We start from the raw sequence: 72,089 nt of genomic DNA on the forward strand, positions 1-72,089 counted from the left end.
GGCTTGCATGGCATAATACCATCTTTTCAAGCATTTACAATAGGGAGCCCTTAGTCCCGTCACATATATTCAACCAGGTGCAGTTTTCTTACCTTTAGTCTGTACGGTTATTGATTACGAGCCACGCCCCTCAAGCACAATCCGTTCCTGAGCCTAAGCCTTTATCACCTAGTCACAACCAAAGTGTAGGGTTCCATTAATACTCGAATATATGTTTCTGGTTATAAAACTAACTCCCGGGAATCCGAATTCCACCAAGCACAGTGGTGAAATCAATCCCGAGCATACTAGACCATTTTCCCGTGCCTAAAACCCTCAAAAAACTCATGTGTGCAACCAAGTGCTGCGGCCCTTGAAGCTTAGCCGTGGCCCTAGCCTCAAAATAGAACCAAGCCCATCCTGAACAAAAACAAGCGACGCGGCCCTTGCTTTGGGCGCCGCAGCGCCCTCCCATGGCCGAGCCTCCTTGGCCCTTTTTCATCCTAGGGCTGCAGTGCTCTAGAACAGAGCCGCGGCCCTTCCCTTCATGCCCAGAAAACCCATCATTTCTAAGCTTGAAACCTCACCTTAAACCATCCCAAAGCTCCCCAACTCATAACCAATTAATCCCAACTCCTTTGGCATGACTTAAACAACATAATTCCACAGAAAACATAGCCTAACATACATTAATCTTCTCTTTTCAATTTTTGAAACTCAAGAGCTATAAACACTCAAACCAGTCATTCAAATCCAATTTAAAACTTTTAAAGCATGAGTTGAAACTTACCTCTTCTGTTGAACCACTTCACCAAGCCAAAGCCAAGCTAAGTCCCCAAGTTTCCTCCTCAATTCTGCCTTAAAACATCAAAACCATGTTTGCTTCAAAACTTAACCAAAACCCAGAATTTCCAACCATAGAAGAGAAGATTAAATTGCTTACCTTAACCCTGACTCAGTTCTTGATTAATCCCTGAGCTAAGCCTCCAAATCCCCACCTCAATCCTCAGAAATTCCAGCTTGATTCCCTTAAGATTTCTGTGTTTTCCTTCCCTTTGTTTTCCTTGAGAGTGAGAGAGAACTGAGGTAAAGAGTTTTAGTCGATTTATCTTTCTTCCAAAAGTTTCCTTAAGTCTATCTTATTGCTAAGTCAGTCCCAAGGCTAGGGGTGCCGGAACCGTCCCCGAAGCCAAAACGGTAAAATCCACCAATATTCTCGCCTAGACATTCTAACCTCAAATATATCTCCATATATTTATTTTCATGACCCGATAGTTCAAATCGCTACCCGATACCTAAAATACCCTTGACTTGCCCAAAGTCATATCTTAAGTCCCGTTGTGACTTTTCCCGCTATCTAACCTTAGGATCGTCTCGAGCCGTGCTCTGCGAACCTGCCTACATAATAAAGTGGTTCTTACATATATCACATATTTATTTCATATTATCACATAATATCATCAAATATCATATAATCAACATTAATCACATATTCACACATTTAAGTCAACAATATCCACTCTAATCCCATTCATGCCCTCCCGGCATGCTAATCAAGGCCCTTAAGCCTTATTAGCAAATTTGGGTCGTTACACAACGTATCAAAAACATCCATCCATCAAGCTCTAATCCATTAAATAACTTTGGGATATAGTTCTAGTCTTCGGGACCTTGGATTCCACCAATCCGGATGATAAAATCCATCCCGAGCCTTAACTTTTGGGTTCCTGAGCCAAAAACCTTCTTGGGGTCAAAAAACCCCCCTAAGAGCTGTGGCCCCATAGCCTTGTGCCACGGCCCGCCTCAACCAGAGGCTCAGCCTCCCTACTCAGCAGACACGCGCCGCAGCCCAACCAAAGGGGTGCCGCGGCCCGCCCTTCATCCTGGCCTCCCATCTGTTCTAAAGGGTCGCGGCTCACCAAGAACAGTGCTGCGGCCTGACCCCTTCAAACCCAGAAAATCCCCCATTTTAACAACCAAAACACAGCCAATTTAACTCCAAAATCAATCCAATAACACAATTTAATTATCATAGTAGTTCTGGAATGGTCCCAACAACAAAACCTAACAAGAAGCTAGCTTAAAACCTCATCAAATCCCTAATTCAATCTTTAACATCAAAGACCCAAGAACACTAAAAATCAACCAAGAACTGCATAATTTAATGGCTAAAATCATGATTCAAAGTTTACCTCAATTTTGGTTTGAGTTCTCCAAGCTAATACTGAGCTAATCTTCAAGTCTAGAGCTCCAATTTGTGACTTCTAGTCCAACAATTCCCACTTAGCTTTCAAAGTTTTCTCTTGGAGAAGAGTCTAGAGGAAACAAGAGTGAGAGAGATAAGAATGGGTCGGTTTAGGCAAAGTGTTTCTGATTCTGTCTTATCTAACTTAAGTCACTTAAGTTACTCCCAAGGCTCGGGGTACCAAAAATGTCCCCGAGGGAAAAATGGTAAATTTCCCTGATATTCCCTCCTAAACGTTCTAACTTCAAATATATCTCCAAATATTTATTTTCATAACTCGATAACTCAATTAAATGTTTATTGCCCAAAATAACCCTTGACTCGCCCTGAGTCAGGTATCGGGTCCCGTTATGACTTCCTAGCTAAACTGCTCCCTAGGACTGTCTCGGATCTTGCATCACAAATATATCACCACTCACACGTGGTAAAGATTACAATATACACAAATATTGCATTTATGCTCTCAACGGGCTAAAATGACAAACATCCCCCTAATAACCAAATGGGGCCCACATGCATATTTAATTCACCTAAACATGCATTTCTAATCACATACTCTTCAAATTCACATTTTAATATAATAAATCACTTATTTCCCTCCAGGAACGCTAATCAAGGCCCTAAGCCATATTAGCAAAATTTGGACGCTACAGTATATATAGCAAACCTAGACCAATCTGTCCAATTAACAACATAATATAAACACCAAACTAAGAAACAACAATGGTCTAAACCAAAGATATAGATAATTAGGGGTCAGCACCCTTAGGCCGAGCCCTCTGGTTATTTAGCTGATCCCGACTAGCTTAGGCCGAGTTGCGTTCAATACGATTAATATCAGCCCCGACTCCCTTAGGCCGTATTTTGACATCACACATAATAGATATTCAAATTACATAACACATATGCTCATTTATAGGGAATCTTAGTCCCATCTACAATTTAGGTGTAGTTTTCTTACCTCGAGTCCCGAGCGAAGAATATGAAGTGCACCCGAACATGATCATCAATCTCGAGCCTTGACAGTAACCCTAGTCACAAGCGACAATGTATATCTATCAAAATATAATCAAATTAAATATTTTGGAATCAAATACTAACCTTCGGGACCTCGAATTATACTAAATCGGGTAGTAGAATTCATCACAAGCGCTTAGGTTAAAACCCTCGAGCCTAAAAACCAACCTAGACTATGGCTGCCTAGGTAGGTCGCAGCACACTTCAAGTCATAGGCGCCAGCCTCCTGCTCCAGGGGGAAGGCGAGCCGCGACTTTCCCCCTAGGGTCGCAACTCAACCACAATTCAATAGCCCTCCAATGCCTTCTAGGGCATGCGGGTTGTGGCGTGCTGCCCCTTTGGCACTCCCACATGGGGCCATTTTGTAATGAGCATGCCTTGTTGCTTGATCATTAGTCAAGTCTTGCACCAAGCAACCTCATGGGATAGGGTAGTGGAAGTTTTGTAATATTGCATATGTCTCCCAAACAAAAATCATATATGTTCCTGGGAAGACTTTATTTCCCTAGAAGGCTCCTTAGGGGGAGGTGACCTGGTGACTTAGGGAAGCACCATGGCCATCAACAGATAGGGGCCAAAGCTGTGTACTCCTTTGCCCTATCAAGGCTATATATTAATGAAATAACATTTATCCATACTTGCCCCTGTGTGCTTCCTTGTTGCGTATGTGTTACTTGTTTGTTACCTTCGTTGGGCCATTGTGTGCCACTTGCCTTGTTGTGTGCTTTGTGTTTTGCGGACGTTCCTAGGAATGACTTGCTTTGTGCTTGCTCATACTTCGTTATTCGCCCGTTGCATGTCCGAGATGTGTATGTGGCTAACCGCTGAGTTTGTTTGCCTGTAGGTGTGTGTTGTAGGCTGACTTGCTAGCTTGAAGAGTCTGCAAGTGCCGCACGTTCCGTCTAGTTGGAGTACCCAAACAGCCGGCCCGTGACAGTTGGTATCAGAGCCAAGTTATAAAGCGCTTGGCAAAAACACACTATGGTGAGCAACACTCAGAGGATCGAAGCTCTTGAGAAGCGAGTAGGGGAACTAGATGGCCTGGACGAGAGGGTCAGGGATCTTTCCTCTGCAAGTCAGGACTCGGGATCGTCCGATGTAAACAATCGCATAGCTGCGTTGGAGAAGGAGAATGATGTTCTTCTATCCAGAATTATTGCGTTGGAGAAAAGAAACACTCCAACAAGTACTTATGTTTCCCCTCGGTGGGAAGAGCGCATCGCGACAGTGGAGCGCATGCTAAAGGAACAAGAAGTTTCAATAAATGACACGACGGAAGATTGCAGGGAGGCAGTCGGTGTGCTCAGAGAAGAAATGGCTGAGCTATCTGCCAAGGTAAACCTGACCATGCGAGCGGTTGGGAATGCCCCTGCAACAGGGCCGATAGGTATGGAGTATGGCCAAGCCAAAGTACCCGAGCCGAGGCCCTATAATGGGGCCAGAGATGCAAAGGATTTGGAGAATTTCCTCTTTGACATGGAACATTACTTTAGAGTCGTGCGGGGCGATTCGGAAGATGGAAAGGTCGCCATGGCTACCATGCATTTGTCGAGGGATGCCAAGGTGTGGTGGAGGACCAAGTATGATGATATAGAGAATGGCAGGTGTACCATCACATCTTGGGCAAACCTGAAGAGGGACTTAAAGACGCAATTTCTGCCAGAAAATGTAGCTTACATAGCTCGTCGCCAGTTACGAGAGCTTAAACAAGTCGGGACAGTCCGAGAGTATGTAAAGAGATTTTCGGGACTGATGCTCGATATTAAAGACATGTCCGAAGTGGACAGGCTCTTCTGCTTCCTCGAGGGATTGAAACCGTGGGCAAAGCAAGAACTTCAAAGACAGCGGGTGTCCGATCTTGCCACCGCTCAAGCTGCTGCTGAACGCTTAACAGACTACACTCCGGAGAGCAGCCTACCGAAAAGGGCTACTCCTCCAGCCAGCTCAAGTAGCGCCGGGAGTAAGAAGTCTGGGAAGTCCTGGCCGGGTAAGAGTGGGGGAGAGAAGAGGACAGCTGAGTCCAATTCTTCCAGTGGGACAGATGCTGCTGCAGGGAAGAAGCCGCTAGCTTGTTGGATTTGCAAAGGCCCACACAAGTCGGCAGTTTGCCAATTCCGGGGCAAGCTCAATGCCCTCATCGGCCAAGAACAACAGGGCGAAGGAGAAGAGAAAGAAGAAGAGTACGCGCACATGGGCGCTGTCCGCCTGTTGAACGCTCTCAAGAAGCATGGCGAGAAAGGGAAGAAGACCCTGGGAAAAGGGCTAATGTTCGTGGATGCCACTATCAATGGCAAGCCTGCCAAAAGCGTGATGATTGATACTGGCGCCACCCACAACATCATCTCTGAACTCGAAGCAAAGCGACTGGGACTAAAGCTGGAGAAAGATGCAGGCCGCATGAAAGCGGTCAACTCCAAAGCCTTGGCCACAACTGGCGTGGCTAAAGGGGTAAAAGTGAAAATCGACACGTGGGAAGGGCAGACTGACTTGGTGGTCGTCCATATGGACGACTTCAATGTAGTTTTGGGAATGGAATTTCTAACCGAGAAAGGTGCCATTCCAATTCCTGCCACGGGAAGCTTACTCATAATGGGAGAGACTCCTTCAATGGTACCTGCAAAGGTGAAACCACCCCCTGGTGTGAAGCTTCTCTCAGCTTTACAGTTCAAGAAGGGTGTGAGGAAGCAGGAGCCCACTTATGTAGCTGTACCCACCGTGTTCGAAGAAGTAGTGGAAGAAATTGTTCCACTAGAAATTACGAGGGTCTTAAAGGTGTATGGGGATGTGATGCCAAATAAACTCCCCAAAGCCTTGCCACCAAAGAGGGGGATTGATCACCAGATAGAGCTGGTGCCTGGAGCGAAACCTCCAACAAAAGCGCCATACAGAATGGCACCCCCTGAGCTAGAAGAATTGAGGAAGCAATTAAAAGAGCTATTGGAGGTAGGCTTCATCAGACCGTCGAAGGCGCCATATGGCGCACCGGTGCTATTCCAGAAGAAGCACGATGGGAGCTTGAGACTGTGCATCGACTATAGGGCTCTCAATAAGGTGACAGTTCGCAACACATACCCCATTCCTCTGATCGCTGATTTGTTCGACCAGCTAAGTGGAGCCAAATACTTCACAAAGTTGGACTTGAGATCGGGCTACTATCAGGTGAGGATTGCCGATGGGGATGAACCAAAGACTACGTGTGTTACTCGATACGGAGCATTTGAGTTTCGAGTAATGCCGTTTGGGTTGACAAATGCACCTGCTACCTTCTGTACACTAATGAACCAAGTATTCCACGAGTATCTAGATAAGTTCGTGGTGGTGTACTTGGATGATATCATGGTTTATAGCGCCACGATTGAAGAGCATCAAGAACACTTGGCTCAAGTGTTTCAGAAGTTGAGAGAGAACCAACTATATGTGAAGCGAGAGAAATGCTCGTTTGCACAGGAGAGCATCAAGTTCTTAGGCCACGTGGTGGAACGTGGCCGTATTCGTATGGATTTGGAGAAGGTGAGGGCAATCCAGGAATGGAAAGCCCCCACAAACGTGAAAGAACTCCGCTCCTTCTTGGGCCTAGCCAACTACTATAGACGATTTGTGGACGGCTACTCAAGAAGGGCGACACCCTTGACCGAGCTTCTGAAAAAGGGTGTGATTTGGGCGTGGACTGACAAGTTTTCTGAAGCGTTCAGAAGTTTGAAAGAAGCCATGATGAAGGATCCTGTTCTTGCCTTGCCAACTATTAGCAAGCCCTTCGAAGTACAGACATATGCATCAGATTATGCTCTGGGAGGGGTACTAGTACAAGAGGACCACCCGGTCGCATACGAAAGTCGCAAGCTGTCTGAAGCTGAGAGGAGGTATACTGTCTAGGAGAAGGAACTCCTTGCAGTTATACATTGCTTGCGAGTGTGGAGGCCTTACTTGCTGTGGTCAAAGTTCGTAGTGAAGACAGATAATGCAGCTGTGAGTCATTTCCTTACTCAGCCGAAACTGACCCCTAAGCAGGCTCGATGGCAGGAGTTTGTGGCATAATTCGACTTCCGTTTTGAGCACAGGGCAGGACGCTTAAACCAGGCAGCTGACGCCTTGAGTCGCAAAGCGGAGTTGGCGACTCTAAAGATCATGGCTAGCTTGTCGGCTAGCATGGTGAACACTCCACTCAAGGAACGCATTAAAGAAAACCTGGAGAAAGACCCAGTTGTCAGGACCATCCTGATGCTCGTAAAAGAAGGCAAGACTCGCCAGTTCTGGGTGGAGGATGATCTTCTGTGGGCTAAAGGGGGGGCGCTTGTATGTTCCAAAAGCTGGAGATTTGCGAAGGACATTACTAAGCGAGTGTCATGACACTCTGTGGGAAGGTTATCTAGGGTGGCAGAGAACCCATGCCCTCTTGAAGCAGGGATACTACTGGCCACAAATGCGGGACGATGTAGTGGAGTACACCAAGACCTGTCTGGTCTGCCAGCAAGACAAGGTCGATAGGAACAAGACACCTGGGTTGTTGGAGCCCTTGCGAGTCCCAAGCCGACCGTGGGAGAGCGTGTCGCTTGACTTTATCACCAGTCTTCCGAAGACAGGAGATTTAAGTGCGATCTTGGTGGTCGTGGATAGATTCTCGAAGTATGCAACATTCATCCCAGTGTCGAAGTACTGTTCGGCAGAAGAGACAGCCAGACAATTTTTCAAACATATTGTCAAATATTGGGGAGTGCCCCAGAACATCGTCAGTGACCGAGATGGAAGATTCACGGGGACATTTTGGTGCGAATTATTCAATCTCTTGGGGTCACAACTGAATATTTCCTTGAGCTACCATCCGCAGACAGATGGGCAGACATAAAGATTCAACGGGATGTTGGAGGAGTACTTGTGCCACTTTGTGAATGTCAGAAGAATTGGCTGCAACTACTCGATGTAGCTCAATTTTGTTTCAACTCTCAAAAGAGTTCTTCGTCGAATAAGAGCCCTTTTGAAGTTGTTAATGGACATCAACCACTGTTACCCCACACAGTGGACGAATATCGCGGTCGGAACCCGCGAGCCTTTCACTTCACAAAATACTGGAAGAAAACAACAGAGATTGCCCGAGCTTATCTAGAAAAAGCCTCAAGAAGAATGAAGAAGTGGGCAGATCAGAAGCGCAGACCACTGGAGTTCAAAGCAGGTGACTTAGTGTTAATCAAGCTGAGGCCCGAACAGTTGAGATTCCGAGGGGACAAAGACATCAGACTCGTTCGAAAGTACGAGGGTCCGGTCTCAGTCATCTCAAAAGTTGGCCTAACTTCATACAAAGTCGACCTACCCGCTTGGATGAAGATACACCCGGTCCTTCACGTCAGCAACTTGAAGCCGTATCATGAAGATCCAGCCAATCCAGAGCGCAACCAGTCAACCAGAGGAGGAGTCAGTGTTCAGCCAAGGAGCAAGCGTCAACCTGAAGAAATCATGGTGGAAAGAACGGTCACCACTGACCGTAAAAAGCATAAAGAATATCTGGTAAAATGGAAGGGGCTCGCTGATGACGAAATCAGCTGGGAAAGGGCAGAAGACTTGAAGAAGCTCACGCAGAAGATTGAAGATCTACAAGCTACTTCGTCGAGGGCGCCGAAAGATTAAGTGGGGGAGAGTGTGGCGTGCTACCCCTTTGGCACACCCACATGGGGCCATTTTGTAATGAGCATGCCTTGGTGCTTGATCATTAGTCAAGTCTTGCCCCAAGCAACCTCATGGGATAGGGTAGTGGCAGTTTTGTAATATTGCATATGTCTCCCAGACAAAAATCATATATGTTCCTGGGAAGACTTTATTTCCCTAGAAGGCTCCTTAGGGGGAGGTGACCTGGTGACTTAGGGAAGCACCATGGCCATCAGCAGATAGGGGCCAAAGCTGTGTACTCCTTTGCCCTATCAAGGCTATATATTAATGAAATAACATTTATCCATACTTGCCCCTGTGTGCTTCCTTGTTGCGTATGTGTTACTTGTTTGTTACCTTCGTTGGGCCATTGTGTGCCACTTGCCTTGTTGTGTGCTTTGTGTTTTGCGGACGTTCCTAGGAATGACTTGCTTTGTGCTTGCTCATACTTCGTTATTCGCCCGTTGCATGTCCGAGATGTGTATGTGGCTAACCGCTGAGTTTGTTTGCCTGTAGGTGTGTGTTGTAGGCTGACTTGCTAGCTTGAAGAGTCTGCAAGTGCCACACGTTCCGTCTAGTTGGAGTACCCAAACAGCCGGCCCGTGACACGGGTCGCGGCGCCCATGAATTGGGTCGCGGTGCACCCCCGTGAACCCGGAAATCTCTCAGTTTTCTGCATATTTTCCCAACTCACAGCCCTAGAATTTGGCCCCAAACATGTACTAAAGCCAAAATAGGTCCCAAAACTCCCAATATTACCTCATCATTACACAAACAACTTATAACACTAATTCAATCTCCCTTAAACCCCAAATTTAAAAACCAACCCAAGCACCCCTATTGTAACGACCCAAAATTTCTAATAAGGCTTAAGGGCCTTGATTAGTGTGCCGGGAGGGCATAATTGGTATTTATATGAATTATTGATTAAATGCATGATTATATGTCATGCATGATTAGATGAGTATATGGATATGGTTAGATGCATGTTTATGAGTATTGAATATGCATGTGGGCCCTGTTTTGTTCACAAGGGCATGTTTGTAATTTTGGCCTGTTGAGGGCATAAATGTAATTTTATGTGATAAATTATTGAGACCACATTATTATGTGGATATATTTGCAGCTTGTGGCTCGAGGTGATCCCAGTGAGCGGTTTAGCAAAATAGTCACAGTGGGGATTTATACCCTGCTCGGGGGAGCCTGAGGGTATTTCTGGGAACTTGGGAAATGTATTGGAGATTATTAGGCATTGGGGAAAATAATTGGTGATTAATTAGGTGGCAGGAGTTAAGTGGTAAATGTTAGGGACACTCGAGGAATTAGCGGGAATTGGGAGCAAATGACCAAAATTCCCTTAGAGTGTTTAAAGGCTTAGGTTTATAAGGGAGGGCAAAAGGGTCTTCTAGTGTTTTAAGGGGATAAGTGTTATTCTACTTATTTGGAGTTAGTGGAATTTTGTAGAAAGAATTGGAAGGTGAAGGAAAGAAAAGATAAGGAGAAGGAAAAAAAATAGAGACCTCTTTCTCCTTCATTCGGTTTGCCTATTCTTCACCATATCTTATGGATCTTGGAGCTGGAAACTCAGAGAAAAGTGTAGGCAAGGTCCTAGGACTCTTATCCTTGGAGTGGCTAGAAGTTCAGTAGGATTTAGCTCAAGTTAAGGTAAGGTTTAAGAGTTTGGTTCTAAGTTTTCTAAATTTGAAGAAGTTGATTCTGATTTTGAGTTTTGGATGAAAATCAAGGGGTTTGAGCTTAGGGACTTGAGGAACTAAAGGCTGGAAGGGTATAGAAACAACCTAAGATTAGATTCTCTCAGTTAAGGTAATCAATAATAACCTTAAAATTCTGGTTTTCTGAGGGTGTTCTTGAGCTCAAGTGTGATTTCTGTGTTTGATGATGTTTTTGGCTGAGCTTTTGATGTTGATGGGTTGTTTTGGTTGAGTTATATTGGGTTGTAAGGTCAATTTTGAGGTTGGATAAGTTTTGGAGTGGTTTGGTAGAGCTTTGGCTCGAAGAAGTTCGAAGGGAAAACACAGAAAAAGCATGCATGTTGTTTGTAGCGCTAGCCTTGGAGCGCTACAGCGCTAGGCTTCATTTCCTTGGGGGGGGGGGGGGGGGGTTTCCCTGTTTCTAGCGCTGTGGCACCCACCTTGTGGCGCTACAGCGCTAGGCTTCATTTCCTTGGGGGGGGGGGGGGGTTTCCCTGTTTCTAGCGCTGTGGCACCCACCTTGTGGCGCTGTAGCGCTACCCTGCCTCCAAAAGTGGGATTTGGGTGTTTTTCTTAGGGTTTTTGCTTGGGGGCTTAGGGGTTGATTCCACCACCCCGTTTGGTGAAATTGGTCTTCTCGAGGGCTTGGGATTGATCCCAAAGTTGGGTTACAGAATTGAGTTAATGATGGTTCTATTTTACGGTTGTGACTAGGTTTTCGCTAGGGCTTGGATCAGGATCGTGCTCAAGTGTAGCTTCAGTTAGCCAAAGCGCTCGGAATCAAAGGTAAGAAAACTACACCCAGTTATGTGGTTATGTTGGGACTAAGAGATCCCTATACTTGTATGTGATGTCATAAGATGGTATTATGCCATGGGGACATGTGATAAACGGCCTAAGAGTGCCGAAATCAATATTTGCGCAATCCCACACTACCTGGGGAAGGTCAAGTATGATGATTCTAAGACTGTGTAGGTATGGGACTACACAGTTGAAGAGAGCTTAAATAGATTGATGGGTACTACCTATATCAACAAGATGCATCTTCTTTTCGGTAGCCCATCTTGAGATTACTCCAAGTCAAGCACCATGCGTCAAGTACTCAATGAAAGGTGTCATCCATGTATCTGCCGCCTGAATCACCTGAGAGGTTTCTTCTACTTGGTGCGGACAACCGTTCAACAGGTACAATATTCAGGGTGTCAGCATCCTTGGCACTCGCTAATTTGGCCAAAGCATCAGCATTTGAGTTCTGATCTCGAAGCACTTGCTGAAGAGTATAGCTTTCAAACTGGGCCAACAAATCTTTTGCTTTATTTAAGTAAGCAACCATCTTCAGACCTCGAGCTTGATATTCCCCAGTAATTTGATTAACCACCAACTGGGAGTCACTATATATTTCAAGCAATTTTATGTGCATGTCTCTGGCTAACCGTAAACCTGCGAGCAGAGCTTCATACTCGGCTTCGTTGTTAGAAGCCGTGAAGTTGAATCTAATCGCGCAGTGAAATCGATGTCCTTCAGGCGTTATCAAAACCACTCCGGCTCTAGCGTGATGTTCATTAGAAGAACTGTCCGTAAAAAACTTCCATGAAGGAACTTGACTTTGAGGTTCAGGCGCTTCTATCTACTCGCTGCCTGGAAGCCTAGTGAGCTCTGCAACGAAGTCGGCCAGCGCTTGTCCTTTTACTGCTGCTCGTGGTAAGTAAGAGATATCAAACTGCCCAAGTTCCACCGCCCATTTTAATAATCGACCTGCGGCTTCCGACTTCTGTAGAACTTGCCGTAGAGGCTAGTCGGTTAAAACTGTGATTGAGTGAGCTAAAATTAAGCAGTAGGCTAACTTTTCAATAGAAGGATATCGTAGTTTTGCTCCTATTAGCCTTTTGCTTACATAATACACGGTCTTTTGTACATTCTCCTCCTTTCTTACTAGAATAGCATTAGCAGCATATTTTGTGATCGCCAAGTAGATGAACAGGGTTTCTTTATCACCCAGCTTCGATAGAGTCGGTGGTTGCAACATGTGTGCCTTAAAGCTTGAAAAGCCTGTTTGCACTCTTCCGTCCATTCAAATTTCTTGTTGCCTCTAAGTAGATTGAAAAATTGGACGCACTTGTCCGTTGATTTTGGAGATAAATCTACTTAGAGCAACAATCCTTCCGGTTAAACTTTGAACATCTTTGATTCTTGCTGGCGATTTCATATCAACCAGGGCCTTGATCTTCTCGGTATTAGCTTCAATTCCTCGTGAGTTTAATATAAATCACTAGAATTTCCCCGATCCAACTTCGAAGGAACACTTGAGGGGATTTAGCTTCATCGGATATTTATTTAAGACGTTGAAGCATTCTTGCAAGTCTCTTATGTGTCCTGCTTTCTTTGACTTAACCAGCATGTCATCAATATATACTTCCATGTTTGTACCGATCAGCTCCTTGACATGTGACTGACTAAATGCTGGTAAGTCGCACTGTAACGACCCAAAATCACTAATTTGGCTTAAGGGCCTTGATTAGTGTGCCAGGAGGGCATAATTGGCTTATGTGTGAATTTATTGATTTAATGCATGATTATATGATAAGCATCCTTGTATGATTATATGAATATAAATGTGATTAAATGTTATACCTGTGAGAACCACATTATTATGTGGGTAAATCTGCAGAGCACGACTTGAGGCGATCCTAGGGCTAGATAGAAGGGAAAAAGTCACAACGGGGCTTAACAGTTGACTTTGGACAAGTCAGGGGTATTTTAGGTATCGAGTAGTGATTTAGACTATCGGGTTATGAAAATAAATAATTGGAGATATATTTGAGGTTAGGAAGTCTAAGCAGGAATATTGGGGGATTTTACCGTTTTGCCCTCAGGGACGTTCCGGCACCCGGAGCCTTGGGATTAGCTTAATAGCCTAAGGATAGACTTGGGAAGACTTTAGAAAACACTAGACAGAAATTAAACCGACTCTTTCTCAGCCTTCTCTCTCTTTTCTCTCTCAAGGAAGAAAAACACTGAAATTTCAAGGGAAATTAGCTGAAGCTTGGGGAAATTGAAGGGATGAATTAGAGGTTTAGCTCAAGAACCAATCAAGAACTAAAACATCGCTATGGTAAGCAATGAATTTTCATTTCTGTGGTTAGGAATCTTGAGTAATGGTTGAGTTTTAAATATTTATGGTTTTGGCATTTAAGGTTGAACTTGAGGCTGGAATCTTTGAAGTTAGGTCAGGGAACTCTTGGAGAAGTGATTCTGCAGCTGAGGTAAGCCTTAATCCAAGGTTTAATGGTTGAATTCTAGTATCTCCATGGCTGGTTTTGAGTTCTTGAGTTAGGAAGTTTCAGTAATTGAAATGGGTTTTCTATGGGTTTTTAGTCTAGTTTTCAGCTGGGTTGTGTTGTTGGGATCTTGTGGGAAGTTTTTGGATAATTAAGTTGTGGATTTTGGGTGGTTTTGAGTGAGTTTGCATGAGGTTTGGGAGTTAAAAATGGTGGTTTTTCTGGGTTCGAAGGGGTCGGGCCGCGGCATAGTTCTTGGTAAGTCGCGGCCCTTCGAAGCTGATGGATGCTGAGGAAGGAGGGTGAGCCGCGACATGGTCTAAGAAATGTCACGGCCCTTACCTGTTTTTGGGCATTGAGTGGTCTCTGATTGGGGCCATGTCGTGGCATGGTTGGCTAATGCCGCGACCCTTAAGGGATTTTGGGATTTTGAGATTCTAGGCTTGGGAATTTAACCTAGGGTGCTCGGGATTGAATCTTTTACCATGTTTGGTGAAATTCAATGTTCCAGAGACTAGAACTTTGTCTAGAAGCTCATTTAAGATTGTTAATGGTATCCTTTATCTTGGTTGTGACTAGGTGCTAAGCTAGGGCTCGGGGATCGGATCGCGCTCAAGGAGCGCTGCTCGTAACTAGTTCACTTGGAAGCCAAAGGTAAGAAAACTACACCTGGTTGAATATATGTGATGGGACTAAGGGTTCCCTATTGTGTATGCTTGAATAGATGGTATTATGCCATGCAAGCTAATTGGTGAACCAACGGCCTAAGGGTGCCAAGGGTTACACTAGCGCACAGGGCGCGGCTTGGCCACTGGTAGCCAAGGACAACTTAATATGCACTGAGCTCGGTTTAAGCGGGCCGGAGTTAGTGGGGTAAACAGGGGGTGCGGCCTAAGTTGTCGGCCCTGATTATTATGTGATATGAATGTTGTAAGGGTTTGATTGCATCCATGATTCTGAGTTTATGCTGAGTGGTCAATGTGGATTTTATGATGAGAGTACATGCTTAGTGTGTTTGCTATTTGTTATTACTGTTTATGTTGCACATGTTTTCTTGCTGGGCCTTGGCTCACGGGTGCTACGTGGTGCAGGTAAAGGCAAGGGCAAGCTCGATCAGCCTTGATTGGAGAGCTCTGCAAGAAGAATGTACATGGCCAGCTGCTCAGCCGCCACAGTTAAGGTTTAGGCAGGGACGCGAGACCCAAAGATTGTCTATTTTGCCTTAGTATGGCCAATATTTGTTTATGTACTTCTGGAAGTCTGTAAACCTACTTTTAACTCTGTTTCTTTTGGGATCCCGTGTATATAATAGTTTAATTTTATAAAATGAAACTTTTGAGACCAAAACCTTTTTAACCCTAGCTCATACATGTTTAGTGATGCGTTTTCTAAATTAATGACTTGATTAGCAAGTCTTGCACCTTTATAAGTACACAGTGTAGCGGTCCTGGTTATCCAGGGCGTTACAACTTGGTATCAGAGCGTCCTAGGTTTAAGGGTTCCTGAAGATAGGCTGGACATGTACATTCGCTGCTAGAGACAAGCTCAAATCAGGGTTCGGTAATGTGTATATGTGCCTGAAATGAATTATGAACGTTGTTATTTACTGGATTACTAGGAAGCACGAGATACTGATAGGGCCTGGCCCTTGACCATTGTGTGAGAATATTGGGGCATGTTTATTAGCATTGTCGTGCATGTAAATGAATATTTAGATGATTAATTGTATATTGTGCATGGATGAATGTCTGTTTCATAGATATTGTGTAATGAGATTGGAGACGTGCCTATTAGCAGCCAGTGCATGAGAATGGATGCTTATATGTTGGTTGTGTGTGGTTGGTTATGTTCTGTTGATGAATTTTGGAGAAGTTTTTACCCTGTCATCATGGTCTGACTGCCGAGTCGTTATTTGCAGATTGACTTGGATAGCTATGCGTCCAAGAAAATCTACACGACTAGTCGGCACTAGGTCTGGGACCAAGAGTGATGACCAGGGCCAGAATCCTCCGCCAGTCCCTGAGAACTGGCAGCAGTTAATGGCAGATATGTAGGCTCGATTGCAGAGTCAGGACGAGCAGATCCGTATTCTGCGATAGCAGGCTCCATCAGGGAGTGCTGCCCCTATTGTACCACCTGCAGTGGTACCAGTTATGTAGGCAGGGGAGGTTGGTAATAGATGGGAGCCGTTATATGAGCGGTTCAGGAAGCAGCAGCCCCCAATCTTTGAGGGGAGACTGGATCCATTGAAAGTCTAGCAATGACTAACTATGATTACTTCAATTCTGGATTTCATGAGGATAGAAGGGCACGATAGAGTGGCCTGTGCCACTTATATGTTGAGGGAGGATGCCCGCATCTGGTGGGAAGTGGCATCGTAGACCAGGGATGTTACTACTTTGAGTTGGGAAGGTTTCAGAGACTTGTTCAGTCAGAAGTACTACAATGTTGCTGTCAGAGCAGCAAAGGTTAATGAGTTCGTGAGTCTTGTGCAGGGCAATATGACCGTTACTGAATATGCCCTAAAGTTTAATAGGCTTGCGAAGTTTGCACCAGATCTTGTGCCTACTGATGCTACTAGGCAAGATCGATTTATCAGAGGGCTTAACGCTATGATAATCCGGGATGTCAGGATTACAACGGTACCTGGAGGAACAACTTATGCCCAGGCTGTTAAGAAGGCTCTTACCACTGAGGAAGCGGAGAACAAGATATGGAGGGAAAGTGCGATGAGGCGTGAGGGCCGCAGAGCGGTGCCTCCTTATTCAGGGACGGGTAGGGGCGGAGGCCCCAGTGACTTCAAGAGAAAGGCTCTTGACACTTCAACCACTGCTGGTCTTGATAGGAGGGGTCGGGGTGGTCAGGGTGGCCGCCAGGGTGGCGGCGAGGCATGGCGGACCTATCCAGAGTGCCCGAGGTGTAGAAGACGCCATCTGGGCGAGTGTCGGGCCAAGGCATGCTTTGTGTGTGGGGCAGTAGGACATCTCAGGAAAGACTACCCAACGCTGAAGAAAGGTGAAGCAGGAAAGGTGGATAGCTTGACTCCAGCTCGAGTATTCACCTTGACCCAGGCAGAGGCCGAGGCTAGTCCCTCGGTAGTGACAAGTCAACTTTCTAGTGCTGGCTTTCCTTTTACTGTATTGATTGATTCAGGTGCTACACATTCCTTTGTTTCTAGTAGGGTAATTGTAGATTGTGTAGACCTAGTGAGTATCAGACTGCAGGGTTTGGGACTTTATTGCCTACAGGGGAACTGGTAGTTTCTAGGAGATGGATTAGGGCACTGCCAGTGATGTTTGATAGTAGGGAACTTTCGGTGGATTTGATTGAGTTAGATATGGAGGATTTTGACATGATCTTGGGGATGGATTGGTTGGCCAAATATGGGGCTACGATTGACTGTAGGAAGAAAATGGTTACTTTTGAGCCTGAGGTCGAGGACCCTTTTGTCTTCGTGGGTGCGGTGTCTGGACCCCGCGTACCCATGATTTCAGCGTTAAGAGCCAAAGACTTGTTGTAGGGGGGATGGATAGGTTTTCTGGCCAGTGTAGTGGATACTGCAGGAGTTATGTCGACAGGGCCGGGAGAGACCAGAATGGTGTGTGAGTTCTTAGATGTATTTCCTGAGGATTTGCCAGGGTTGCCACCGCGCAGGGAGATTCAGTTTGAGATTGAGTTAGCACCGGGGACATAACCAGTATCAAGGACACCGTACAGAATGGCACCAGCAGAACTGAAAGAGTTGAAGATACAGTTGCAAGAACTTCTGGATTTTTGTTTCATCAGGCCTAGTTATTCTCCATGGGGCGCTCCAGTGTTGTTTGTTAAGAAGAAGGATGGGACTTTGAGGATGTGCATAGATTACAGAGAATTGAACAAGTTGACTATCAAGAATAAGTACCCTTTACCAAGGATTGATGACTTGTTCGATCAGCTGCAGGGAAAGACGGTGTTCTCAAAGATTGATTTTTGATTTGGTTACCACCAGCTGAGGATCAAAGATGAGGATATACCGAAGACGGCCTTCCGGACACGGTATGGGCATTATGAGTTCTTGGTCATGTCTTTTGGTCTGACCAATGCCCCAGCAGCTTTTATGGATCTGATGAACAGGGTGTTCAAGGAATTCTTGGATCAATTCGTCATTGTCTTCATCGACGACATTTTGGTATACTCCAGTTCAGAGGCAGAGCATGAGCAGCATCTTTGACAGGTTTTACAGAGGTTAAGGGAGCATCAGTTTTACGCCAAGTTTAAGAAGTATGAGTTTTGGTTGCCAGAGGTGACTTTCCTTGGACACATAGTTGGGGCAGAAGGTGTAACGACCCAAAATAGCTATTAAGGCTTAAGGGCCTTGATTAGTGTGCCTGGAGGGCATAATGGGATTTTGTGTGTGACTTTAATGAGTTTAATGCATGATTATGATTTAATGCACGTTATATGACTATTTGATTATTTGAGACGCATGACTATGTGAATTAGTATGCATGTAGACCTGATTATCTTAGAAAGATCATATTTGTAATTTGGCCATTTTGGGCATGACTGTGTTGATATCTGTGATCTGTGACTCGAGACGATCCTAGAATGAGCGGGTTAGCGGAAAAGTCAAAGTGGGAATCTATACCCGGCTTGGGTTAAGCCTGGGGAGTTTAAATGAGAATTTGGAAAATATATTGAGGTTAATCTTGATGATGAGGAATGTATAATTGGTGATTAATCAGGTACTGGGTAGCGAGCGGGAATTATTAGGAACACTTGAGGAATTAGTGGGAATTTGGGTAATAGGACTAAAATATCCCTACATGGGCAAAAAGGTTTAGAATTATTGGGGAGGGCATTTTGGTCTTTAGGCTTGTTAGAGATAAGTTAAAGGGGGCTTTATACTTAGTGGAATTAGTAGAAAAAGAGTTAAGGCTGAAAAAGAAAGAAAGAAGGAAGAAAAAAGGAAAAGAGAGAAAACAGAAGGGTTTTGTTCCAAAAGATTCGATTTGTGGCTCTCCCACCATTTCCCTTCATTTTTCTTGGAGTTAAGCTCAGTGGAGAGCTAGGGTAGGCTGAGCATCAAGGATACTAAGCTAGACTTGAGGATTGGCAAGGGATTAGCAAGATCACATCAGAAATTTGAGGTAAGTTCTTGGAGATTTCAGTTTTAGGGTTTGACTGGTTTGAGCTGTGTATTTGAGCTAAATAGATGGGGATTTTTGGGAAATCAGGCCAAGATTGAGAAGGAGCAAGCTAAGGAGGTCTAGGGTTCAACTCAAGGTCGAAATTCCATCCACGGTATGACTTCTAAGACCTTATCTTTGATGTTTAAATGAATTTCTGGTTTTAGGGTTCATTATGGTAGATCTTGAGTTTTGGGTTGCTTGAGCTTGGGGTATGAGTTCTTGGGATGCTTGGGATGAGTGTGAGGTGTTGATAAGTTTGTTTTTGGGTTTGGAAAAGGATTGGACAAGTTTGGGGTTGAATTGGTTGAAGGAAAATCGCAGAAACGATTTTTGGGTGTGGTCTGGCTGCAACTAGCGCTACAGCGCTAGTCAGTGGGCGCTGTAGCGCTAGGCCCTGTTTCTGGGGGGTGTGGTTCTGCTTGTAGCGCTACAGCGCCCTCTTTAGGGCGCTGTAGCACTGCACTGTTCACAGAAGGGGATTTTTGGGCTTTTGTTGAGGGATTTTGACCTAGGGTTCGGGGCTCGATTCCACCACTTTGTTTTGGGGATCTAAGACTTCCCGGGGGCTCGGGATTGGTCCCGAGGCTAGGTTTTGGACTTGAGGTTTGGTGATGACTTTGACTTATGGATTTTTTTTAGGTGACCGCTAAGGCTCGAGTAGGATCGTGCTTAAGGAGTCAGGTGATCAAGCTATCGAATTGAAAGGTAAGAAAACCGTAACACCCGAGGACAGGGCATGGGCCCAGAGTGTTATTTCAGGGCATGGCCCTAGATTGTATTATGTGCAAATGTATAACTTTAAATGAATTATTATATGTTTGAATGATTATTTCGAAATGTACTATATGTATGAATATAATGAAATGAATGGCTAAGGCCGAGAGCGGTGAAGGCCGAGAACGGCCTTGGGGCCGGAAGTAACACTTAGCACATGGAGTGCTTATAGCCAGGGTGGGACCCAAGGGATACGTGAGTTATCCTTACGGTAAGGACCGATACCCCAGGCTTTGGTAAGGCCTCTGGGGCGGCATGGTCGTGCTTGTTCAGTCTGATGGTTTTCCTATTTATCAGTGGATTATATGTCAGCTATATTCTATTCATATGTTATATACTGTATGAGTTTTCTTGCTGGGCTTCGGCTCACGGGTGCTCTGTGTGGCAGGTAAAAGCAAGGAGTCAGTCAACCGGCCATGAGTATGGAGAGCGTGGGGGCGGCGCGTACATGTTCGGCCTGCCCGACTGCTTTGGTTGGGGGCATTTTGTATATGGCTGTATTAACTTATTCTTTTGATAGTTAACCTAGTGTAAATCTATTTTTGAGTTGTAAATATTTTGTAAACCTTATTTTTGGGATCCCAGATGTTTGATACTTAATGTTTTCAATGAAACTAAACATTTTCAAAGAGTACAGCCTTAAACTTTGGTTTAGTCACGCTTTTGGTTTTAGAAACCTCGTAGAGTCTGTTAGTTGCACAATTTCCATTTTCAAACCCACTTAGTAACGGCTCGAAGGTAGTAGGGCGTTACAACTTGGTATCAGAGCGAGCCAAGGTTTATTGGTTTTGGAGATTGACCGAACATGTACACACGCTGCCATTGAAAAGCTCGACTCAGGGTTGATTGGTATGGTTGATTAATATATATCTGAATATGTGTTTGAATGCCTTGTGTGCCTGCTTAGGTCATTATGAGCATGATGAATGACATGACATATGCATGATGCCAGGGCAAGGCCCGTTGTGTGCTGTATGATATCTGTATGTTATTTGGATTGTTGATCTTGGTCGTTGTTGAATTTGAGAGGTGGAATTGGACCTTGTTATGATGCATGATGAGTGGTGTCACTGATTGCAGGCATTTAGTTGTAATGCCTTGCCAATCATCGAGACTCCGCAGCATTCGGGCCGAGGATGACAACCAGGGTCAGGACCCTCCACCTGCTCCTCAGAACTGGCAGCAGATTTTAGCCGAAATGGAGGCTAGAGTGAAGAAAATAGAGGAAGAGCTTAGTCAGTTGAGGCAACCAGCTCCTCCACCAGTCACCGGGCTACCACTACTGCCGAGTGTAGCACCAGCTCCGGTTCAGCCTGTGGTTGAGAACAGGTTGGAACCTCTGTATGAAAGATTTAGAAAACAGCAACCTCCTACCTTTGAGGGCGGAACAGACCCACTGCAGGCTGAGCAGTGGATGAATATGATGTCTGTAATCTTGGATTTCATGAGGGTTGAAGGAAAGGAAAGGGTTGATTGTGCCAGCTATATGCTTAGAAATGATGCACGAATATGGTGGGATGTAGTAAGGCAGCGAAGGGATACTGCAACTATGACTTGGGAAGAATTCAAGGGCATTTTTAATGAGAAGTACTACAGTGTAGTAGTTCGAGCTGCAAAGGCTAATGAGTTTATCAACCTGACCCAGAGCAGGTTATCAGTCACCGAGTACGCCCTGATATTTGATAGATTGGCGAAGTTTGCACTAGAGCTAGTGCCGAATGATGCGGCCAGGAGAGATAGGTTTATATGGGGATTGAATGTGATGATCGCCCATGATGTGAGTATTACATTGGCTCCAGAGAGTACTTATGCACAAGTGGTGGATAAGGCCCTTACTGCTGAGAGGGCTGAGGATCAAATCTGGAAGGATAGCGCTGCTAGGCGCGATACCAGGAGGGCAGTGCCTTCTTCTTTGGGGCCTAGTCGGGGCAGCGGCCCCAGTGAGCAGAAAAGAAGAGCACCAGATTCATTTGTTCCTTATGGTTCTGATAGGAGGGTTCGCGGTTTTGTCGGTGGCCGTCAGGACGGAAATGACAGCTGGAGGAACTTTCCGATGTGTCCTCAATGTAGGCGACGGCATCAGGGCGAGTGCCGGACCAGGGCATGTTTTACTTGTGGGAGCACCAATTACTTGAAGAAAGCCTGCCCACAAGCCAGGAAAGAGGAGCCAAAGCAGGGAGACAGCCTCGCTCCTGCTAGGGTTTTCACTTTGACTCAGACTGAGGCGGAGGCCAGTCCCTCAGTTGTGACAGGTCAGATTTTTAGCGCCGGTTCTTTGTATACTGCATTGATTGATTCGGGTGCTACTCACTCATTTGTATCTGCTAGGGTGATTGATCAACTTTGTAGACCTAGTATTTTGTATGCTAGGGGTTTTCAGACTTTATTGCCAACAGGAGAACTGGTAGTCTCTAGGAGGTGGGTTAGAGCATTACCAGTAGTTATAGACGGTAGAGAATTGTTTGTTGACCTGGTTGAACTAGATATGGACGATTTTGATATAATACTAGGAATGGATTGGTTAACGCGGTATGGAGCAACAATTGACTGTAAGCGGCGAATGGTGACCTTTGAACCAGAAGGCGAGGCACCCTTTGTGTTTGTGGGAGCGGTGAATGGACCTCGGGTGCCTATGATCTCAGGACTTAAGGCTAGAGACCTGATGCAGGAGGGTTGCATAGGATTCCTAGCGAGTATTGTAGATTCCTCCAAGTTGGCGGCAGAGGGACCGAATGAAACCAGAGTGGTCTGTGAGTTTCTAGACTTGTTTCCAGCAGATCTGCCAGGATTTCCGCCACAACGGGCGATTGAGTTCGTCATAGAGTTGGTTCCGGGAGCTGAGCCAGTGTCCAAGGCACCCTACAAAATGGCTCCGGCGGAATTAAAGGAATTGAAGATTCAGTTGCAGGAACTACTGGATTTGGGGTTTGTCAGACCGAGTTTCTCGCCATGGGGTGCTCCAGTATTATTTGTTAAGAAAAAGGATGGATCGCTCAGGATGTGCATTGACTACATGGAGTTGAATAAGTTGACCATCAAGAACAAGTATCTATTGCCTAGGATCGACGATTTATTTGATCAGCTTCAAGGGAGTACAGTGTTTTCAAAGATTGATCTCCGATCAGGCTACTATCAGTTGAGGATCAAAGAAGAGGACGTACCAAAGACTGCTTTTCGGACACGGTATGGGCATTATGAATTTCTGGTTATGTCCTTTGGATTAACCAATGCCCCAGCAGCATTTATGGATTTGATGAACATAATTTTCAAAGATTATCTGGATAAGTTTGTGATTGTATTTATTGATGATATCCTAGTGTACTCCCAGTCAGAGACAGAGCATGAGCATCATCTGCGCCTGGTGTTGCAGCGGCTGAGAGAGCATAAGCTATATGCTAAGTTTAGCAAATGTGAGTTCTGGTTATCGCAAGTTTCATTTCTAGGCCATATTATCAGTAAGGATGGGTTACTGGTCGACCCAAGCAAGACAGAAGCAGTGAGAGATTGGCCTAGACCCAGCAGTGTTCCTGAAGTTAGAAGTTTCCTTGGACTAGCAGGCTACTACCGGCGGTTTGTAGAGGGGTTCTCCAAAATTGCTACTCCATTGACAGAATTGACAAGGAAGAAGACCAAGTATGTGTGGACAAATCGATGTGAGAATAGTTTTAAAGAGTTGAAGCGGCGGTTGATTACTGCACCAGTGCTGAGCCTGCCAACAGATGATGAGAAGTTTGTGGTCTACTGTGACGCTTCTAGACAGGGTCTGGGATGCGTGTTGATGCAGGCTGGGAAAGTGATAGCATATGCATCAAGGCAATTAAAGGAGTATGAGCAGAGATATCCCATGCATGACCTGGAGTTAGCTGCAGTGGTATTCGCACTTAAGGTTTGGAGACACTATCTGTATGGTGAGAGATGTGAAATATACACTGATCACAAAAGTTTAAAGTATTTCTTTACCCAGAAGGACTTGAATATGCGCCAGAGACGGTGGCTAGAGCTAGTAAAGGATTACGATTTTGATATCCTGTACCATCCTGGGAAGGCTAATGTGATGGCTGATGCATTGAGCCGGAGGGGCCCAGGACAGCTGTATAGTTCGAGGCAAATATCTGACAGACTAGCTGGAGAGATGACCAGGGTAGGTATAGAGTTAGTGGTTGGTAGGTTAGCCAACATTACTCTTCAGTCAACTCTCCTTGAGAGGATTAAGGAAGCGCAAGGAGTGGATCCCCAGTTAGTTGAACGTAGAGAGAATGTCCTAACTGGAGCAACTAAGGACTTCTCTATTTCTGAGATGGGTTTATTGAAGTACAAAGGACGGATTTGTGTTCCGATTGATCCAGATATTCGGCGGGAGATTCTGGATGAGTCTCATACCACTCCCTACTCTTTGCACCCAGGTTCGACGAAGATGTACCATGACTTGAAAGTTTTGTATTGGTGGTCAGGCATGAAGAGGGATGTGGTGGACTATGTGGCCAGATGCTTAACCTGTCAGCAGATTAAGGCGGAACATCAGAGGCCAGCAGGATTATTACAGCCTCTAGGGATTCCCGAGTGGAAATGGGAAGATATTGCCATGGACTTTGTGGTTGGGTTGCCAAAGACCGTGGGTCAGCATGACTCGGTGTGGGTGATTGTGGACAGGTATACTAAGTCCGCCCACTTCTTACCTGTGAAGACAACTTATACTGTGGAGCAGTATGCAGAGCTTTATGTGAAGGAGATTGTTCGACTACATGGGGCTCCGAGGTCAATAGTATCCGACAGAGACCCGACTTTCACTTCCAAGTTTTGGAAAAGCCTACAGAAGGCAATGGGCACACAACTTTGGTTTAGTACTGCTTATCATCCTCAGATGGATGGACAGTCTGAGAGGACAATCCAGATACTGGAGGACATGTTACGAGCTTGTGTGTTGGATTTTGGGGGATCTTGGAGTAGTCTCCCTCTGATTGAGTTCTCGTACAATAATAGTTATCAGGCGACTATCGGAGTGGCTCCGTATGAGATGCTGTATGGGAGAAAGTGCAGATCATCGATTCACTGGGATGAGGCGGGTGAGAGGAGGTATTTAGGTCCTAAGATGGTTCAGAGGACCAATGAGGCACTTGAGAAAATTAGATCTCGCATGCTCGCCTCCCAGAGTCGCCAGAAGAGTTATTCCGATCGGAGACGCAGAAGCGTGGAATTTCAGGTCGGTGATCATGTATTCCTCAGGGTTTCACCCCTGAGAGGGGTAAAACGATTCGGCGTTCGGGGCAAGCTGAGTCCCAAGTTTGTTGGCCCCTTTGAGGTTCTAGAACGAGTTGGGGAGGTGGCTTACAGGTTAGCAATGCCTCCAGCTCTATCAGGGGTTCATGACGTGTTTCATGTATCCATGCTCCGGAAGTATGTATCAGATACTACTCATGTGTTGAGCTATGAGAACTTTGAGTTGGATTGGGATTTATCATACGAAGAAAAACCTGTTCAGATCCTTGATAGGAAGGACAAAGTCTTGAGGTGCAAGACCATCGCCTTGGTTAAAATATTGTGGAGGAATATCAAGGTGGAAGAGGCGACGTGGGAACTGGAGACGGATATGCGGGAGCGGTATCCCGAGTTGTTCAGGTAAATTTTGAGGACGAAATTTTCATGAGGAGGGGATAGTTGTAACGACCCAAAATCGCTATTAAGGCTTAAGGGCCTTGATTAGTGTGCCTGGAGATCATAATGGGATTTTGTGTGTGACTTTAATGAGTTTAATGCATGATTATGATTTAATGCACGTTATATGACTATTTGATTATTTGAGACGCATGACTATGTGAATTAGTATGCATGTAGACCTGATTATCTTAGAAAGATCATATTTGTAATTTGGCCATTTTGGGCATGACTGTGTTGATATCTGTGATCTGTGACTCGAGACGATCCTAGAATGAGCGGGTTAGCGGAAAAGTCAAAGCGGGAATCTATACCCGGCTTGGGTTAAGCCTGGGGAGTTTAAATGAGAATTTGGAAAATATATTGAGGTTAATCTTGATGATGAGGAATGTATAATTGGTGATTAATCAGGTACTGGGTAGCGAGCGGGAATTATTAGGAACACTTGAGGAATTAGTGGGAATTTGGGTAATAGGACTAAAATGTCCCTACATGGGAAAAAAGGTTTAGAATTATTAGGGAGGGCATTTTGGTCTTTAGGCTTGTTAGAGATAAGTTAAAGGGGGCTTTATACTTAGTGGAATTAGTAGAAAAAGAGTTAAGGCTGAAAAAGAAAGAAAGAAGGAAGAAAAAAGGGAAAGAGAGAAAACAGAAGGGTTTTGTTCCAAAAGAATCGGTTTGTGGCTCTCCCACCATTTCCCTTCATTTTTCTTGGAGTTAAGCTCAATGGAGAGCTAGGGTAGGCTGAGCATCAAGGATCCTAAGCTAGACTTGAGGATTGACAAGGGATTAGCAAGATCACATCAGAAATTTGAGGTAAGTTCTTGGAGATTTCAGTTTTAGGGTTTGACTGGTTTGAGCTGTGTATTTGAGCTAAATAGATGGGGATTTTTGGGAAATTAGGCCAAGATTGAGAAGGAGCAAGCTAAGGAGGTCTAGGGTTCAACTCAAAGTCAAAATTCCATCCACGGTATGATTTCTAAGACCTTATCTTTGATGTTTAAATAAATTTCTGGTTTTAGGGTTCATTATGGTAGATCTTGAGTTTTGGGTTGCTTGAGCTTGGGGTATGAGTTCTTGGGATGCTTGGGATGAGTGTGAGGTGTTGATAAGTTTGTTTTTGGGTTTGGAAAAGGTTTGGACAAGTTTGGGGTTGAATTGGTTGAAGGAAAATCGCAGAAACGATTTTTGGGTGTGGTCTGGCTGCAACTAGCGCTACAGCGCTAGTCAGTGGGCGCTGTAGCGCTAGGCCCTGTTTCTGGGGGGTGTGGTTCTGCTTGTAACGCTACAGCGCCCTCTTTAGGGAGCTGTTGCGCTGCACTGTTCACAGAAAGGGATTTTTGGGCTTTTGTTGAGGGATTTTGACCTAGGGTTCGGGGCTCGATTCCACCACTTTGTTTTGGGGATCTAGGACTTCCCGGGGGCTCGGGATTGGTCCCGAGGCTAGGTTTTGGACTTGAGGTTTGGTGATGACTTTGACTTATGGATTTTGTTTAGGTGATCGCTAGGGCTCGAGTAGGATCGTGCTTGAGGAGTCAGGTGATCAAGCTATCGAATTGAAAGGTAAGAAAACCGTAACACCCGAGGACAGGACATGGGCCCAGAGTGTTATTTCAGGGCATGGCCCTAGATTGTATTATGTGCAAATGTATAAATTTAAATGAATTATTATATGTTTGAATGATTATTTCGAAATGTACTATATGTATGAATATAATGAAATGAACGGCTAAGGCCGAGAGCGGTGAAGGCCGAGAACGGCCTTGGGGCAGGAAGTAACACTTAGCACATGGAGTGCTTATAGCCAGGGTGGGACCCAAGGGATACGTGAGTTATCCTTACGGTAAGGACCGAGACCCCAGGCTTTGGTAAGGCCTCTGGGGCGGGATGGCCATGCTTGTTCAGTCTGATGGTTTTCCTATTTATCAGTGGATTATATGTCAGCTATATTCTATTCATATGTTATATACTGTATGAGTTTTCTTGCTGGGCTTCGGCTCACGGGTGCTCTGTGTGGCAGGTAAAAGCAAGGAGTCAGTCAACCGGCCATGAGTATGGAGAGCGTGGGGGCGGCGCGTACATGTTTGGCCTGCCCGACTGCATTGGTTGGGGGCATTTTGTATATGGCTGTATTAACTTATTCTTTTGATAGTTACCTGGTGTAAATCTATTTTTGAGTTGTAAATATTTTGTAAACCTTATTTTTGGGATCCCAGATGTTTGATACTTAATGTTTTCAATGAAACTAAACATTTTCAAAGAGTACAGCCTTAAACTCTGGTTTAGTCACGCTTTTGGTTTTAGAAACCTCGTAGAGTCTGTTAGTTGCACAATTTCCATTTTCAAACCCACTTAGTAACGACTCTAAGGTAGTAGGGCGTTACAGAAGGGATTAAGGTGGATCCGTCCAAGGTCGAAGCAGTAAGGGATTGGCCGAGGCTAAGGAATGCCTCGGAGGTGCGAAGTTTCCTTGGATTGGCCGGTTATTACAGACGGTTTGTAGAAGGGTTCTCAAAGATTTCTTCACCGATGACAGAGTTGACGAGGAAGAATCAGAAATTTTTCTGGTTAGAGAGGTGTGAGAACAGTTTCCAAGAGTTGAAGCGACGACTTATTTCTACACCTGTGTTGAGTCTTCCTTGGGAGGAGGGAAAGTTTGTGGTCTATTGTGATGCATCGAGGATGGGTTTAGGCTGTGTGTTGATGCAAAATGAGAAGGTTATAGCCTATGCATCTCGGCAGCTGAAGGAGTATGAGCAGCGGTATCCGACTCATGATTTGGAGTTAGCAGCAGTGGTATTCGCACTGAAGGTGTGGCGTCACTATTTGTATGGGGAGAAGTGCGAGACATACACTAATCACAAGAGTTTGAAGTATTTCTTCACTCAGAAGGACCTGAACATGAGGCAGAGATGTTGGTTGGAGTTGGTTATGGATTATGATTGTGACATCCTTTACTACCCTGGAAAAGCTAACGTGGTGGCTGACGCGTTGAGCCGGAGGGGCCCAGGACAATTGTATAGCTCCACCCAAATCTCAAGGGAATTTGCTAATGAGATGGCCAGGGCGAGGATAGAACTGGTGGTAGGCCAGTTAGCCAATATTACTTTGCAGTCGACCCTGTTAGAGTGGGTCAAGGAGGGTCAATTGGCAGATGTGCAGTTGCAGGAAACTAGGCAGCAGGTCTTAGCGGGGACAGCTAAGGATTATAATGTTTCTGAGATAGGTTTGCTTCGATATCAGGGATGGATTTGTGTTCCGGCAGATGAGGGGATCAGACGAGAGATACTGGATGAGTCTCACAATACGCTATACTCACTTCATCCGGGTACCACGAAGATGTATCAGGATCTACGGACATTATATTGGTGGCCCAGAATGAAGAAGGATGTGGTAGAGTATGTGGATAGATGTTTAACATGTCAGCAGGTTAAGGCTGAGCATCAGCGACCAGCGGGATAGCTTCAGCCTTTGGATATTCCAGAGTGGAAGTGGGAGGATGTTACTATGGATTTCGTGGGAGGATTACCCAGGACAGTTGGACTTCATGACTCGGTGTGGGTGATAGTGGACAGATACACCAAGTCAGCTCATTTTCTACCAGTGAGGTCGACCTATATAGTGGAACAGTATGCAGAGTTGTATGTGAGGGAGATAGTTCATCTCCATGGGGTTCCAAAGTCTATCGTTTTTTATCGAGACCCTATCTTTACCTCCAAGTTTTTGGGAGCTCTGCAGAGAGCTATGGGGACTCAGCTGAAGTTTAGCACAGCTTTTCATCCTCAGACTGACGGACAGTCTGAGAGGACGATTCAGGTGTTGGAGGACATGCTTAGGGCATGTGTGATTGATTTCGAGGGGTCTTGGAGTAAGTACTTACCGTTGATTGAATTCTCGTATAACAACAGTTATCAGTCCATGATTGGGGTGGCCCCTTATGAGATGCTATATGGGAGAAAATGTAGATCACCCATACATTGGGATGAGATAGGTGAGAGAAGGTATTTGGGGCCAGACATGGTTCAAAGGACCAATGAGGCAATTGAGAAGATTCGAGCTAGGATGCTTGCTTTGCAGAGTAGATAGAAAAGCTACGCTGATCCTAAGCATAGGAACGTGGAGTTCCAGGTTGGGGACCACGTGTTTCTGCGATTTTCACCACTGAGAGGTGTGAGGAGGTTTGGAGTGAAGGGCAAGCTGAGCCCTCGGTTTGTTGGACCTTTTGAGATCCTAGAGAGGATTGGACAGGTGGCTTATAGGTTGGCCTTGCCACCGTCGCTGTCAAGAGTTCATGATGTGTTCCATGTCACCATGTTGCGGAAGTATGTATCTAATGCAACGCATGTGTTGAAGTATGAGGACTTAGAGTTGCAGACAGACTTGTCCTATGAGGAGCGACCAGTTCAGATTTTGGATCGGAAGGACAAAGTCTTACGGAATAAGACAATTCCGTTGGTAAATGTATTGTGGAGAAACAACAAGGTCGAGGAAGCGACCTGGGAGTTAGAGACGGCGATGAGGGATCAGTATCCCGAGCTATTCAGGTAAATTTCGAGGAAGAAATTCTCATTAGGAGGGGATAGTTGTAACGACCCAAAATCACTAATTTGGCTTAAGGGCCTTAATTAGTGTGCCGGGAGGGCATAATTGGCTTATGTGTGAATTTATTGATTTAATGCATGATTATATGATAAGCATGCTTGTATGATTATATGAATATAAATGTGATTAAATGTTATACCTGTGAGAACCACATTATTATGTGGGTAAATCTGTAGAGCACGACTTGAGGCGATCCTAGGGCTAGATAGCAGGGAAAAAGTCACAACGGGGCCTAATAGTTGACTTTGGACAAGTCAGGGGTATTTTAGGTATCGGGTAGTGATTTAGACTATTGGGTTATGAAAATAAATAATTGGAGATATATTTGAGGTTAGGAAGTCTAAGCGGGAATATTGGGGGATTTTACCGTTTTGCCCTCGGGGACGTTTCCGGCACCCCGAGCCCTGGGATTAGCTTATTAGCCTAAGGATAGACTTGGGAAGACTTTAGAAAACACTACATAGAAATTAAACTGACTCTTTCTCAGCCGTCTCTCTCTTTTCTCTCTCAAGGAAGAAAAATACTAAAATTTCAAGGGAAATTAGCTGAAGCTTTGGGGAAATTGAAGGGATGAATTAGAGGTTTAGCTCAAGAACCAATCAAGAACTAAAACAGAGCTAAGGTAAGCAATGAATTTTCATTTCTGTGGTTAGGAATCTTGAGTAATGGCTGAGTTTTAAATATTTATGGTTTTGGCGTTTAAGGTTGAACTTGAGGCTGGAATCTTTGAAGTTAGGTCAAGGAACTCTTGGAGAAGTGATTCTGCAGCTGAGGTAAGCTTTAATCCAAGGTTTAATGGTTGAATTCTAGTATCTCCATGGCTGGTTTTGAGTTCTTGAGTTAGGAAGTTTCAGTAATTGAAATGGGTTTTCTATGGGTTTTTAGTCTAGTTTTCAGCTGGGTTGTGTTGTTGGGATCTTGTGGGAAGTATTTGGATAATTGAGTTGTGGATTTCAGGTGGTTTTGAGTGAGTTTACATGAGGTTTGGGAGTTAAAAATGGTGGTTTTTCTGGGTTCGAAGGGGTTGGGCCGCGGCATAGTTCTTGGTGAGCCATGGCCCTTCGAAGCTGATGGATGCTGAGGAAGGAGGGTGGGCTCCGACATGGTTTAAGCAATGCCGCAGCCCTTACCTGTTTTTGGGCATTGAGTGGTCTCTGATTAGGGCCATGCCGTGACATGGTTGGCTAATGTCGCGGCCCTTAAGGGATTTTGGGATTTTGAGATTCTAGGCTTGGGAATTTAACCTAGGGTGCTCAAGATTGAATCATTTACCATGTTTGGTTAAATTCAATGTTCCGGAGACTAGAACTTTGTCTAGAAGCTCATTTAAGATTATTAATGGTATCCTTTATCTTGGTTGTGATTAGGTGCTAAGCTAGGGCTCGGGGATCGGATCGCGCTCAAGGAGCGTCGCTCGTAACTAGTTCACTTGGAAGCCAAAGGTAAGAAAAATGTACCTGGTTGAATATATGTGATGGGACTAAGGGTTCCCTATTGTGTATGCTTGAATAGATGGTATTATGCCATGCAAGCTAATTGGTGAACCAACGGCCTAAGGGTGCCAAGGGTTACACTAGCGTACAGGGCCTGGCTTGGCCACTGGTAGCCACAGACAACTTAATATGCACTGAGCTCGGTTTAAGCGGGCCAGAGTCAGTGGGGTAAACAGGGGGTGCGGCCTAAGTTGTCAGCCCTGATTATTATGTGATATGAATGTTGTAAGTGTTTGATTGCATCCATAATTCTGAGTTTATGATGAGAGTACATGCTTAGTGTGTTTGCTATTTGTTATTACTGTTTATGTTGCACATGTTTTCTTGCTGGGCCTTGGCTCACGGGTGCTATGTGGTGCAGGTACAGGCAAGGGCAAGCTCGATCAGCCTTGATTGGAGAGCTCTGCGAGTGGAATGTACATGGCCACAGTTGAGGTTTAGGCAGGGACGCGAGACCCAAAGATTGTCTATTTTGCCTTAGTATGGCCAATATTTGTTTATGTACTTCTGGAAGTTTGTAAACCTACTTTTAACTCTGTTTCTTTTGGGATCCCATGTATATAATAGTTTAATTTTATAAAATGAAACTTTTGAGACCAAAACCTTTTTAACCCTAGCTCATACATGTTTAGTGACACGTTTTCTAAATTAATGACTTGATTAGCAAGTCTTGCACCTTTATAAGTACACAGTGTAGCGGTCCTGGCTATCCAGAGCGTTACACACACCAACATTTTTCAAACTCAATGGCATCACCTTGTAACAGTAAAGTCCTGTATCGGTCTGAAAGCTAGTGTGATCCTCATCAAGTGGATGCATACTGATCTGATTGTACCCGGAGTATGCATCCATGAATGATAGGAGCTAGTATCCTGCAATGGCATCGACCAGCTGGTCGATTCTAGGGAGTGGGAAACAATCTTTAGGCAAGCTTTATTTAGGTCTGTGAAATCCACGCATGTTCTCCATTTTCCATTCGGCTTGGGTACTAGTACGGGATTAGAGACCCTCAATAGATAAAACACTACCCTGATGAATCTGTTCTCCTTTAGCTTCTCGACTTCTTCCTTTAATGCTTTTGATCTGTCTTTGTCGAGCAGCCTTCTTTTCTGTTGTACTGGTGGAAAACTTTTTTCTATGTTCAGGACATGGTTGATAACTGTCGGGTCTATCCCAACCATGCCATTATGCGACCAGGCAAAGATTTCTTGGTTCTTCTTTAAAAATTCCACTAGTTTTTGTTTTGTTTTTGTCTCTAAGTTTTTACCAACTTGCACAACCCTAGTTGAATTTGCTTCATTGAGTTGGACCTCTTCGAGGTCCTCGATGGGTCCTAATTCTTCATCAAAATCCCCAAAGCGAGGATCCAAATCCCTATCCTCGCTTTCGGCAACACCCTATTTGGTGACACAATCACCTGATTGGGCTTTCACTTCTACAGCTCGCAGGTCGACCAGAATAGGCCTCCCAATTACAGCATTATACGTAGAAGGACAATCAACTACTGTGAAAGTAGTGAGTAATGTCCTGTTTGCGGGCGCAGTTCCTACTATAACTGGGATCCTAATCGACCCCGTCAGTGCGAGCCCTTTGCTAGAAAAATCATATATGGTTTGGTTGCACTGCTCCAGGTCTTTGACGGAAAACTTCATCCTCTCCAGTGAAGACTTATACAGGATGTTGACTGAGCTCCCTGTTACAACCAACACCCTCTTAACCATCATATTGGCAATCTGGACATCCACGACCAGTGGATCTGAATGTGGGAATTGGACATGCTGGGCTTCGTCCTCAAAGAAGGTAAGCAACTCCTCTATTTGAGGTTTTTTAGATGCTCGATCCTCCACACTCATCATCTCGATATCCTGGTCATGGCGTAAGGTCCAAGCGTATCGCTCCCTTGCCTTCCCACTATCTCCTGCAAGGTGTGGGCCGCCACAGATGGTGAGTAACATACCTGCCACAGAAGCTGCCTGTAAAGGTGGCGAGCGTTGGCGTGCAGGCGCCTGCTCGTTGCCTCCTTGAGCTTCTCATTGAGACCCTCCTGCGACTCGTACATACCTCCTTAGGTGTCCCTGTTTGATAAGGAACTCAATCTCGTCCTTCAACTGGTTACACTCATTGGTATCATGTTTGTAGTCGTTGTGAAAATGACAGAATTTTGTTGTATCTCTCTTGGAGATATCCTTCCTTATAGGTGGTTGTCGCTTATAAGGGACATTGGTATTGGTCGCCTGGTAGACCTCTGCTCTACTCTCGACAAGGGTCGTATAGTTGGTGAATCTTGGCTCATACCTATTGCCTTTGGGGTGTTTATTTTTGGACATTGAGGGCTCATTGTTCGCCCTTTTTCCACCATTTTTTCCGTTCCCGTTCCCATTGCCTTTGCCATTGCCATTGGGTTTATCAGACCCGTTGGCAGCCTTGGAGGGATCTTCCTTTGGTCCCTTGTCCTTCATAGGTGATTTCCCCTCATTGAAAATCGCGTCCTCGAGCTTGATGTATCGATCAGCTCGATCAAGAAACTCCTGGGTACTCTTTACCCCATTCTTTCTTAGGCTGTTCCAGAAGGGAGAATGGCGCCTTACCCCAGTAGTTAAGGCCATCATTTTTCCCTCGTCGCCCACCATTTTAGCTCCAGCAACCGCTCGCATAAAACGCTGAACGTATTCCTTCAAGGGCTCTCCATCCTTCTGTCATATCTCAACCAACTGGTTAGCCTTAGTTGGGTGTACGCGACTAGTGTAGAATTGTCCGTAAAATTCCTTTATGAACATTTCCCATGATACTATACTAGAAGGAGGGAATGTAAAGAACAACTCCTGTGCGATGTCAAATAGGGTGGTGGGAAAGATCTTGCAGTGGGCATCGTCTGACACCTTCTGAATATCCATCTGTATCTCAAACTTATTTACATGAGATACTGAGTCCCCATACCCATCGAAGTTCGGCAGCACTGGCATCTTGAACTTACTGGGGGTTTCTGCCACAGCAATCATCTGTACGAATGGAGTACCTTTCCTCCGATCATACTCGATGTGGGATGTCCAATTTCCCACCAGCTGCTGGACAGCTTGATTCAGTGCATCAATTTGAGCTTGAAAAGCATCTGGGATCGCTGGGGCGATTGGTACTGGAGGAGCGTACTCATCGTGCCTCTCGCGCCTGTCGTTGAGCACGTCCCTCAGGTCATCATCTCTGTGCCTTTGTTTGCTAGCGCCCAGCCGATCAAAGAGGTTATGTTGTCTGGGCTGCACCCCAGCGTTATGGCTCGCAGGCCTATTTTCTCTCGGTGGGGGGTTTCTGTCTCCACCTCTATCCTCATGCCCTCGACCAGCATTCCTCCTTCCAGAATCGGTCTCATTATAGTCATGGCCATCCCTAAACTGCGACCGACTATGGCACGACCAGCTGGTCACGCTGTTTCCTCCTCTGGCTGGCATCTCCCGAGCGTCAAGGGGAGGCCTGCGTTGGTCGGTGGGTCCCCGTGCATTATTATGCCATGGGGGGCCCCTGACCGCAGATCCTGACTCGTTGTGCCTTCTGTTAGCAGAAGGACGCTGCCCTCTGCTCGGTGGATTTGGCTCATCGCTCCCTGGGCGTCTAGGGCTTCGGGGAGGCTGCCCGGCCCTATTCTTCCTCTGGCATTGGGGATTGCCGCGACCAGCTTGAAGGGTGGCTGTTGCTCAGGATCCTTAATTGGGACATCCTCTTGAGCAACAGGCGGTTGCTCCAGCCTTTGAGGGCTTGCTGGCTGGAGCGGAGGACTCGAAATTGGGGCCCACTGCGGTGGTGCATTTGGTGGCTGATCTGGTTGAGAGGCCGGTGCAGCTTGTCCTCGGGCGAACTGAATGGCTGCTTCAAGAGCGGTCGTGGCATCTCTCTACTGACGGTCCATGTCTGCCTGCCGCTTATTCAGCTCTTGACGCTGACGCTCAATCTCCCTCTGTTGTTACGCCAGGGTCTCTGCCGCATTCTCTTGATTGGCCCTCAGATTAGCCAACTCTTCCTGCAACACACTTAGTGTTGTCCTCAAACGTTTCCGAGTCCATTTCTTCCTTCTTCAAAATCCAAGTGTGGCTCATTCTTAGCCATATTTGGAGGAGGAGACTAAGTGGATGCGGTGCTAGAAGTCTGTCCAGCTCTCTTGGATGTCTTAGCCATTTGATCTTCTTGATTTTTTCTGAATAATCTCTCAATGAAAGCACCAAAATGTTGACCCTTGATTTGGCCAATGACAAGAAGTCAAATAAACGACAAAGAACAAGAGAAATCAAGAAAAGAATCAAATGAAAAGAAAATGACACAAGTGATTCATAGTGGTTCGGCCCTAATGAGATGGGAATGACCTACGCCCACTTAATGTTCTTATTGATATTGAATCCCAATATTGTGATAAAAGAACTAGGGTTCTTGAGTTTCACAAGCCTTGGGGGTATTGCAATTTTCAGAGGACAATCACACTATGCTTTTTTCTCTGAATATTGAAATTAAAGATCCAAAAGTTCCAAAATCTAAAGTCCCTTCCTTGAGTCCTCCACTTCTTATTTATAGGCTCAAGAGGGTTACATGGGCTGATGGGCCTTAATTATAATTAAGATCAGCGTATCAAGGCAATAAAAGAAATATAATAAGTGTAATTATTAAAAGAATGTGTATCCCAAAGGAAGTAGATGAGAGTATGTGACCAGACTGGTCGCACCTCATCAAAAGACTTTGACGAATCAATAATTATCTGGTCGACGGTCGAACAGGATCTCTTCACTCGAAACCACCACGTGTAAGAAAATATTGACACGTCATCATGTGCAATTTATGGGTAAACAATTTGTATCTGTTTGTATAAGTTTTTCTTCCTGAGCCTTGGCTCACGGGTGCAACATAATGCAGGTAAGGGTAAGGAGAAGTTGGACCAATCATGTAACATCCCGAATTTGCTATTAAGGCTGAGTGCCTTGATTACTGTGCCAGGAAGGCATAATCAGATTTATATGTGGAACTAATTGAATATATGTGTGATTATGCGGTGTAAATAATTTATATGGTAATGTGAATAATTATGCATGTTTATGTGTATTAACTATGCTCATGGCTCCGTTTCTGTAAATTGGGGCATGTTTGTAATTTTGACTCATTGAGGGTATATTTGAATTATGTATGTGTTATGAATGAGACCCCAATATTATGGGAATACATTTGAGATGTGTAGTATGAGGCGATCCTAGTGAGCGGATTAGCAGAATAGTCACAACGGGGTTAAATACCCAGCTTGGTGTAAGCGTAGGAGTATTTTGGGAAACCTAGTGAGTATTCGAGATTTATCGGGTAACGAGTAGTTATTTGGTGATTAATTGGGTATGTCGAGATTAATAAGAGATTTATAGTGCAATATTAGGATTAACGAGAAATGTAGTTAGTGACCACTTTACCCTTGGAGGTTTCCTTGAAGGTTAAGAGGGGCTGGGGGCAAATTGGTCATTTGACCATATAATTAGAATAAGGGGTGACCCTTTGCTAAAGGTTTAGTCACTCTGTCATAACACTAGCTCTCTCCCTCTCTCCTTCTAAGTTCTCTCTCAATCTAGGAAGTGTGGAAATTCTTGGAGTTCTTAATCTAGTGGTGAACTGAGTTAGAATTGAGGACTGGAGGCATCTAAGGAGTACCAACAACTGAGAGGATTCAAATTCTATTGAGAGATTCAGAGGTATAAGCCCTTTGCTTATAACTTTCTGTAATGTTCATGATGGATTAAGTTTCTAGGACCTTAAGATGTAATTATTGTGTTTTAGAAGCAATAGGTTGTTATCTATCATGTATCTGAATTGCTGGAATGGTTTGGGTGGTCTATTTAAGATAAAAACTGAGTTTGGAGTTGTTTTGGAGAAGATTGAGATTTTTGAAATCGCTATTTTTTTTCTAGGTTCATGGGGTCGTGCCGTGGCGCTGTTCTTGGAGCGTCACGGCCCGCATGAACTCAGAGGCCTAAGGCGTTATGGAAACTGCCTTAACACCGCAATGCTGGGTGGATTGTGCCGCGACACGTGTCTAGGGAAATGAGGGCTCGGGCCCTCTGACTTGTAGAGGATCGCGACGCTTGCTAGGATCGTTATGGCTCAAGTAGAGAGCATTGACCAATCAAGGTTCTTAAGCTCGGGAACTCAAATCTAAAGGCTCGGGAAGGATTCTACTACCTGGTTTAGTAGAATTCGAGATTCCGAAGGCTAGAAATATTCCTTGAAACTCTTTAATAGTCTAAGTGATTGATGGTTATCCATTATTGCTTAATGACTATGTTATACAGCTAGGGCATAGGGATAGGGATCGTGCTTGGGATTTCCATACGCTGCTCGGGACTCGAGGTAATAAAACTGTCTGTGCATGTAGAGCAGGGAATGACTTGATTATCTATGTTGTGATTGTGCTTAGTGTTAGGAGTAAATGCTTGTAACTATTATGTTATATATGTGTTTGTGACTCATCGGCAAGGGCTAGGATCAGCAATAAGCATGTTGAATGCAAGCTGCCATGGCAGAGCCATATAAGAGTTTTGTACTCACCCGCTCGGTTAAGACCATGAACTTGGTACTTGGTAACGCACCCTGACCAGCTTAGGCTGCTATTGTGAACTTTAATGGAAACTTGTGGATTTTCTATTGTGTTTGATTAGTTATGCATTTATTGAAATAAAATATTATATGTTGTGCTGGTGAAGTTTTCTTCTTGGACCTTGGCGCACAGGTGCTCTATTGTGCAGGTAAAGGAAAGGAAAAAGTCAACCAGCCCTGATTTGGAGGGCATGGAGCGGTGCGTACATGTTTGGCCTACCTAGCCGCCATGGTTGGGGTACTTTTGAGGAGCACAGTATAATGTCTGATTTTGTCGCCTAGGTCAACTGTACAGTGACTTTTGAAGTGTAAATATTTCTTAAACAATATTTTGGGATCCCAATGAAACTTTTTAACAATCTTAATGAAATTACAAATATTTTATATGAAATTTTTTATCAAATGAGTCTTTGTTTTAATTTAATTACACTTTTGGGTCTAACACCTTGATTAGCGAGTCAAATACACATTTTAAAACCACGTGGTAACAGCTCTAAGGTAGTAGGGCTTTACAACTTGGTATTTGAGTGCGCCAAGGTTTATGGTTCCTAAAGATTGACCAAACATGTATGCTCATTGCCAAAGACAAGCGCGACTCACGGTTGGTCAGTATTAAGTGAAATATTTGTCTAATTGCTTATCTAAATTACCCTACTTGCCTGATTGATATATATATGTATAGTATGTGTGTATAATGCTAGGGCATGGCCCCTTTGATTGTTATATGATTATGTTATGTGTATATTGTATTGGTTTGCTATTTGTGATTGATCGGTTCAACCTGAGGGTGGGAACAGATGAGAGCTACTGTATGAAAGATTCTAGAAGCATTATCCTTTAGTTTTTGAGGGAGGTCTAGAATCGTTCAGAGATGAACAACGGATGGGCACGGCTAGCTCCATCCTTGACTATGTGGGGGTGGTAGGAAATGATAGAGTGGTTAGTGCCACGTACATGATGCGGGAGGATGCCCGAACGTGGTGGGAAATGGTATCCTAGACTCAGAATGTTGTCATGATGGGTTGGGAAGAATTCAGACAATTTCTCAACGAAAGGTAGTACTGTGACGCAGTTCGAATTGCGAAGACCAATCCGTTTATGAACTTGGTTCAGGGTAGTAAGACAGTGACCGAGTATGTCAAAAAATTTAATGGGTTAGGCAATTCTCTTTTGATTTGGTATCAATAGATTTGGCCCAGAAGGAATGATTCATTTGAGGACTGAACTCTAGGGTAGCCCAGAGAGTTCTGATTGCTCAAGTACATGAGATTTCTACCTACGCTCAGGCGGTAGGGAGGGCCCTTGCTATAGAGGATGCAAGAGATTAGATATGGGGTGAGAGTGTCGTAGGACAGAGAGCTCAGGCAATGGTACCCCATTTGTGGGATCGGGTAGGGGCGGAGGCCCTAGTAACCAAAAAAGAAACAGCCCTGATAGTTCTACTACCTCTGGTCCTGATAGGAGGGATTATAGTTTACAGGATGGCTGCCAAGGCGGCAATGATGTCTGGAAAAGTTATCCAATATGTGCTGGGTGCAGGAGATGCCACAGGGGAAAATGCCGAGCAAATGCATGTTTTCTATGTGGAATGGTTGGGCACTTCAAGAAGGATTGCCCGAGATTAAAGAAGGGAGTACCAAGAAGTGTTGTTAGCTCGAATCCAGCTCGAGAGTCTGCCTTAATGCAGTTAGACACCGAGGCTAGTACCTCAGAGGCAATAGGTTGTCTTTCTAGTTCTCATTCTTTTATATTATGCTAATTAAGTCTGGTGTTACATATCTCTTAGTAGAGACATAGATATGTGGTACATACTATATGATTATTACGCTTTGGGGCTTGAGATTTTAGTGTCTTCCTGGGGAAAATTGGTAATTTCCAGGAGACGGGTTAGAGTATTATTGGTAGAAATTTAGCAGTAATAATTAATTAAGCTGCATATATGAGGATTTTGATATGATCCCGAGTACGAATTAGTTTGCCAAGGGACAACCATGGACTATAAGGAAATGATGGGGACTTCTAAGATTAAAAGAGGAAGGACCTGGTTACGTTCACGAGATGCATGGTGAGAATTACCACCAGGATTATATCAATTAGACCAGAGGGAAAACTGGATTGGCCAGTGAGGTTTCAGATGGGTTTCAAGGATTCGCTAGGATCGTTGTCGTGTCTAGGAAATTAACTGTCCTACAAGATTAAGGCAGGGATAGAACAAGTATTAGAGACATCATTAAGAATGACACTAGCTGAGCATAAAGAATTAAAGGTTCAGTCGAAGAAGTTATTTTACTTAAGGGTTTATCAGACGGAGCATATCACCGTGGGACATGTCAACACCATTTGTTAAGAAGAAGGCTAAGTCTGCGAGAACGTGTATCACCTATATATAGCCAAATAAAGTAATTGTCATGAATAGGTATCCATTGCAAGGTAGGACAATGCTCTCAGGAGTTGACCCTCGATCTAGTTATTACTAGCTGAGGATGAAGTAAAGAGATATTTCAAGAATTACCATTCGCACCAAGTATGATGTGATGGATTCTCAGTGAAGGCTCTTGAACTGACCAATGCTTCAGCGACCCACATAAATTCAACATGAAGAAAGTACATGAATGATGATTTGGATCGATTGAGAATGTTTTGGACTACTTCTGGTTAAGAACAGAATACGAGTAATACTTGTGTTGATAATACCGAGGCTGGATTCTTAAAAAAAAAATATGGTAGAAAAAAGAAAGGCTTGAGAGGTGTCTGGTTCTCTCCCATGGCGAAGAAGAAAAAGACTCTTCGCAAGCCTACGATTTAGATTGGAGATCAAGATTTGCAGCACGTTTCAGACGAACCGACTCCGTTTTCTAATGGAGTGACGAAAGGCAACGCGGTACTGGAAATGGGAACGGAGGAGGAGTTTACGGAAGAGGATATTCTCAACCGTTCCGACGAGATTTCTGGTTTGGGAGATAGTATTCCCCATGTTTTATCAACGGAGAAGATAGATAAGGAACAATCGACCACTCAGAAATATTCATGGGCAGATAAGGTGACAGAGGAAGATTTTCTAGGGTCCGCTCAGAGGCAATGGCAGGGTTTTTCGGCGGCACATCTTTCCTTTTCAGAGCAGAAACTTGAATTTACAGAACCGATTTACAGGGAGGGTCAGAAATTTGCCAGAATGGATGCTGAGGAGGTCAAGGTACAATCTGCTAACTGGAGCTCGGCAGTGATCTGTATGGTTTTAGGCGCCAATCCGCCTATGGCAGTGTTTGAAGGTTTCCTTAAAAGGGTCTGGGGTCATTTGGGAATAGCGCAAATAGCTAGAATGACTATGGGTTTAACTATGGTGAAGTTTAATGATGAAGCTACAAGGGATCATGTTCTAGAAAATGGTATTATTCACTTTGATAGGAAACCTGTTATAGTTCGGCCTTGGACTACTGATTTAAGTGATGTTCGTTTAGTTCGATCTGTCCCTCTTTGGATTCGCCTCCATGATTTGGGGCTCCAATATTGGGGTAGTAAATGTCTCAGCGCCCTAGTGAGCACAATTGGTAAGCCACTAATGGTGGACAAATTTACAAGGGAGATATCTCGCATTCAGTTTGCTCGTGTGCTGGTTGAAATGGAGATCACAAATGAGCCCCCCAAACATATACAATATATTAATGAACTTGGCCAGATTCTGGAACAGGGGGTTGAGTACAAATGGCTTCCGGTCAAGTGTAAGACCTGTGCTGGTTTTGGCCACTCAATGACAGATTGCCGAAAGGAAAAAATTGTGCAATGGGTTAGGAAGGAACCTATATTGAAGAAGGACGACAAGAATAAAGAAGCAAATGAACTGAAGAATACTGTGCAGATGCAGGAGGCCTCGCAGGCTGTTCCAGAGACCAGTTTGGCTCAGGTGAACCAGGTCTCAGCTCCACCAACTTCTATTGAGCCACCAGGTGATGAAGAGGATGTTCAGACTGACCACGATTGGATTACCCCTAAAAAAGTGGCTGTTAAAGTTAAAGAGGGCCAGAGGCCAGCTGGCAAGGCTAAGGAAGAAGTTCAAAAAATTAAGAAAGCTAATAAGTTTGTGGTGCTTCAAGAGCCATTGGTGGGTAGCAAAGGAGGAAATTATTCTTCCATCCAGCCTAATGGATAGCTGTAACATTCTATGTTGGAATATTAGAGGGCTCAATAGCAAGTTTAAACATAGCCATGTTAGAGATATATGTAATAGTAATAATATTGGTATTTGTGGCCTTTTGGAAACCAAGTTGAAGGATTGTAAAATAAGCAATTTCATGGATATGCTGCCGAACTGGGATTACCATAAGAGTACTGTCACTGAAGGTAGGCTACTTATTCTTTGGAGAAGGAAGTTTGTGAAAGTTACTATCATAGAGGAGTCATCTCAAGTGGTGCATTGTTGGGTAAAGATGAGTAGTTTTCAGCATAGCTTTGGGGTCACCTTTGTGTGTGGTTTTAACTCTATTGAAGGGAGACACTGTCTTTGGGATGAGTTGTAGAGGCCTTTTCTGTTAGACAAAGCTTGGTTAATTCTAGGGGATTTTAATGCTCCTTTTTCAGGTAAGGATAGATTGGGAGGAAAGCATATTTCTGTTCTTGAATTAGAAGATTCAGTTTGGTGGCTGGCTGATGTTCATTTTGAGCATTTAAGAAGTGTTGGGTCCTACTACACTTGTTCTAACAATCAAGAGGGTAAGGCTAGAATCTACTCAAAAATTGACCATGTTTTTAATAATGATAAATGGTTTGATTTTTTTCCCCCAATCTACTGTGTTTCTCAATTGGGAATCTACTTTAGACCATTATTCCAGCTTGGTGAAGCTTCAAACTTCAGAGATTTTGGGATCCAAATTGTTCAGGTTTTTTAACTTTTGGGCTGAGCATCCTGAGTTCCGGGCTAAGGTCTTAACTAGCTAGAAGGCTCCTCTCAAAGCTTCAGGTATCAAAGCTATCTATTTCAAGCTTATGAGGCTTAAGCATGGTCTGAAAATTTTTAACAGGGGTAGATTTGGTGATATTGGTGCTAGCTACCAGAAAGCTAAAGAAGCTTATCAGGAAGCTAGGATGCAAGCCCAAGCTCACCCTACTGATCAATGTTATCAGGATAAGGAAAAGCTTGCTTCTGAAAATTTTTCTGTTCAGGAAAAATTTTATTACAGTTTTCTTGTCCAAAGGAGTAAAGTTACTTGGCTTCGTCAGGGTGATTTGAACACTTCGTTTTTCTTTGCCAGTTTAAAGAAGAGAAGGGCTGATAACAGTATTGTTTCTTTTATTAATGAAGATGACCGATTAGTAGATAACATGTCTGAGGTTATGTCTCATTATGTGGGGCACTTCAGAGGGTTGTTGGGGAGTGCTAGTTCAGCCTCTTGCAAGATAAACCTTCAGACTATTAAGATGGGTTCCAGGCTGTCTTTTGATCAACAGGTGCTGCTGCTGAAGCCGTTTTCAAAGAAGGAAATTAGGGAGGTTCTTTTTAGAATACCTATCACCAAGTCTCCTGGGCTTAATGGCTATGGTTCTGGGTTCTTTAAAGCAGTTTGGCAGGACATAGGGGAGGAGATTTGTACAGCCATTTTACATTGTTTTGAGACCGGTAGTTTTCCTCCTGAACTTCATGAGACTACCTTGTCTTTAATTCCGAAGGTGGCATGCCCGTCTAGGGCTATTGACTATAGGCCCATTTCTTGTTGCTCTACTCTGTACAAATGCATGGCTAAGTTGATTTGTAAGAGGCTAGAGGTAGTTCTCCCTGATATTGTTCAGACTAACCAAGGGGTGTTTGTCAAAGGTCGTACCATTGCCCATAATATTATGATTTTTCAAGACCTTATAAAAAACTATGGGAGGGCGTCTACTTCTTCAAGATGTGCGTTTAAAATTGATCTTAGTAAGGCCTATGACACGGTTGATTGGGATTTTCTTGAGGATCTTTTAAATGCTCTTAGCTTTCCCAAGAAATTCATAGGTTGGGTTATGACTTGTGTTAGAAGCACTTCTTATTCTCTTGTTGTTAATGGTAGAATCAAAGGCAAGTTTTAGGGAAGAAAGGGCTGAGACGAGGCGACCCCATGTCTCCTTTATTGTTTGTTCTTATCATGGAGTACTTAACAAGAAGTTTCCAATTTGCAGCTCTTAATTCCCCTTTTAGATATCATCCTATGTGCAAAAGTCTGAAGCTAATTAACTTGTGTTTTGCGGATGATCTTCTTGTTTTTTGTAAAGGTTCTCTTCAGGCTGTTCAAAGTGTCAAGGCAGTTCTTGATGATTTCGCCGCTGTTTCAGGGCTTTCTATTAATTCAGGGAAGTCTCAGATATTCTTTAGTGGAGTCCCGAATACGGAAAGGTCCAAAATTTCTCAGGATATTAATCTCTCTGAAGGATCCTTTCCCCTTAAGTATCTTGGGGTCCCCATGAGACCTACCAAGTGGAAGCATTCCGACTGTGAGGTGATTATTCAGAAGTATAGGCTGAAAATTCAGAATTGGGCGAGCAGACATCTCTCCTTCGCTGGTAGGATTCAGCTTATCAACTCAGTTCTTCTTGGGCTTAGAAATTATTGGACGTCCATCTTTGTCTTACCTCAGAGCATTATCAAGGAAATTGAGAAGTTATGTCGAGGCTTTCTTTGGGGATCTTCGGGACAGAGGAGCAAGTTGCACATCCCTTCATGGCACAAGATTTGTCTCCCTAAAGCCTATGGGGGGCTGGGTTTCAGAGATGGTGCAATATGGAATCTTTCAGTTCTAGCTAAATATATTTGGGATATTTCAGCTAAACCTAATTTGCTTTGGGTCAAATGGATTAACTCCATTTATTTGAAAGGAGCTAACGTTTGGAGTTATGAATTGAGAGGCGATTGCAGCTGGTATTGGAGAAAGCTCTGTCGAATCAAGAATTTCTCTGGCTCTGCTGCTATTATTTCAGCTGGTATTCAAGGAAAATTTCGGTCTGGCAAGCTTTATAACAGTCAACTGGCTCAGGAACAGGTGGATTACCATTGGTCTGTTTGGAGTAAGCAAATCCTTCCTAAACATAGGTTCATGTTGTGGCAAGTAATTAACTACCACCTTCTAACCAGAGACAACCTCACCAAGAAGAACATACAGATAGTCTCAAGCTTGTGCCCGGTCTGTGAGAATTGTCTTGAGACTCACTCTCACCTGTTTTTTGACTGTGCTCTGTCTTCCCAGTTGATTAAGTGCATTTTCAAATGGCTGGGGTTTCAAGCGTGGCCTTTGGAGTTCCAGCACTGGCTGGTTTGGCTGACTAGAGACAGGAATGGTACAAAGGCTGACATTGTGAACATGATTTCTGCTACAGTTGTCTACAATATTTGGAAGAATAGAAATAGGTGTATATATGACAATTACTCTTCATCTGTTTTGAGTTTAGTTCAGGATATTAAATTCACTACTAAGTTTAGGCTTTACAAAGTGTATAGACACAATATTTCGGTTCATGATCAGCTTTTCATTGAGCATATTCTTTGTAATTAGCTACTGATTTCTTTGTTTCGGCTGGTTCCTCTTTTTGAGGTAAATCTGGGCTGTTTGGTTGTATTTGTTCTTTGTTCAATGAAGTTTTCTATTCTTCTTGACCAAAAAAAAAAAAAAAATACCGAGGCTGAGGAAGCGGGGATTACAGGTAAGGTTCCAGAAGGAATAAGTTCTGATTTCTCCAGATGATATTCAAAGTCATATTATGGGAAGTGATGGGATTGTGTATAATTTTGTTAAGATAGAAGTCGTAAGGAAATTGCTAAAGGAATGCCTTAGGGGTGAGAAGCATGATGAGACCGGTAAAACACAATGAATTTTGCTTGGAGCACCTTCGAGAACTGCCATACCCTTGACTGAAGTAACGTAAGGACCTAAAGTTTGTCTGAATGGATAGTCGCGTACTGGAATTTCAGAAGTTGAATTAACGGTTGATTAGCACACCATGGTATTATAATATGCAGGTGATGGACTGATACAGGAGGACGACACGGTGGACACTGACCTTGCTTAAAATGAGGAGTTGATAGTGTGGTGCGTCAAATACTAGGGTGTGTCGTGTGTAGACTGAAAAGGTGATGGTTCGTGCTTTACTATGGTTAAAGGAATAAGAATATAAATTTTCTATACGGGACTTTGAGTTGAGAGTAATGCCAGATAGCCACGATTGGAATGACGTGATGACACTTATGGAAAAGAAGTGTGTGCACTAGCATAAAAGTTAAAGCGCTTTGTCACCCATAGGGGGGTTAACCATAAGACAAAGGCACTAGTGGGAACTGTTGAAGGACTCACATTGGAATCCTTCATTACTCAGAGAAAACGAACGTTGTAACGTCCCAAATTTCCTAATAAGGCTTAGGGCCTTGATTAGGGGGCCAGAATGGCAAATTATGGAATTATGTGATTATATGATATTTATGTGTATTATTATGTGATTATGTGAGTTATATTATAATATGACTTGTTATGCATGTTTAGGTATATTAAATATGCATGTGGGCCCATTTCTGTTTAACTGGGCAATTTTCATAATTTGGCTCGTCTTGGGTATATTTGGCATATATGTGATATATGTGTGGGACCACATTATTATGTGAGTGTATTTAGGTTACTCGACATGAGACGATTCTAGGAAGCAAGCTAATGGGAAAGTCACAACGAGATCCATACTTGACTCGGAGTGAGTCAAGGGGTATTTTGGGTATTTAGCACATTACCAGGATATTGGGGAATGGGAATAAATATTTGAGGATAAATTGGGAGTTAGTGAGATCAAGATGGAATTCTGGGAATTTTGACTATTTTACCTCAGGGGGCATTTTCGGGACCCCGAGCATTAGGATTTGCTTGAGGTTACTTAAGCTTGAAGTAACCTGTCAGAAATAAAAAGAATGTTCTCTCTCTCTCTCTCTCTCGTGTTCCCTTTTTGACACCGTTCACATTTTTGAAGGAAACTCGAGTTTTAGGACTCAAATTCAAGCAAGGATCGAGGCATAGCGATTCTAAGGATGATTAGAAGCTTATTAGCCGAAGGATTTAGTTGGGAAACAACTCAATTGGAGGTAATCCAAGTTTTAAGTTTTCAAGTTTTTAAGCTTTGATTGGATTTTATGTTTTGATGAGTTTTTGGATGGTTTGAGACTTGGGTTTTAATGGTTTTGGATAATTGGGATGTTTGGGAAACTTTGATTTTGGGATTTGGATATGTTTGGATAGGTTTTTGGGGGATTTTAAATGAGAGAATACGCAGGTTATGGCTGGGTTCGTGGTCAGGCTGAGGCCCTATTCTTGGGCGCCGCGGCCCAGGATTGACGAAGATGGTGAAGTTGGCTAATGGGCAATTAGGGCTGCGACGCAATGTAGGCACGCCGCAGTGCTAGACACAGACAGAGAAGGGGATCGACCTCTATTTGGAGGTGGGCTGCGGCTCAAAGCTGGGGGGCGCTTAAGGGTAGTTTTGGCCATTTTGGGCTTTTAGTCGTGGGAACTTAACTCTAAGGGCTCGGGATCGATCCTACTACCCGGTTTTGTAGGATTCGACGTCCCAGAGGCTAGGACTTGGTCTGGAAGTATTTATTTACTCATTTTTTATGGGGTTTTATATTATGGTTGTGACTAGGTTATCGCTAGGGGCTTTGAAACAGGATCGTGCTTGAGGGTCGTTTATTGGTAACCTGTGCTTGGACTAAAGGTAAGAAAACTGCACCTAATATGTGATGCATGTGATGTATATGATACATGTTGTTATGGTTGGCATGAATATTGAATATGGAATTGGTCAGAGCTTTAGTCTCTGTAATTGTGCATGATCATAATTATGCTATTGTTGATGGCAGAAACTCGTCAACGATATATGGATGGAAAAATCGAAGTGTATTGCAAGGAATATGTAGGAAGAAGATAGAAAGAACTTGAAGGAGAAAAATGCAGGACTACAATGAAGCAAAAATCGTATATTCCTTAATCGTCTGTGCATACATAGAATTTTCCAACCCCCTTCATCTGAGGGGTTGAAGCCTATTTATAGATGGCCTCTAATGGCCTCTGATACAAGGTGGTCCCAAGGGACAAGTTCGTACGTTAGTACTCTGTCAGAGTAGTGGTGCAAGGTGTTGTGGTGTCGATTCTGATGCATGGTCGGGGGTGCTCATGTATTGCCTCCTTTCTTTGTACGGGTTCATACTACCACTACTCATTGGACATGGATGTCAAGGTCATGCCTCTGTCCTCCTCAAGGTCATACACCCCGTACTCATATACGTTCACTGTACACCTTGCACCTAATGGTTCTTCTTGCATGTTCGAGACTCGTCTATTCTCCAAGATTTCTCCCATTTTTGTAAGTGTGAGAAGACTTTGCAAGTTACTGGAAGTAGCATGCGTAGCCACCTTCACCTATGAGTCAAGGGACTCCACCTGAAGCCTATGTCACATAGTATCTTCTGTGTGTGGGTAATGATATGGGTTCTCGTGCAAAGTTGTGGTTCTAACACACGCGGGGCCATGCGTAGGGAGGTGGGTGGAACCTCGACATTGTACGGATAGGGCGAGGTGCATGCGGGTGACAAATCACCAGGGCCCTTGCATAGTGAGGCCCTTCAAGTGGTGTGCCTTGGCGATTGTCAAGGTCCTTGCCTAGTGAGGCCATCTGCGACGCCGCACGTAGGTGCATGTGGGTGACGGATCACTAGGGTCCTCTCATAGCGAGGCCCTCCAAGCGATGTGCGTGGGCGATTATCAAGGCCCTCGCCTAGTGAGGCCATCCACGATGCCGTACACGGGTGCATGTGGGTGATGGGTCACTAGGGCCCTTGCATAGCAAGGCCCTCCAAGCGATGTGCATGGGCGATTTTCAAGGCCCTCGCTTGTGAGGCCATCCACGACATCGTACGCGGGTGCATGCGGGTGACGGGTCACCATGGCCCTTGCATAGCGAGGTACTCCAGGCGATGTGCATGAGAAATTGTCAAGGCCCTCGCCTAGTGAGGCCATCCACGATGCCGTACGTGGGTGCATGCGGGTGACAGGTCACCAAGGCCCTCGCATAGCGAGGCCCTCCAGGCGATGTGCGTGGGCGACTGTCAGAGCCTTCGCCTAGTGAGGCCATCCATGAAGCCACACATGGGTGACCCTTACTAGGGCCTTTGCATAGCGAAGCCATCACCCAGAGCCATACTCAAATGACCCTTGCTAGGGCCCTCACATAGCAAGGCCATCGATGAGGCGTGAAGGTTGGAATGTACTTACAAAGCGTGAAGGTTGTCTTAGGCCCTTAGCGATTTTCCTATGCTTACACTTGCCCCCAAGTCTATTAGCACACTTTTAAGTGTGTTCATAGACTCTTCCATTTGTCCTTCGCATGAGATGAACGATGTTTATGCTTCTTGTTCCTTGAAGGGGCACACAAGGCTCACCTTTTGGATGATATCTTAAGATAAATGAGGAAACACAAAATTGGCCTTGGTGGTGTGTTTCTTTGTTATTCACCAAGAAACACAAAAATAACCATCCAATTTTGGTTATGATCCTACCTTGACCTTAAGATGAGATGAGGGCCAATCATTCCCAATCGCGGATCCCAAGATTACCAAGGCTCATGATCTCCACCATCCATGCAAATTTGATCAAATGGCTAGAAAATCTTGATTTTCCTTATAAATACCCCATGTCTTGAACCCATTTCTTCACACCAACACCTACTTAGCTTAGTGGTCTTTTCTTCAATATATATCTAGGAGCTCCAAGGTTCTATCCTCCATAGAAGTATTCTTGTGGTAATTTTCTCCCCTTTTTCATTTATTCATTCCCTTTCCCTTTTTTTTACTTATTTTTTCTCATATTAGGTTTTCATTGTAGTGGCGTTATGTGTTCTATTGCTACTAAGGACCCATCCTCGCTTGTCTCTCGGCCCTTCTTTATGCCTAAAAAAATCTATCCTCGCACACCTGCGGATCCCTATAGACACACCTAGGTATACCTTCTTCTTCCAATGATACGCATGTTGCCTTTATCTTTTGTACGGGGGTAGGATCATTGGCTGAAATGCACCCATTCTTTAGAGGTTGCTATTCTCTTTTCTTATGGCCCTTTGAGTACATACACATAGGTCATTTTCTTATACCCTTCATACTCATGTTATAGATATAGGGTTATCCTTACGCACATACATCCTCGAGTCTTAGATGGCCCATGGCGTCTAGGCAGTGTTCCGAAGGTTCATCTAATGTTGAATTCATCGAGTTGTCATCCTCCGACTCTGAGTCTGATGTTCGCAAACCCTCTAATCATGGGGGTGTGCGAATGCTCTACCTATAGAGACTACTCTACCTCAGACAGAAGGCGCGTTTCCTGAGAAGGAACTCAAATCTATTACTAGTGATGAGGGTTTAGGTTTCTCCCCATGGCATGCGACGTACGTCTCCTAGCTAAAATCAGCCCTTCAGGATTATATTTCTAAAATCGCCTGCCTAGAGGAAAACCTACCCCCTGAGCCTTTTTCCTTTTGTGGTGATGAGTCCTCCAGTCATAGGGATCCTCTCCCCAAGGGTGCTAATTGTGAACCCATCAAACCTGAGTTTCTTTCTATGATCTTCCCCATGCTTCCTCACCTACCCCCGGTCTTACGTCCTAGGGTCAAGCAGAGTGCTGGTAGATTTAAGACGCGTAGGGGACCTTCTACGGCCTTGAGGAATTCTATCTCTCACAAATCGCCTGTCTTTGTCCAGGTACCCGAGATGTCGAAGAGGACTTTTGACACTTCCGAAGAGGACTTCCGATACTTCCGAAGACGCAGGTAGGTCTACCCTTACTAGCGTTAAGCTTTCCAACATGCTAAAGGCCCATCAGCTACCATTGTTTCTCAAATTCATAATTCCAAAGTGCGAGGATCGGGCGTCTAAGCCGCCCGAAGGACTCGTTGCCTTTAGTGACTCCATAATCAAATCCGGTCGAGCTCTGCCGCTTCACCCCTTCTTTGTCAAAGTACTTAACTATTTTGAGCTGGAGCCCCCCCAAATTTCCCCCAAATCTTGGGTGATGCTCAGTTTTTTATACGTGTTATACCAACAGGTGCACTCTAGAAGGCCTTCCATGAGTGAGGTCCATCACCTTTACACCCTTAGGGCGAATCCATCAGCTCCCGGCTTCTATTAGCTCTAGAAATTCGTGGCTCATACAGGATTTCCCCTCCTGGAGGGCTCCATTTCCAACAGAGGCTCGTGGAAAAGTGACTTCTTCTTCACCTCTAGTGTGTCCACCCAACATACTTGCTTCAACGCTTCAAGTAAGATAATTCCCACCTTGAGTTCGTATATGAGAAATTTCTCCTTTACGCCTTCTTTTTCTGGTTTACCTAACTATGGTTATTTCTTTTCTTTTGACCACAGGTCTCGTAGGGATCGTCGGCCTTACCTTGAAATCAACAACCCGCGATCGAGTGACGAAGATCCTAGATGTGTCGGCCCAGTGCAAATAGGCATGTGCCCTTTTCACAGAGGGCAATCTTTATTCATACAAGTTGTTATCCCCGGACCAGGCTATCTCCTTGTGCTCCGTATCATCTGAATCCACAGTTTCGTTGTTATATGGCCATGATGAAGACAATTATGATGAGGCAGCTGATGAAGACTACGTTTACTCGTCGGGTGACCATATGGACATGGAGGAGGAGGTGGAGTCCGAGAATTACTCATGCTTATGGTCCTTGGCTGGCAGGGCTAGGGTTGTGGCCGACGACGGACACACCAACAGCGTTACTTCTCGGGTTCCACCGTCGATGCCTAGTGACGAGTTTGCTTTCAACGTCCATGCTCCTCCCCCTTCTATGCCTAAGAGGAATTTTGTCATTCCTTCTTTCGGTGAGGCCCTTCCACCCTCGGGGGGGTGCTCTAGGTGGGAAATTTTGGGTGCCTCTCTACCTAAAGAGATGACTCTATGCTTCTCTGCCCCATGCGCCTTACATATGGATCAGGACCTTCTCACTCCCCTTCCTTGTCGAAGCATGCCTCGACGGGTGCACATGTTTCCCCCCGTCGACCTTATGCTTCCACTTCTGGAGGCCATCCTCTTGCAAGCCAGTATGGGGAAGCCATGAGCCATTATATGGGAAACATTCCTGAAGGCGAGTGGGGGTCCATGTATGACATTCCCGATGCCGAGTTGGGAGAGGCTTATATGCGAGCCTCCTTGCAGGTATTTGTCAAAACACTCAATGTATGTGTTTTTTGATTTTGATATCGTTTGGCCCTTGAGGTTTTATTTTATTTCTTTGTCCTTACTTAGGCTTCTATCTTGGGTCACCTGCTTGTCGCCGTAAGCTCTTCATCCACACGACGGCTACAACACGAGCTCAAGGGGGCAATGAGGAATCTCTCGATGGCCAAGGCCAAAAAGGATAATTTTTCCATACGGGTCCGTGAGTTGGAGGATCAACTTGCCGAGGCGGTTTGTAAGAGAGACACTGCATTAGCCCAGGCTGCATCAATTTCTCACTCCAATACTAGGCTTGAAGCTACTATCCATACTCTAAATGAGAAGATTACTGCACTCGAGGCTGAAATTGTAAATGCTGAGAACAGAATAACTGAGCGCACGCTGCATGCCGTATGGAGGACCAACCGCGACGTCGACCTGTCTCCCTTTGGAGATTATGCAATTGAGAAAATCTCTGAGTGGAAGGGTCAGGGTGGAAACCCGTAGATCTCTCTGCAACTAGCTTACTTGCATACATATATGTTGCTATTGTGTAATCCCCCATATTGTTTTCCTCTTTTGATTATCAAACTTAAGGGACATTAGTAAGTCCCTCTTATTATTATTTTTTGATGAATGTCTTATCTCTTTCGTGGACTGATGATGATAGACTTTTTGGTGCACCTTGACTATACTTGTAAGGACATGTTAACCCCATGGGTTCTCGATATCCTTTTATATTCTTTGCGTGCGCTTGTTATTTCTTGCTAGAAGCGTCCTTCTCATCATTATGCATATAACTATTTTTACAAGGGTCTTTTTTAGGACCCTTTTTGGCTAGACGGCTTGGTGGATGCTCTTCCTGAGGCCTTTCCTCTCGTGGAGGTATCAGCCTTTATTAGGAGGCTCTTTCTATAGGACCTTTTGACCCTCTTGATGTTCATAAGGGTAGCTAATCCTCGTGAACTAAAGGGATGCCTTGCAAGGTTTTCTTCCTTATTTCCTTTTTTTTTTATAAAGGTCTCTTTTAGGACCCTTTTTGGCTATATACTCTGCCCCCAAGTGGCTGGCAAGATTTATCTTGTCAAGGCCTCTAGGTTACCCCTCTAATCCATAGTTGCTTTTAAGAGGAGGACTCACAACTACGTTGGGGGTGAACTATGGTAACCCTTTTGATTTATCGTGTTAAAAGTGGAGCTTTACCTGATGTTCCTTCTCAGGCACGTATGCACAACCATCGATTCTGATTTCCTTAGCAGCTTTGGGGTTGAACTCACACGGGTTTGTGCTCCTATTCACCACCATCGCCATAGGTTCTGTTGGTTTCATGACTGTACGAAGGGACATGTTATAACATTCCCTTACTTCTTTCTGTTCCCTTTTCACACTCGCTATTCCCACAGGAGTTGGGAATTTTATGGCCAAGTGGTATACCGAGGTTATCGTCTTCAATTCTCTCAGGGAGGGTCTCTTTACTACCGCGTTGAAGGCCTAGGAATAGCTTACTACGACAAAAATTTTCATTACAGTTGTCTGTCTGGGCAGCTCTCCCATGGTGAGGGTCAACTCGATTGTGCCTAGGGGCAGTATCGAGTCTCCTGTAAACCATACAGGGAGGTGTTGCAGGGCTTTAAGTTCTTGATGCCCAGTCCCATCTTCTCTAAGGCCGGGTGATATAGGATGTCTACGAAACTCCCATTGTCTATCAGAACCCGATGTACCTATATGTTTACCAGCTATACACTTAACACCAAGGGTCATTGTGTGGATAATGCACACCCCACACGTCTTCTTCAGTGAAGGTTATTGAGTCATTTTCCCCTTTAAAGTATTTTCGGGGGTTGTTGTTTTAAACTTAGCGTGCATGGGGGTGCACTTTGTCTAGCTTCCTTGGCGTATCTATCTTGCCCCTTTCTCAATTCTCCTCTGAATCCTGGTCCTCCAAAGATTGTCCTCACCTCCACTTGGACCTCTGGGGCTACATCTCATGTTCGTGGCGAGGGTGGTCTATCGTCTGATCTTTCATTTTCTCTTCGAACGTATCTACCCAAGTGCCCCCTGCGTATGAGTTCCTCAATTTCCACCTTCAGATGAGTGCATTCCGTTGTGGTGTGGCCAATGTCTTTATGATACTGAAAGTACTTTCTGGGGTCTTTCTTTGACCGATCTCTCTTCATTTGGGGGGGGGGGGGGGGGGGTGTCTCCTAAAGGGGACCTGATTCTCATTCGCTACGAAGATATGCTCCCTAGTATGTGTTAGGTCAGTGTAAAGGGTGTGGGATGTTTGCCTAGGATTACCTCCGTGTTTGTGCTTCCTCTGGTGGTCATCTCTTGGGCCTTCATACACCCTTTTATTTTTTATGTCATTCGAACCTTCAGGGGCTGAGGGCTTGACAAGTGCTGCCTTCAGGTTCTCGTGGCTGTCTTCGACACGAATGAACTTTTGTGCCCGTTCATAGAAATATTCTAAGTTAGTTACCTCCCTTTTGAGCATATTATCCCAAAGTTTGCCGCATGGGCACTCTCCAGCCGTGATTTCCATCTTGAGTTCTCCCCTGGTCAGGCTTCCTACTTTAGCCGCCTCCATGTTGAACCTATGGATGTAGCTCTTTAAGCTTTCTCCTTCTCCTTGCTTTATATTAGCAAGGCTAGTGCCTGGCAGGGAATAATCACGTACAACATGATGTTGTTGGAGAAACTCATCGGAAAATTGTTGCCATAACCTAATGGTCCCCGGCCTCAGCCTCTTGAACCACTTGTATGCAGGCCCCTTCAGCGTGATGACGAAACAGTGGCACCTTGCTCTTCTATTGATCCCTCTTAGCTTCATTAAATCGCTAAAGGCATCCAAGTGGTATTTTAGGTCTGAGTTGCCCTCATATGGGGTCATATGAGGTTCTCTAAAGTTAGCCAGGAGCCGTTCCAACTAGATTTCTCGCGTGAAGGGTGACTCGTAGTCGAACTCTTCATCAATAATGTGCCCCCCAGACGCCGTGACGATCTTGCTCCGGAGGCTCCTCATCTTGGTGTTTAGCTCCTATCGCCTCCTATTCAAGATCTCCCTTAGCTCCTTAGGGTTGGCCTTTCTCTTCTCTCTACCCTTCGGAGGGGCCATAGGAGGTGTCCTCCTTACTTCTGACCTTCTTCCATTGAGCTTTTCTCTTAGGCTAGGTGGCACGTCCTTGGAGGTGACTTCGGCTTCATTTTTACGACCAGCGTCGTCCCTCCTCCTTTGCTCCTGGGGGTATTTCGCCGGCCTAGATCCATCATGGTACTTTTTCTGGGAAGTATTGCTCATGGAAAGTCGGGTTCTCCCATCGTCTACGAGGACAGTCATTTCCCCTCTTTCACACTATTTCTCTTTTTGCTTCAGAAGGGGTATGCTCGAATTTCCTTGCAGAAGGTCGTTTAAAACCTCCTACATGTTATCTAGCGTAGTTTCTAGCCTTCGATTCTTTTTATGTAACTCGTGAATCTCATCCTCATAGAGGCGAGTCCTTGAGCTAGAACTCACTGAGTGTACTCAGGAACTCTTGCCTGGCCTGTGCATTGAGGGACCCGGGTCCCGGTGGCCAAAGCATGGTGCCACCGAGGGCCTAGGATGTGGGTGCGCTGGCGGCTCTGGACGACCTCCGTCGGGCCAGAAAACCTGGGATGATGCTTCATTCTCCACCCTTGGGGGAAGACATTCTTCGAGCATATCTCCATGCTCAAGCGGAGGAGGGTCTTTCCTGGAGGCCCTCAGTTGCTCTCTGTCCAGGTGAACCTCTACATCTTTTAGTTGTCGTAAGGGTTTTCAACGCCTTGCAATTTTTCCTTATTAGAAGTGATGAAAGAATGTTGGCTTGATGCTTCTTCTTCCCACAGACGGCGCCAAACTATTGACGGCAGAAACTCGTAAACGATATATGGATGGGAAACTCAAAGTGTATTGCAAGGAATATGTAGGAAGAAGATAGAAAGAACTTGAAGGAGAAAAATAAAGGACCACAATGAAGCAAAAATAGTATATTCCTTAATCATCTGTGCACACATAGAATTTTCCAACCCCCTTCATCTAAGGGGTCGAAGCCTATTTATAGATGGGCTCTAATGTCCTCTGATACAAGGTGGTCCCAAGGGACAAGTTCGTACATTAGTACTATGTCAGAGTAGTGGTGCAAGGTGTTTTGGTGTCGATTCTGGTGCATGGTCGGGGGTGCTCAGGTAATGCCTCCTTTCGTTGTACGAGTTCATACTACCACTACTCATTGGACATGGATGTCAGGGTTATGCCTCTGTCCTCCTCAGGGTCGTACACCCCATACTCATATACATACCCTGTACACCTTGCACCTGATGGTTCTTCTTACACATTCGAGACTCGTCTATTCTCCAAGCTTTCTCCCATTTTTCTAAGTGTGAGAAGACTTTGCAAGTTACTAGAAGTAGCATGCGTAGCCACCTTCACCTATGAGTCAAGGCACTCCACCCGAAGCCTCTGTCACATAGTATCTTCTGTGTGTGGGTAACGAGATGGGTTCTCATGCAAATCTGCAGTTTTAACACACGTGGGGCCTTGCGTAGGGAGGCGGCTTCCACCTCAGCATGGTCCGGATAGGGCGAGGTGCATGTGGGTGACGGGTCACCAGGGCCCTCCAGGCGATGTGTGTGGCCGATTGTCAAGGCCCTCGCCTAGTGAGGCCATCCACGATGTCGTACGTGGGTGCATGCGGGTGACAAGTCACCAGGTCCCCCGTATAGCGAGGCCCTCCAGGCGATGTGCATGGGCGATTTTCAAGGCTCTCACCTAGTGAGGCCATCCACGACACCGTACGGGAGTGCATGCGGGTGACGGGTCACTAGGGACCTCACATAGCGAGGCCCTCCAGGCGATGTGCGTGGGTGATTGTCAAGGACCTCGCCTAGTGAGGCCATCCACGATGTCGTACGCGGGTGCATGCGGGTGACGGGTCACCAGGGCCTTCGCATAGAGAGGCCCTCCAGGCGATGTGCATGGGCGACTGTCAAGGCCTTTGCCTAGTGAGGCCATCCATGAAGCCACACGCAGGTGACCCTTACTAGGGCCTTCGCATAGCGAGGCCATCACCCAGAGCCATACTCGGATGACCCTTGCTAGGGCCCTCACATCGCAAGGTCATCGATGAGGCGTGAAGGTTGGAATGTACATACAAAGTGTGAAGGTTGCCTTACGCCCTTAGCCATTTTCCTATGCTCGCAAATATTAATTGCTGATTTAGCATGTTGAATGCCTTATATCTGGATATTTGACATGTGATATATGTCTGTTTGCATTACCTCATTGAGGAAGCACTGACTTATTAGTCAGGGAATGACATTGGTGTTTTGTATTGGTCGTGAAGCTATGACTTATTAATCAAGATCGACAGTAGTACTTAGCACTTGTCGTATGGTTTTGGCTTATGAGTCAAGAGCGGCATCAGCATGTTTAACGCAGGGCCGAAATGATTAGATCTAATCAACATGAGCATTAAATGCTTGACCAAACTATAGTCGAAGAAAACTAAAGTGTTTGTCTAGTCTAAAGGCTAGTTACTTAGGGTCAGCGCCAAAAAGGCTCAGGTGACTGAAACTCACATGGCTTAGGGCGCAGAGCCCCAGATAGAGACTTATTATTCATCTATTCGGAGAGTGACTCATTAGTCACCTATCCAGAGACTGAAACGTCACATGGCTTGGGTGCGAGACTCATAGAGAGACTTATTAATCATCTTCCATAGAGAGACTTATTAGTCATCTACCAAGAGAGAGACTTATCAATCATCTAATCGGCTGGTTGTAAATATTTTATTGTAATTAACCTTTAAAATATATTTTGGGATCCTAATGTATACAGTAAACATTTTAGTGAAACGTTGTATCTTTAACAAAAAAAATTAACCCTAAACCATTAATCATACTTAGTTACACGATTATGGACAAATGACTCGGTTTGCGAGTTTAGCACTATTTAAAATGCACAACATAACGGTCCCTAGGTAGTAGGGCGTTACAAATGTGGAGGCTGACATCTTGAATTAGAAGGGTTTGTGCCAATTATATGATTCGTGATGGATTACAGTAAAGTGAAATGAGGTAACAACCGGGACCGGTATAGAATCTGTGATTGATAATTGACAGATATACCCCTATGAAGAATGAAATACATAAAGAAGATCTTGTAGGAATGATTAAGAATCCTACCATTTTAGCATGGATAGATTAAGATATGAGGATCAGATGAGTGATCTGATGGATGTTGGCATTGAGGGGGAGATTCTGGATGAGTCTTATGCTACCCCTTATAATTTTTGTATCCAGGAAGTTTGAATGAGTGTTAAGACCTAAAATTTGTATACCAAGAGGCGCACAACCTAATCTTTTAGCAAGTGAGAGATGATAGTCAGAAGCCAGAAAAGGATATTGTGACTCTAGCATATCCTGGAGTTAGTATGGAGGGATGTAGTTATGGACTGTAGGGGTGGAATACCTCATATTGTAGGTCAGATGAGTGGGTGCGAAAAGTTGTGACTCGACATATTAAGATAGTATACTTTTGTCTGTGTGAGAGAATTATCATAGAGATAAGTATATGCGAAATGAGATTGTACGTCTCCATGGGACACCAAAGTCGACAGTGTTGGATTGAGACCCTTTAGTTCCCAAGTTCTGAAAAGGTTCATAGAGGGCGATGAGTATAAGATTGGGATTTGGAATTATTGGTTACCTCCAGAATGACTGACAATCTGAAGGAACAACTCAAACTCTAAGTATTTTACGTTGAATATGTAAATCTTCGGGACATTGAGGCAAGTACGGTCCCTGGATTGGAGTATCACGATGATGAATATTGATCGACGTCAAGAGTGACTCTGGATAAAATATTGTGAGATAGGAAACAAGAATTACTTATTCCGGGAAAATGAGACAAGAGATAGGAAGTATTATGGTTTAGAATTGGTCTGGAGGACCAATGAAGTTATTTAGGATTGTTAGAGCAAAAGTTTCTGCTTTATTGAAGAGACATAAGAGCTCACAAATTCAAATATGGGAACGTGGAGTTTCAGGATTGGAGACTTTGTACTTCTCCGAGTATTATGGACAAGAAAGGATAAGATAGTTTGGGAAAGAAAGAAGAAATTTGACTCTAGAATTGATAGACTTATGAGATCCTAATAAGGATTGGTCTAAGGGCCTATAGATTAGCCTTACCCCAGCATGGGTAGAGGCTCATAAGATGTTACTGGTGCCAATATCAAGGAAAGAGGTGCCGAGTACTACCCCTGATTTGGTGAAGAGACCCTAGAATTTCAGTGAAACTTATTATGTTAGGAAAAGCCAATGGAAATCCTAGATAGGAGAGATAAATTCTTACAGAATAAGATTGTCACTCTAGTGAGGGTGTTACAAAGAGATAGCAAGGGAAAGGATTTAATTCTAAAGTTATAGTCAGATTTGTGGGATTAGTGTCCCGAGATGTTTGAATAAATTTTGAGGATGAATTTCTGATAAGGAGGGGATAGTTGTAACGTCCCAAATTTTTTATCAAGTCTGAGTACCTTGATTACTATGCCAGGAAGGCATAATCGTATTTATATATTGAATTAATTGAATATATGTGTGATTATGTGGTATAAATTATTTATATGGTAATGTGAATAGTTATGCATTTTTATGTGTATTAAATATGCATGTGGGCCTGTTTCTGTAAATTAGGGCATATTTATAATTTTTGACCCATTGAGGGTATATTTGTATTATGTATGTGGTATGAGTGAGACCCCAGTGTTATGGGGATACATTTGAGATGTGTGTTCCAAGGTGATCCTAGTGAGCGGAATAGCGGAATAGCCACAACGGGGTTAAATACCCGGCTCGGTGTGAGCCTAGGGGTATTTTAGTAAACCTAGTGAGTATTCAGGATTGATCGGGTAACGGTTAGTTATTTGTTGATTATTTGGGTATGTCGGGATTAGTCGGGGATTTATAATGCAATATTAGGATTAGCGAGAAATGAGGCTAGTGACCGTTTTACCCTTGGAGGTTGCCTTGAAGGTTAAGAGGGGCTAGGGAAAAATTGGTCATTTGACCATAAAATTAGAACAAGGGGTGACCCTTTGTTGAAGGTTTAGTCACTCTGTTATAACACTAGCTCTCTCCCTCTCTCCTAAGTTCTCTCTCAAGGTAGGAAGTATGGAAATTATTGGGGCTCTTAATCTAGTGGTGAACTGAATTAGAATTGAGGACTGGAGGCATCTAAGGAGTACCGATAGCTGAGAGGATTTGAATTCTGCTGAGAGACTCAGAGTTATAAGCCCTTTAATTGTAACTTTCTATAATGTTCCTGATGGAAGAATTAGACAAACCTTGTGAAAGATTTAGAACTAGGTTTGAAACAGAATTACCTTCAGGTGAAATAGTCCTATCATCACGGGTAGTACGAGGCGTATTGATCAAGATTGAGGACGTACAATTAGAAGGAAACCTGATAAAGCTAGAGATTAAGGACTTCGACGTGATACTAGGAATGGACTGGCTAGCAAGGCATGGCGCAACCATCGACTACAAACGCAAGAAAGTAACATTTGAGACTTCTGACGGTCAGAGACTATGCTTTATGGGAAAGGTTCCAGGGCTACGCACACCCCTTATTTCGTCCCTCAAAGCTCAAAAGATGATAGAAAAAGGATTTCAAGCATTCTTAGCCAGTGTTACAGATGTGTTAAAAGAAACACCGATAAAAGTTGGAGATTTTCATATTGTAAAGGAATTTCCAAAAGTATTTCCTGACGACTTACCAGGGTTTTCGCCGACTCAAGAAATTGACTTCATAATCGAACTAGTACTGGGCACCGAGCATATCTCCAAGGCACCATATCAGATGGCACCTACCGAACTCAAGGAGTTAAAGACACAACTACAAGAACTCTTATACTTTGGATTCATTAGACCGAGCCATTCGCCATGGGGAGCACCGGTTCTATTTGTGAAGAAGAAGGACGGGAGTATGCGGATGTGCATAGATTACCGCGAGCTGAATAAGGTGACAATTAAGAAAAAGTACCCACTACCCCGAATTGACGACTTGTTTGATCAATTCCTAGGAGTGACCGTGTTCTCAAAGATTGATTTATGGTCCAAGTATCATTAGCTCAAGGTACGGGAAAAAGATATTCCTAAGACAGCTTTTAGAACTCGTTATGGGCATTACGAGTTTCTAGTCATGTCTTTCGATCTTACCAACGCTCCAGCCGCATTTATGGGCTTAATGAATAGGGTCTTTAAGGACTACTTAGATAAATTCCTCATAGTATTCATCGATGATATCTTGGTGTACTCAAAGGATAAAGTCGAGCATGAGAAACATTTAAAGTTAATCTTGTTGCAACTAAAGGAGCATCAACTATACGCCAAATTCAAGAAGTGTGAATTTTGGCTTTCACAGGTAGCGTTTCTCGGCCACATAGTATCCAAGGATGGAATTGCTGTAGGCCCATCTAAAGTAGAGGTTGTGAAGGATTGGCCAAGACCAAAGAATGCATCAGATGTAAGAAGTTTTCTGGGACTAGCAGGTTATTATCGGAGGTTTGTAGAAGGTTTTTCTAAGATATCCACTCCACTTACCAACCTGACCCGGAAGCAGCAAAGGTTCAACTGGACGGATAAGTGTGAAGAGAGCTTCCAGTTGCTTAAGGATAAGCTATGCTCAGCACCAGTACTTTGTGTACCGGAACCAATGACAACTTTGTAGTTTATTGTGATGCGTCGAAGCAAGGATTGGTTGTGTGTTGATGCAGAATGACAAGGTGATAGCCTACGCCTCAAGTCAATTGAAGGAGTATGAGCAACGCTATCCAACACATGATATTGAGTTGGCAGTGGTGGTCTTTGCATTAAAAATTTGGCGCCATTATCTTTATGGAGAACGGTGTGAGATTTATACGGACCATAAAAGCCTAAAGTATTTCTTCATGCAAAAGGAGCTCAACATGAGGCAGCGCAGGTGGTTAGAACTAGTAAAGGATTATGACTGCGAAATTTTATACCACCCGGGAAAGGCAAACGTAGTTGCTGATGCGCTAAGTAGGAAGATTATGGAAGTCTAGCAGCATTAGCTGGAATAGAAAAGCCACTACAGCAGGAGCTGATCAATGTTGGAATAGAAGTAGTCATTGGTAAATTGGCTAACTTGTCCATACAGTCATGTCTGTTAGAAGATATATGGATTGGGCAAGGGCATGATGATGCATTAGTAGCACATATAAATGCAGTCAAGGAAGGCAAGGCAACATATTTCACAATATCAAGTCAGGGGTTATTGAGATATAAGGATCGGGTATGTGTGCCAAATGATCAAGGGATTAAGGTGAAGATTTTAGACGAAGCACACAATGCCCCATACTCGGTTCACCCAGGGTCAACCAAGATGACTCACGATCTTAAGGCAATGTATTGGTGGCCAGGAATGAAGAAGGATATAGCGGAGTACATGTCTAAATGTTTGGTATGCCAGCAAGTGAAAGCAGAACATCAGCGGCCTGCAGGCTTATTACAACCACTTAGTATTCCATAATGGAAATGGGACGACATAGCCATGGATTTCGTGACAGGTTTGCCACGAACGAATAAGCAGCATGATTCGGCCTGGGTAGTAATAGATAGATTAACCAAGTCAGCTCATTTTCTGCTTGTCAAGACATCATTTACAGCAAAGCAATACACAGACGTTTATGTTCAAGAAATAGTAAGATTGCATGGAATACCTAAGACAATAGTGTCCGATAGAGGATCAGTGTTTACATCGAGATTTTGGGGAAGCTTGCAGCAAGCCATGGGTACCAAGTTAAGTCTTAGTACGACATTTCATCCTCAAACAAACGGTCAGTCCGAGCGTACCATACAGATTTTAGAAGATATGATGTGCGCCTGTATACTTGATTTCGAAGGATCATGGAGTAAGTATTTGTCACTGATAGAATTCTCCTACAACAATATCTATCAGTCAACAATCGGGATGGCACCTTATGAGTTGCTTTATGGAAGGAGATGTCGATCGTCGTTACATTGGGATGAAGTCGAAGAAAGGCAACTTCTTGGACCCGAAGCTGTTAGAGAAGCTCAGGATGCAGTAGCGCTGATTATAAAGCGTATGCTCACTGCTCAAAGTCGTCAGAAAAGTTATGCGGATACCAAGCGGCGTGATGTGGAATTCAAAGTCAGAGATCAAGTCCTCTTAAGGATATCTCCTATGAAAGGTACGAAGCGGTTCGGGAAGAAAGGCAAGCTTAGTCCCAGGTTTATAGGTCCTTTTGAGATATTGGACAAAGTGGGAGCAGTTGCATATAGATTAGCCCTACCGCCAGCTCTAGCAGATAGTCACAATGTGTTCCACATCTCGATGTTGCGTAGATATGTGTTAGAACCATCTCACATCCTCAAGTATGATACGATAGCACTCCAGAAAGACTTGAGTTATGGGGAACAGCCGGTTAGCATCCTAGATAGAGGGATGAAGGAATTACGGTCTAAGAGTATTCTGATAGTCAAAGTCCTATGGAGAAATAGTTATGAATGGGAGGCAACGTGGGAGTTGGAGGAGGACATGCAAGCTCAGTATCCGGAATTGTTTGGTAAGTAAATTTCGGGGACCAAATTCTTTGTAGTAGGGGAGAATTGTAGAGTCACAGAATGTTTACTTAGTTAGCTAGATAGTTAGTAGTAGTTATAGTATTTTAGATTTCGTGGATTTTGGTTCAAACCGGGACTAAGTTGGAAACTCATAACAACAATTATGGATTTTATAAGTTTAACCTATAGTTTAAGCATATTAATTATAACATAAGGTTTGATTAATATTGCTGGTCCTAAATATGATATTTATTATAACCTAAAGTTTAGATAGAGCCAATAAGAACATGACACTTGTCATAAGCATGATTATTAAGGAATTAAGTATTTTAATGATAAAATAAAGAAATAGAAGCTTTAGTACCTATCAGAAACTGTTAGGGTCATATTATGACTCAATCAAAGTAGTTATCCCATTCAAATTATGCTAAAAAAGTGCAATTACGTGTTTAAAATATTTACGTATGCTGATATATCGTAGCATGGGAGCCGATATATCGCCTAACGGAGGATACGGAAAACACGTCGGCTTTGCACGAATGTACAAACGGAGGCTCGGGACTAAGGCAGAGCGGATATATCTCCATATATAGGGCGATATATCACCCTTAGTATGGTAAAATTTGAACTCTTTGTTTTTGAATTTAAAAATAAGCCTCAACTACTTAGACCTTCCTTTGAATGTTTTTGACCAAGTCTTAAGCCTCTGATTGACGAATATTCATTATTTTTATTCAAATAAAAAAGGGGCTAGTTTCACTCCTTACCTCTATAAATAGGACCTAGTACCCAACCATTCCTCTCATTCTTCAAGTTGTGATTAGAGCCTCCAAGGTGCTAGTGTTACCATAGAGTGATAAACACTTGGGTTGGGATAAAAGCTTTGTCATTCTTAAGCTTTATAAAATACTTGGGAAGTAAGGTTTAGTGTATTTCGGTATTGAAGTTAGACCAATCCATAAGGTCAACTAAGGTATTCCTATTCTTTAAGTCCAGCTCTTTAAAATTCTGTAGTTTTCTTTAGTTTCTTTTATTCAGATCCTAACTTTTGTTATTGGTTCTTGATTAGGTTCTTGAAACTTAAAGATCTTTCTTGGTAAGTTTCTTCTTGAAGGTTTAGTTTCCACATTTATTCTTTACTCTTTAGAAATACTCACCATTCTTTTTGTTGGTTTTAGGAGTGTTCCAATGTAACGCCCTAAACTCTAGGGACCGTTACGGTGTGCCTTGTAAATAGTGCTAAACTCACTAATCGAGTCATTTGGCCAAAATCGTGTAACTAAGTATGATTAGCAGTTTAGGGATTAAAAATTTTGGTTAAGATATAACGTTTCATTAGAACTTTTACTATATATATTGGGATCCCAAAAATATAATTTAAAGGTCTATTACAAGAAAATATTTACAACAAGCCGATCTAAGCGGTAGAACAGGGTTTAACCCTAGTTCCTTTTTCAACCCTCGGCCGTGGCGGTCGAGCAGCCACATATGTACATGTCCTCACCTAAGCTCTCCAACTCAAGGATGGTCTAGTTTTCTTTTGCCTTTACCTGTTCCACATAGCACCCGTGAGCCGAAGCCCAGCAAGAAAACTCAACATGCTCATGAACAGTAAAAACATGTCATCGAATCATAATGTGCATGCCTAGAAATAATAGCTTCCGTCATGCATGAAAATAAGTTCAAATAAATGATTATGGGGTCCTGCATCTGAATTGAAGACTAATGAGTCATTCTCTGATAACATGCTTCCTGAATAGATGATTAGTAAGCCAATCTCGGAGTGGGTGACTAATGAGTCACACCCCGCATAGGTGACTAATGAGTCACACTCTATATAGATGACTAATAAGGCATACCCTGTGTAGATGACTAATGAGTCCATCTCTGTCTAGGTGACTAATGAGTCACACTCTGTATAGGTGACTTATAAGCCACACTCTGTATAGATGACCAATAAGTCTATCTCTATGTGGCTGACTAATGAGTCATACCCTGTATAGGTGACTAATGAGTCACACTCTGTATTGGTGACTAATAAGTCACACTTGGTATAGATGACTAATAAATCAATCTCGATGTGGATGACTAATGAGTCATACCCTATATAGGTGACTAATGAGTCACGCTCTGGAGGTCCCATACTGTAACGACCCAACTATCCTAGACCTTGGACCATTAATAACTACTATGTTATTCATAAGAAAACGTACATGCGAAAACATCATAACTTTATTATATAAAGAAAAGGTTTGAATACATAAATATTTTACTTAGGATATGGGATCCCATTGTTTTGAAAATAAAGCAAAACATAACTTAAATAAATGGGTTACAAAATCAAGTGCGGAAAATAATACATAGAAATCATAATTTAAAGACTTAAAGACTTCATCCTCAAATCGAACACTCAGTCCATCGATTCCATCCAGCCTCAATACACAACCCCCAAGCTGCCAAGAACCTTTCCGTCGCCATAGCTATTTTCCTGCACATATAAACATAAAGGAATGAGCCTAATGCCCAGCAAGGAAAAACTAACAACAAAAATCATATACATAAAATTCTATCATAACATATGCTATATCATAAACATATAAACATATACTATATCATAAACATATGTCATATACTACTACAATACTACAATGGCCATCATACTACTTGGGGCTTGTTAACTGATCAAGTCATATGCCCATTAGATTTGTGGGGCTTACTAGCTAAGCAAGTCATATGCCCATAAATTTATTGGGGCTTGTTAGCTATACAAGTCATATGCCCAAGTCTACCAACATACATAATATAACATTTCATAACACAACATATCATAAGATAACATATAACATATAAAATCCTATCCTATTTTCCTTACCAATATACCGGGATATGAGAACAGTATCGGGACTTTGGAACACTCCTAAAAACCATAATAGAAAGGTGAGTATACTAAAGAAAAAATAATGAAAAGAATGAACTACACCATCGAAAGGATACTTACCAATAAGAATCTTACGTTCAAGATCTTAGATTGCCTAACCAAAATAGAGAATATGAGTTAGGATTTTGAGTAGAAAAACTATAAGAATAACACAGAAAGGAACTAGAAGAAGGAATACCTCGAATGCTTCTATAACCGAACTACACCTCGAACCGAAATATACTACGAACCTTACTTCCCGAGTGTTTATTAAGCTTATAAGGATAAAGCTTATAACCCCAACCCAAGCATTTATCACTCTAAAATAACCTAGCAACTTGCAGACTCTGAACTTAGCTTGATGAATGAATAAATGGCTGGGTACTAGGTCCTATTTATAGAGTTCAAGAATGAAAAGATCTTTATTTAGCTTGAATAAAATAATGGCTTTTTAATTGAAAATTCTTTGAATAATCGTTCAGCAGAGGCTGAAGACTCGGTCAAAAAGATTCTGGACTTATCAAGAGGTTAAGGAATAAAATAAGCTCAGTTTTAAAACATTCAAAAATCTAGCACTACAGTCGATATATCGCCCCTAGTAGGCGATATATCGCCTGGGCTAATATGCCCGAGGCTTGTCGAGGTGGCCGTGCGAAGTTACGTGTTTTTCGTATCCCCGTATGGCGATATATCGCCCCCTAGTGCTGAGATATATCAGCATACGCTGAAATATTATACACGTAATTGCACTTTTCAACCTAATTTGAATTGAGTAAACTGCCTTGACTAAGTCCTCTAACGATTTCAAAGCTACTGGCAGACCCTAGGATATTCAAATATTACTCTTATTAAATTTATTCCTCAAAATACTTAATTATTCATCAAACATACACATGACAATTGACATTTCCTTATTGGGTTTATCTAAACCTTATATTATAATAAATATCACCTTCATAATCAATTATATTAATTAGACCTTAGGTTATAATTAATATTCTTAAACTATAGGTTAAACTTATAAAATCTACAAGTTTTACTACGAGTGTCCAACTAAATCCCGGTCTGAACCAAAATCCACAATCATAAAAATACTACAACTATTACTAGCTATTACTATTGCTACTACTATCTAACTAGCTAAGTAAAGTTCTTGGACTCTACAATTCTCCCCTACTAAAAATAATTTTGTCCTCGAAATTTACTTACCAAATAACTTCGGATACCGGCCTTGCATGTCCTCCTCCAACTCCCACGTTGCCTCCTATTCTGAACTATTACTCCATAGGACTTTAACTATAGGAATGCTCTTGGACCGTAACTACTTCACCCCTATCCAGGATGCTAACTGGTCGTTCCTCGTAACTCAAGTCTTTCTGGAGTGTTATCGTATCGTACTTGAGGACGTGAGATGGGTCTGACACATACTTGCGTAGCATCGAGATGTGGAACACGTTGTGACTATCTGCTACAGCTGGCGGTAGGGCTAGTCTATATGCAACTGCTCCCACTTTGTCCAATATCTCAAAAGGACCTATAAATCGTGGACTAAGCTTGCCTTTCTTCCCAAACCGCTTCACACCTTTCATAGGAGATATCTTCAAGAAGACTTGATCTCTGACTTTGAATTCCACATCGCGTCGCTTGGCATCCGCATAGCTTTTATGATGGCTTTGAGCAGCAAGCATACGATATCTAATTAGCGCTACTGCTTCTTGAGCTTGTCTAACAGCTTCGGGACCTAGAAGCTGCCTTTCTCCTACCTTATCCCAATGCAACGGTGATCGGCACCTTCTTTCATATAGCAACTCATAAGGTGTCATCCCGATCGTTGATTGGTAGCTATTGTTGTAGGAGAAATCTATCAGCGGCAAGTGCTTATTCCATGATCCTCTGAAATCAAGCACACAAGCGCACAACATATCTTCTAAAATCTAAATCGTACGCTCGGACTACCCTTCTGTCTGAGGATGAAAGGCTGTACTAAGACTTAACTTAGTACCCATAGCTTGCTGTAAACTTCCCCAAAATCTCGATGTAAACACCGATCCTCTATCCGACACTATTGTCTTGGGGATTCCATGCAACCATACTACCTCTTGGACATAAATGTCTGCATATTGGTCTACCGTGTATGAAGTCTTAACAGGGAGGAAATGAGCCGACTTGGTTAGTCTATCTATTACTACCCAAGCGAAATCATGCTGCTTGTTCGTTCGTGGAAAACTCATCACAAAGTCCATAGTTATATCATCCCACTTCCATTCTGGTACGCTAAGTGGTTGCAATAAGCCTGCAGGCCGCTGATGTTCTGCTTTCACTTGCTGGCATACTAGACACTTAGACACAAACTCTACTATGTCCTTCTTCATCCCTGGCCACCAATAGATTGACTTGATGTCATGAGTCATCTTGGTCGACCTTGGATGAACTGAGTATGGGGTATTGTGTGCTTCTTCTAGAATCGTCTTCTTAATCCTTTGATCATTTGGCACGCATACCCGATCCTTATATGTCAATAAACCTTGACTAGATATTGAGAAATCAGTGGTCGTGCCTTCTCTGACTGCATCCACATGTGTCGCTAGTGTGTTGCCCTGTTCTTGCCCAATCCGTATATCTTCTAGCATATTTGACTAGATAGACAAGTTAGCCAGTTTGCCGATAACTACTTCTATTCCGGCATTGATTAGCTCCTGCTGCAGTGGCTTTTCTAGTCCAGCTAATGCTGCTAAACTTCCATAACTTTTCCTACTTAGCGCATCGGCAACTACGTTTGCCTTGCTCGGGTGGTATAAGATTTCGCAGTCATAATCCTTCACTAACTCTAACCACCTACGCTGCCTCATTTTGAGCTTCTTCTGAGTAAAGAAATACTTTAAACTTTTGTGGTCCATATAAATCTCGCACCGTTCTTTGTAAAGATAATGGCGCCAAATTTTTAATGCAAAGACCACCGCTGCCAACTCCATATCATGCGTTGGATAGCGTTGCTCATACTCCTTCAGCTGTCGTGAGGCGTAGGCTATCACCTTGTCATTCTGCATCAGCACGCAACCCAGCCCTTGCTTCGACGCATCACAGTAGACTACAAACTTATCGTTGGGTGTCGGTACACAGAGTACTGGTGCTGAGCAAAGCTTATCCTTAAGCAACTAGAAACTTTCTTCACATCTATCATTCCAGTTGAATCTTTGTTATTTCCGAGTCAGGTTGGTGAGCGGAGTGGCTTTCTTAGAAAAGCCCTCTATGAACCTTCTATAATAACCTGCTAACCCCAGAAAGCTCCTTACTTTAGATGCGTTCTTTGGTCTTGGCCAATCCTTCACGGCCTCTACCTTTGATGGGTCTACTGCAACTCCGTTTTTTGATATAATGTGCCCGAGGAACGCCACTTGTGAAAGCCAAAACTCGCATTTCTTGAACTTGGCGTAGAGTTGATGCTCCTTCAGTCGTGACAAAATCAACCTCAAATGTTCCTTGTGCTCTACTTCATCCTTAGATTATACTAAGATGTCGTCGATGAACACTACGACGAATTTATCTAAGTAGTTCTTGAAGACCCTATTCATCAAGTCCATAAACGCGGCTGGTGCGTTGGTAAGACCAAAAGACATAACTAAGAACTCGTAATGTCCATAACGAGTTCTAAGGGTTGTCTTAGGAATATCTTCTCTCTTTACCTTCAGCTAATGATACCCGGACCGTAAATCAATCTTTGAAAATATAGTTACGCCTCGGAGTTGATCAAACAAGTCGTCGATCCAGGGTAGCGGGTAATTATTCTTAATCGTTACCTTGTTCAGCTCGCGATAGTCTATACACATTTGTATGCTTCTGTCCTTTTTCTTCACGAATAGCACCGATGCTACCCATGGCGAATAACTCAACCTAATAAAACCCAAGTCTAGGAGTTCTTGTAGCTACGTCTTTAACTCCTTGAGTTCTGTAGGTGCCTTCTGGTACGGTGCCTTAGAGATAGGCTCGATGCCCGGTACTAATTCTATTGTGAAGTCAATTTCCCGAGTCGGCGGCAATCCTGGCAAGTCATCGAGAAATACTTCTGGGAATTCTCGTACAATGCGGACGTCTCCAATCTTAAGCGGTGCTTCCTTTACTATATCTGTGATGCTGGCTAAAAATGCTTGACACCATTTTTCTATCATTCTTTGAGCCTTGAGAGATGATATTAGCGAGATGCGTAATCCTGAAACTTATCCCATGAAACATAATCTCTGGCCGTCAGGAGTCTCGAATATCACCTTCTTGTGTTTGCAGTCAATGGTTGTGCAAGGTGTCCAGCGAGGTGCAAGATATTGTGCAAGACGAGGTTGCTGGACACCTTGCACCTCGCTGGATGCCTCGTCTCGCCTAACGATGGTTGCGCAAGGTGTCCAGCGAGGTGCAAGCAACATTGCACCTCGTCTCGCTGGACAACATGTCCAGCGCAACGAAAGCTATAGTAGTGGTAGTAGTAGTAGCAGTAGAAGTAGCAGCAGTAGTAGCAGTAGCAGTAGCAGTACCAGTAGCAGTAGCAGTAGCAGGAGCAAGAGCAAGAGCAGGAACAGTAGCAGCAGCAGCAGCAGTAGCAGTAGTAGCAGTAGCAGTAGTAGCAGCAGCAGCAGCAGCAGTAGCAGTAGTAGTAGCAGTAGCAGTAGCAGTAGCAGTAGCAGTAGCAGTAGCAGTAGCAGTAGCAGTAGCAGTAGCAGTAGCAGTAGCAGTAGCAGTAGCAGTAGCAGTAGCAGTAGTAGTAGTAGAAGTAGCAGTAGCAGTAGTAGTAGCAGCAGCAGCAGCCGCAACCGCAGTAGCCGCAGCCGGAGCAGCCGCAGCCGCCGTAGCCACAGCAGCCGCCGCAGCAGCCGCCGCAGCAGCCGCAGCAGCCGCCGCAGCAGCAGCAGCAGCCGCAGCAGCAGCCGCCGCAGCAGCAGCAGCAGCCGCCGCAGCAGCAGCAGCCGTAGCCGCAGCAGCAGCAGCCGCAGCCGCAGCAGCCGCAGCAGCAGTTAGTAGTAGTAGTAGTAGTAGCAGCAGCAGCAGCAGTTAGTAGTAGTAGTAGTAGCAGTAGTAGTAGCAGTAGCAGCAGTAGCAGTAGCAGTAGTAGCAGTAGTAGTAGCAGTAGCAGCAGTAGCAGTAGCAGTAGCAGTAGTAGTAGCAGTAGCAGTAGCAGTAGCAGT

Source organism: Humulus lupulus, chromosome 1, assembly GCF_963169125.1.
Source record: "Humulus lupulus chromosome 1, drHumLupu1.1, whole genome shotgun sequence".
In the NCBI taxonomy this organism is placed as follows: domain Eukaryota; kingdom Viridiplantae; phylum Streptophyta; class Magnoliopsida; order Rosales; family Cannabaceae; genus Humulus; species Humulus lupulus.